Raw genomic sequence first — 70,249 nt, 5'->3', positions numbered from 1 at the left:
TAAAGTTTAACACTGCTATCCAAATCACCTTCCCAATGTTCTCCCTGAACATTGGTCCAGGCACAAAGCCTGGCGGTGCCGCAATCTAGAGCAGCCTTCACGCATGGTATACGCCCTAACTTAGTCATGCTGATATTGTGGAAGATCTGTCCTGAGGTGGAGGCCGATAACAAGAATGGTGTATTAGGAACAGTGCAGAGCATGGGGCGATAAGGGTGGTAGGCGGCCATTCTTGTTTTGCACAGTTCCCTCCTGATGGTGGACGCTCGGGCGAGGGATCAAAGTTTCCAGGAAACCAGCCTGGTTTATATTGACAGACGGAATGGTCGTGGCATTACCTAGACAACAACATAATGATAATGTTTTGAGACTCGCTATTATTGGTAGAGAAACGAGCATTAATCCCAGTTGAAAAACCTAATAGATCTTGATTTTCCCAACCGAACTAATTATTCGGGACTAAAGACCGGGACCTTTAGTCCCAGGTCTGTCACCGAGATTAAAGCCATATCTTTAATCCCGATTGCTAATACTAACAAGAACTAAAAGGTTTTGCGCCAAAAAATATTTTGTATCTCTGTTTGGCTTGTTTCCTGTCAGCATTCGTAGAAGGATCCTGTTGCAAGATCGCCTTCAAGGATGTGGATAAAAGCTAGCTAGCCGCTCAAGTCTCAGGCACATGTCCTAATGGGCTCAACCACGTGACAATTGGCCAATTGGGGAGAGTTGTCGACTGTACGGATAAAACTCACCACTCAAGTCTCAGCTAGGCACATGATCTAACGGGATCAAGTACATGATAATTTGGACAGGTTGCCTGAATCACACGGCGGCCGTATTTTGCACACTTGGCCAGTTGCGTGCAGTATGGTCTCTGTGGCGTTTAATTTGTGTTCTGAATCAAGGACCATGCGATGCAGGTGTGATCACCGTGCTACACCGAATGGAGTGCTTTTAAGCAGGTCTTTGTCCCAAGGACCAAGCTGCAGCTTCCACACATTTCACTATCCTGTAAGGACGAAGCTGGTGGACCATGAACAGGGCTTAAAAAAATGACAACTTGGCATGAGCCATCAACAGGACGAAAAGCCTAGGAGCAGTGCAGGGTTCACGCAACGAATATGACAACGACAACATAGACGGAGGAATTAAAGAAACTTCAACTCAGTGACCGGACAGGGCCTTTTTTTAGTACTAGTACCGCACATTTGACACAAATAATGGTGTGCTCTACGGCCATAGCTCCAAGCTCTCCTTCGAGAGCCATAGGGCATTGGGTTGGCAGAGACAAGAAATGAGATCGATAGTCAGAAACTGAAATCCCTGGAGAGGAGCAATAGGTACGTAAAATTTGATGCATGCATTACTGCAGACAGGGCAATGAGTTATTGTCATTTCTGTAACACCCCGAAATTTTAACTAACCTTAAATAGCAATTAAGTGGCTAAAAATCATTTGATTTAGTGAAAAAAACAAATCCTTCAAATTTTCCGAAAACATGCAAATGTTATACAAGAATATACACCGGTGGAAAAACAAGCTTTAGTCCCACACACAAGTCACACTATTTTTTCACACGAAATATACGCGTGAGCGGTGCGTGAGTTTCGAACCCACAACCTCAATCCTCGCGCGATCCTTCCTTACCATCTCACCTACATGGCACATTTGACTAAGTAAGGGATGCTATCTTTTTGTAATCACCTATAGAGACCCCTTTAGTCCCGGTTTGTAACATCAACCGGGACTAAAGAGGTCTCCACGGACTGTAAAATTTAGACCCAGGACTAAAGCTCTTTAGTCCCAGGTCAAAAAACGACCGAGATTTTTGTTGAGAATGGAAGGTCGTTTCTCTACTAGTGATATATAAGTATTAAATACTAATGACTAGATAATGTACTCTACATTCCCGCACAAAAAGGAAGTGTAACAAGTTGACAACTACTCACCTAAACCTAAACACATCTCAGTTACGGTCTTGCCTGGTTCACTGGTACTCCCTGTGTCATAAATTATAGGTTGTTTTGGTATTTTTAAATTCATATTTTTTCTATATATCTAGGCATAGTGTATATCTATATTACTAGCAACAATTATTAATTTAGAAATGCTAAAACGACCTACAATTTGATATGGAGGGAGTAGTTTGCATCCGAGGAATTGTCGTAGAAGGTGCGGAGCACCTGCTCGGACACTATGCAGTAGCACCGTAGCCAGTAGTGCAGGCCCTTTTACCATGCAACAAATGGGACCTCCACACCAACCTGCATAGCCAGCACAAGATACATTGGATGTTACCAGCAGAAGTTTCCATGCCTCTTGTAACAATAGCTAATCGATGGAATCATTAGGACATGAGCGCCAATTAGCAGTAGAAAACCACCAGTAGGGATGAGGGGAAACAAGAGAACGAAAAGAAAAGGAGCCTGGAGGAAGCCATAAGCTCAAGTACAGTTTTGCCTCATTCACTAGCATACCATTAGTTTGCACCTAGGAGTTGCTCTAGAAGGTGCAGAGCACCTGCTCGGCCACTATGCAGTAGCACTGTAGCAGAAGTACGAGCCCTTTTGACAGGCAGCCAATAGGATCTCCACACCAACCTGCAGCACAAGATACATTTATATGTTACCCAGAGAAATTTCCATGCCTCTCACAACCAATAGCTAATCGACATTTGGAACCAGGACAGGAGAGAGCCAATTAGCAGTAGACAACCACACGGAGAGAGGAGGGGAAAGAAGAGAACAAAAAGAAGAGGAGCCACCATGGCCGATCGAGACAGGGCACAAGGGGAGAGGTAGATTGAATAGGGGTCAGTAGGCCCAACCTTTTGGTGTTCACGCTCGAAAACAAGATGGCAAAAATTGATGACGGTGTTAGGCTGCACAGAAACTTGATTAGACACTAAAATTAATCGGATTTAAACACTTGAACATATGTATGTAATAAAGTTATCCCGTCACCTATAAGGTACCTGATTATTGGCCAACCACAGTATTGCACAAATATTACACACGTCACAATATGGAGTTCTGAATTGTAATTTAATTGTGCAAACTATATATGTTAATTTATAGAATATCGGAGCAAGAGGAAAATCATTCCAGAGATGAACTATTTTATGGGAACTCAAGGCAAGTCATGTAGATAATAATTTATCTAAAGTAAATCTAATGAGATGATGGTTTCGGATGGATAACGGTGGATGGATCATAGTTGAACATGGTGTATAAGGAGGTCTCATGGAATGCGACAATGAACTTGGATGGGACGGGCTCTCTCTGCATAAGGCTATAAACCTAAGGACTAAACTCCTCTCACTCATCTTGCGTGTTGATCATTGGCTCACCCATCAAGTTGTTATATACTCCCTATGGGTAGTGTAACGACCGACCCCAAATCTCGTGAGTTAATCTTAATCTGAGTCCCTAATCCCCTGTCTCAGCTTTCCCGAGTTGAGTGCTCACTCTCAGTTCTGGTCCCGACCCTAAGATCCGGCCCCTCTCCGTTGGTCCCTAGTCCCGACCGCGCCGACCCCAACTCACCCGCCGGATCTTCTAAGTCTTCCCACAACACCTCCTTTCAATCTGAGCAGTGGACCAACCGAGACTGACCAGTGGACCCGCAATCTTTTTCCCAGATCTCCTGGTGCAGACGCACTCGAGTGGCATGCTCGCTTCAGCGCTTTTCCGCCGCGTGGCTCAATTCCTCTGACACCCGCCGCTCCGCCCCGTCGCCGGCCGCGACCAGATGGATTCCCGCGCCCCCTTCCCCAATCGCAGCGGAAGCTCCTCTGATACCCTTTCTGCAGCGTCTCGCAGCTCGCGCCCATCATCACCTCGCCGAATCCCCGGCTGCAAGGCCCGATGTCTCCCGGTTTTTCCGTCGCCCCTTCACAGTCGCGCCGCCCAGGTCCGCGCTACGCGATGATTCCTTCTGCCAACCCCAACCCCGGCCATGACAGCTCCTTTCCTGCCTTGCCAGATCTGCGCCCCGACAGAGTGTTGCTTCGCGCTCGCTCGCGCAGCAGCAGCCCGCCTGACCTCTCACCTGAGCAACCTCGCTTCTAGCGCCATTCCCTCTGTCACATCCATCATATCCGCCGAACGACGACGCCCGCCTCCGCCAAATCTCAACCACCGGCAAGTCCGCGCCTGCGCCGCCCTGTCTCCAGTGCCCAATAGCTGAAGGCATCATCCCCGAAGTCTTGCTCCACCGCCCTCGCCGCTCAATCACCGCCGTGGCAGCACACTCCATCGCTTCTTCCCGGTCTTCGTGCCGCTCCAACCCTCTCTCTTCCGCGCAGCTATAAAGGGAACGCCAAAGTCCCACCGGAGTCCCCTTCGCCATCGCTGCACTACCGCCGTTCCTCTGCTTCGTGCTCAAAGCACTACCGCCTAAGTCCCTGTGGAACTCTCCTCTCCGCTCCCCGGCCGCCCTTCCCAATCCACCCAACCGCTTGCTCCTCCGCGCTGTGCTAAAGCTTGCTTGTTGTCCACAAGAAGCACCGCCGCCGCCGGAGCACCGCCGGACGTCGCCCCCTCCCAAGTCTTAGTGCTTCAGTCCTTCCGCTCAAGTCTGCTCCTTCCCGACCCCAAACTTCACCTGTGAGCCGAAGGTAAGCTGCCGACCCTTTGTCCGTCCCATTCGACCCCTTCTGTTCGTCCGACCCTTTTTCCGCCTCGTCCGACCCCTTCTGTTCGTCCGACCCTTTGTCCATCTCATCCGACCCCTTCTGTCCGCCCGACCCTTTTTCCGTCTCACCTGACCCTGTCTGTTTCGCCGACCCTTTCTCCGCCTCGCCCGAGGGCTCGGCTGTATCTTTTTCCTTGAACCGAGGGTATATGTGTAAAACTCGGGGACTTCTCTATGTTAAGTCTGAGGACCCCTAGCACAGCTATTCCTCTAGTCTAAGGGTCAGATCATAAGTTTCTTCCCATCCGATCCTTTTACCTTGCTCTCCACCAACTCAAGTACACTTCCCCCACTTTTCTGTAGCCTTGCTACAAAGTCTTTGGGCTAAAACTTGCAAGTGTTGCTGTTGAAATAACCGTCTAAGCGCTAACTCCTGCATTTGCATTTCGTGTAGAGTTGCATCTCGCTGACGGCATCTACGAGCTGTACCGGCGCTAGAAGACGAAGTTGTAGCAGAGCTCCCACTTCTAGAAGCCGAAGCCGCCCCAGCCGAGGACCCTTTCCCTTCCTCCTTGTTTGAAGGCAAGCCCCGGAGCATGAACCTAGTTTTTCCCAAACTTGCGCATGCCTTCTTATCTTGTTTGTGCATTTACGTATAGGAGTTGTTTGGAACCGTAGATTGCATGACTTAGATCCCCTGTTTTAAACACTAGTCTGTTGGGTCCGAGTAGTTGCTATGCTTGATTAAGAAGTGGTAAAAGTCGAGTGATTTCCTGTCACTCGCGAGTTATAGGAGTTGGTTGTTCTCTTCTGTTACAACTATAAGGACGATGGACGGGGCAAGGTTCTGGTTAACTTTTGGTGGTCGGCTGATCGCCCCATCTGTCTATGGAACTTGTTAAGGCCCGACAGTGGTGGTGTTCGTGATCAAGTGTTTGAAAGTACTAACCTCATACTTATTATGGGATGAGGAAGCCTAGTACCGGATTGAACCTAGACGTGAGCGGTCGCCCCATTGTCCTTGGAACGGAGTTTCCCCTGCGGCCGCACGTGGTGGCAAGTGTGGTCACAGAACGGCAGAGGCCGGGTCTGTGGAACATTGCACCAAAGGAAATGGGCCCGACACAGGTTAGGGGATTGATGGGGAAGGCCAACACAGGAAGCGACCCTCGTGGTGTGCGGATGTCGTGAGGTTAGGTTCACCATGCATGGTTAAAGAACTCGAATCGATTCGTCTACCTCTCACAGTTTGAGACTCCTCTCACAGTTTGAGACTGCTTGATCGCTATGCTACCCTGAGTAATAATGGAATCTGATGATAACTTGGTCTTGATGATGTTATATACCCTCTGTTTGGTTCTATGTTTGCTTAGAGTAAGTTGCTAACCTAGACCGGATAATGAACTTAGAATCTGAGCTAAAACTTTGAAATAAGGATCTACATAGTGCTTTTGGCAAACAAACCCCTCAGCCAAAGAGCCTTGCATGTCTAGAAGGGGTGGAGTAGCTTCCTCCTGTCGGTTAAGTCTTGTTGAGCTTAGTAGCTCAGCCTTGTTGTGGCTCTTCTTTTTCAGGTGAAGTTGCTGCTCCCGAGCCTTCTTCTGTTGGCACTTGGCCGCCCCAACTCCCTCCGGGTTGGATGGTTGAGTGGGATCCCTCCTCGGACGGCGAGGAGAGGGATCACTGACGTCCTGGCTGGCCTCACCAGGGATGTCCGACCCCGACGAAGTAGCTTCCGCTTGTTGTTTTACCTTCTGTTGTTTTCTTGGCACCTTATAAAACTTTGTTTTCGTTTTGTTGATGAACTAAATGGCCAAATCTGTTTAACTCAGTGGACTTGTTGTATTCTCTGGAACCGCTCACCTTCGTGTGAGTTTGCTAACTCGGTCCTATTCTAGTGGTTAAATCGAATGAGATCCGACGGCACTTCGTGTTAACTTGGCTAAGGCATGGGTGTCGCGTGTTAGGCGACTTAACCATGTTTAATCAAGCTAATCCGAAGTGGATCCGCCACAGCTGGTACCAGAGAGAATTGGGTCATGCCTATTCATGTCCGATTAAGTGCACCCAGGTGCATATATCAGCGCACCTGGTTAAGATGTGGATGTATAATATACGTAAATGGAGAAATCTCGTTATTTTCACCATGACTTGCATCTCGGAAATACGATGGCACATTGGTCGAGGTAACCATCATGGAATAGAGGCTATGGGAGCCTAAGGGTGAATAGTAGGTTTATAATACTTTTTCTGTAAAATATGCGAAGTTTGATAAATGATCTATACTTGAATGTCGAGATGATCGATGATTAAATTTGCATTTCATTCCATTTATTATGCGCTTGCTGAGTACCTTGTAATAACCATTTCTATATATTAACCCTCCCCTTCAAAAAAAAGAAGACAACAGGCCACAGTCTTATGTGCAAGACAACCACTAGCTATGTGACCTAATAATTTTGTTACTTTATTTCTCTTAGATAATTTTAGTTGGCTCTTTTATGATGAAAAGTAATAAATAAATTAAAGGCCTAACTATTGTTTTGCTGCATCACTCTAATTTGGGTCATTATTTGGGAAAGTGTTGCTTTGTCCGTTAATTATCCTTAAATTGGCATTTTTACCTAGGTAATGAAAATACGGGTGTTACAATTTCCAACAAATCTGACGGTACAATGGACATCTGCAGCATTGTGACGCAGCAGGTAAATATCCTAGCAACCCTCATCTTTGGTGTATAGCAAGAAAATTCGTGAGGGCTGCAAAACCCGGGGACTGTTTCCCGTTATGACGTCGCATATCCTATCTGTGTTGGTCCATGCCCTTTCCATTTGGCCATTCTACAACGGCCAACTACTGATCAGGACTTGTACATACAGCGATTTATTTCTTTGGTCCCCTGCGCACAAAAACTGGACAATGAGGCCATATAATAGTCCAATCCAGGGTGCTTTCAGATATGCTCGTGATACCAAACCTTTCTGGTTGCCTGTATCACACGGCAGCAGCATTTGTATGCATGTGTGTTCAGGCCCCAGTGTTTACTCAACGCACTTGCTCTTAATGCTGCACTGACGATGGAAGTGTCATAACAGTACCTCCATTTCGAAGGAGACAATTTTGAGGCAACGACGACGTTCTCCTAAACTACTGCACACCTAGCGTGGGTAGTGTATATATGCCACTCAAGGTCTAGATCGAGCTGCATTGTAAAAAGCTACGCACATTTAAATAGTGCAAAACAATGGTTTTCCATTATCTTTTTCCAAATTCTTTGTTTTCCTATAAACCTTTGTCCTCCATTACTAAATATATGAGGTACATGACAAGATAATTAGTTCAAACTAATTATATAAGTGTTAAATATTTAAGAACCGTGGTAGTATGTTGTTGTTTCAGGTGGACTTATTTTCTTGTTTTTTGCTCCTGGTGATCACTAATAATACAATGAAATTTAAAGATTTTTCATAAAATGGAGCAAGGGTTTGGTTGCACGATCAGTAATGATAACTATGAGGTCTGCAGCAACTTATTTTAACGGTACATTTGGTGAAATTTATGTAACATGTTGAACTAATTTCAGTGATCTGGAAAAATTTATTCAATACTCTCCGCAGACCAAAATTTATGTACATTTGTGTTTGTCATAGGTCAAACGTATAAAGTTTGACCATGAATAGATAAAAATCCAAAAAGATTTGCACAACACAATGATGATGGTACTTGATTCATCATGAAAACTAATTGCATATATATCTTTTCATATTTGAAATAACATATTCACACGGCCATGAAAACTTCTTACTTTTGTGATCGGAGGGGGTGGGTTGGATAATGTTCCCTTGTACTTACTTGTGAAGTGAAAAACACTAATAAAAATATTTAATTGGTCGAATAAATTTCAAATATATATAACCACAGTTCGTGTACATGTTTGATTACAGGCACCAAGAATTACAGTGGAAAGCTCCTCCTCTGACAATTATAGTTAAATAAGTTCCAAATGTTGTCGGAAAAAATCCAAATGAATTTCAAGGATGCTAATAAAAAATTCATGTAACTGGTCACGAGCAAATGGTACCATAATTTCTGATGCCTCCAAGCATACGAAAAAGAGAGCCAACGATCGAGACCTGTATCCATTCGCACAACGGATACGCAGAATCATCCAACCTATGGTGCTTTCTCTTCCTTATACAGGTTGCCTTGCATCACACGGCAACACCATTTCGGGCATTATGCCTGATATGGAATGGTTGACAATTTATATTTTTCGTGGCGTCTGTCTCTGTGTGTCCTACTCCTACCTCATAACCATCCAAAAAGCTCAACGATTGGTGCTGCAGCGAGCGCGTGTAAAACAATCTTGCGGGCCTGCCGTGGACTGTGCCTGTGCCACTCGAGCGGCACAAGTGGACTGCGGACAGCAGTGAGCTCTTGCATCTCACGAGGGTAGTCATGTGGTTCCAGGTTTTCTGCTGTGTTTGGAACTAACTGATGAATGCCTGCAAGTTTTCCCCATTCTATGATATCCTCTGAAAGTTAAGTTATTCCTGTTTGTGGGAACCACTAATTTTATTTTATGAACTAATTTTTTCCACCAACAATGGTTTAATTTTTATCCAAAAGTGGGAAATGTGTGGCAGCGCGAATGGTTAATTGTAGCAACCAATACGGTATGGAGCAAATGTTTCAACAGTACTTTGTTAGACGTCAACTCAGTCTCTAGGAAGTGCTGGTATAGGCTAGGTAGGTGTTTAATTTATTCCTGTGTTCGTAGCGATGAGTGTGCTTGTGTATATGTAAGTGTCCGAGAATTTAGAACAAATTAGATGTAAATCTAAGGTTTATTTTAGGAGAGATTTACAATAATACCGCCACATCAGTGCCACTTTCCATTTATACCACTTGTTGACAAGGTAATGACAAGCGGGGTCTAATCATGTGTGTCATTGAAACAAGCCCAAGGTGCATATGAAAAGTGGTATGTATGAAAAAGATTAAAATTATCTTTAATGATGGTAATGTGAGTAATTTAGATACAGATTTAGGGTGCTATCTATTAGGTTGTTGTTTTATAATGGCAGATCTGGATAATTCACACAAAAAAATAGATCTAATGCTTATAATTTCAATGACAGTTAGAGACACCGAATTGGTATCCAAATATCTCGCAAGGGTTATCCTGCAATTAGCACTAATGATAAACTAATATGCCGTTGTTTTTTGTACTGCTCAGAATGTCCAACAGCCTAGTGCAAGAGAAGGTGCGTGTTTGTCACAGCTTTCTCGCGGGGACGCGCACCCTGCATTCGTGGGCACGCCTTTCTTCACTGGGCGCACCGCCGTGCACGGCCACGCCCCCGCCGCCGGAGGTCCCAGGCTAGATGCCCTCCTTCCTCTGCGATGCTTTGCCCCGGCATCCCCTGTGGCCCGTTGTCCTGATCTTCGCCAGAGCCGCCTGCCCGAAGCTAGGTCCCCTCCGAGCTCTTGGGCGTTAGGCTCGGACCGCTCGACCATGGCGCCGCCGCTCTCTGCGAGCTCCCAGGCGTTCCAAGGCGGAGGAGTTCGAGGTCCTGCGAACCTTCGTCGCGTCCCAACGCGAACCCTGCTCCTCCCTCTGTTCTTCCCCATGTGCGCTGTCTGCGGCAATGCCGGCAAGGCCCTGAATCCCAGCGTGCCACTGGCCATGGCTGCCCAAGGGGACGCCGCCGGCCACACTCAGCACCAGCAAATGCCCCGCAGTCTCAATTTCTAAACAATGAGGATTCAATGCCAGGATGGATCAGCTATTGCTTGTCTGCACTTTGTACTTGCGGTCCCAAAATTGGGCAAACTCACAATCTAATTCAGGGAGGTGGCGAGCGGGGAAGGATGGGATGAGGAGCTAGCAGTGTGCGCCAGGGATGGGAGCTCGGGGCGGCGCGACGACTCAGGGAGCAGGCACGACACGGGAGGGGACGAGAGGAGAGAGAGTGAAGGAAGATAGAAATTAAGGGGTTTCTTGCATGTTTTCGCCAACACACCGCCACGGTGGCACGACATGTCAGCGTTGGAAGCTCGCGTGGCATGTTTGGACTCAGGATGACCCTTTTTATAGTTTGGGGTCCCAAAAATGCAATTTAGAAGTTTAAGGATATAATTGACAATTTGACACAGGCAAGACAAGTTTGGGGACTTGTGATTTTACTCTTAATTAAACTTACTAAACTGATCTTTTTTCCACAGCATATTTATTCTTCATATCCTAGCCGTCTTGAATGTGAACCGATTCAGATAGTAATTAAACATAGGTTGTAAATTTAGATCAATTAGGGTATGAGTTTCAACCGTTCTGATGTGTTCGAAAGCGTGTTCTCTATCTTCTTGGAAGGTGCGCAGTCTGAATTGGATGAGGAAGTTGAAGCACTCCTCTTCCGGTCCAAGTTGAAAATGGATTACAATAGCAGACTGCAAGTATAAAACAGTGTAAGAACTAGAAACTCAAATTGAGCAATAAACTTAGCTCATCCTGTCTTTCATCTTCAGAGATCAAACTAAGATTATTCTGAGCACATTGAATTTTTAATTGTAAGAGCGTTCACTTCAACCAAGCAAACATTGCTTACAAAACTTTAAGGCATCGCATAGAAGGATAGTAAGCAGGACATATTAGAGAAAAGATTAGACCATTGCCAAGACAGTAATATGCTAGGGTCACTGCCGTCCCTTTCAGAGGAAACTCAACTAGGGCGAGGGATCGAGCCCTTTTATAGAACTACAAAGCATCTCACAGGCGGACAGTAAGCAGGACACACTATAGAAAATATTAGACCATAGCCAAGACAGTAATATGCTGGAAACCCATTCTTCGACAATTACTCCAATCACAAGTCTACTCCTTTTTACTTGATAAGCCAGGAGTGAACATATTCTTAAGATCTTGATAAACTAAGAGTTTGAGAAGCCATGCCTCATAACAGTAAACTGATCACTAAGCAAGATAAGGACATGTTACATATAAGATTTTGAGGCCAGTCCCCTCCCATTTGCTACATATAAGTTACACTATGACCAACACAGGAAACGTTAACATAGCATGCATTCAATTTGTGCAAGTTTATTGGCAGTTCAAATCAAACCTCACCAAACCAATCTGCAGCCACCTGCTGTTGCATCCAGACATCCTTAAACTGAAACCTCGGTAATAAAAAACATTAAATTAGCAGAAAAGGAGAAAATAAAACAAACATTTCAAAATTGCAAGAAGTCCTGCCATATATTCACTGTCGAAACAAAGTTTGAGATCTGTGGTCTTAAATAGCCGATCTTTGAAGCAGACAAGAGCTTCAAGCAATCTTAAATGGTCTCCAAGAATCCTTCCGCCACAACTGAAGGTGGATTCAGATGATACAGTTTATAGTTGACAGTACATCATACTTTCCAGATTTATTCTTCAACAAAGCTAAAACATCAAAACCTTCTATATCAGACTCCAACATCAGTTGATTCATCCTCTCCTGCAGATTAATGTGACAGCGCAAAATGCAAATGGCATCCACAATCGGCGCCATTTCAATTTTCAGAGCAACCCAGCACATAAAAAGACCAAGAACCGCACAGACTTTCCCCTACCATCGACCGTCACACTTCGAGTACTCTGCACTCTACAGACACTGAGACACGAATCAATGCCATTCGACAAATTCAGCAAAAATTCAGAGAAACCTTTAGCTGATACCTCCAAAAATCTAACAAATCAAGCACGCCCGCCAGTTAGCAGTTCTTGTCAGGCATGGCGAGCTTGCACCTGACCTTTTGGAATACGACGGCCGGCGTCCCTGGCGGCGCGAGCTGAAGCTTGAGAGAACCAAGCTGATTTGGAAGGGGAGGAGATCAAGAACCAAGAAGGGTGTGAGATCGATCGGGAGGCCAGGCCATGAGGTCCGGGAAGGTGGTGCTGCAGCGGATCGAGAGGGCGACGCCGAGGTCGTGCTCGTCCTCTTCTCCCATGCCGGCCGCCGGAGAAGGGAAGCAAGAGAGGGCGACGCTTACCAGTGAGAAGGTGGCGGAGAGGGTCGCCGTCGGGGCTGTGCCGTGCCGCCACGCCGTCACCTCGCACTGCCACGCTGCAACCTCATGTCGCCACCTCATCGCCGCGTGCGCCGCCAGCTCCTCGCCTCGCGCCTCGCCTCGCATCCTCCGTCGCCAGGCACACATCCGGAGGGGAGGATACGGAGCTTCAAACAGGACCGTGGAGGGTGGGGAAAACCAAGCTGGGTCTGTTTCCATTCCGTGCCAGGCATAACCGACCAGTGATTCCGATGCAGGCCTGGCTTCGAAATGGGCCGCTCCAATCCACCTCGAATTGGTCTTGGAACAAGACATTGTGAGGAAATCGAACGAGGCCTAAAGGCCTCAAGGTGACGCACTGCTTCCGCTAAGGCAAGACACATCCAGTTGCAGTACGCGGTCCACAAGTGGGCATGACATCACGAGCAAGGCCGTAGTCAATGCCCTATCATCCGGTTGGCCCAAGTAAGCATCCACTACTGAAAACGAGATATCAATCTTCCATAAGGCCCCGTTTGGATCATTGGAATTGAATTCCATCCTAATAATTATAATTTAGACACAAATTAATTAAACTAATATAATTGTATGTGGAATATAGTTGTATATTATAGTTGGTGATATGGGAGAGATACTTGTATGCTGCACTTCTACTATAGAGAAGCGAGTCTAAGAGCGTGCTATAAGAATTGAATTCCATCTAATAACCATAATCTATAGAATCAATTTCCATCTCCCACCCCATGAATTTAAGATAGGCTTATATCTAAACTTTGGAAAGTTGTGGAATGCCACATTCCAACATAAATTAGCCTACTCCATTAAATAGATTCCAATTCCTTGGACCCAAACGGGGCCTAAGATTTTTTAGAATGAAGTGCCGGGCATAGTTCCTGACCTTTTTAACCTCGGTTGTTAACACGTACTAATATATACCTTTCGTGGTACTAATGCTTCTCATTGCTTTAGTTCCAATTTGTGTTACAAATCAGGACTAATAGTAACCTTAGTCCTGGTTGGTGTTACGACTTGGGATTAAAAGGTCCCTCAGGGGTGACTTCAAAAGATAAGATCCCCTACTCAATTAAATGTGCTATAATGTGCTATGTAGGTGAGATGGTATGTAAGCTACGCGCCATGCAAGAGGTCGCGGGTTCGAATCTCACGCATCGCGCCCGTGCATATCTCGTGTATCTTGTGACTTGTGAATTCCCCAGGATTTAGTCCTGATTGGTACTAAGGCTTCATTTGAATGTAGATATCGAAGGGCTTAGCATTGAATTGAGTTCAATACCAAATCGGAGTAGTATTGGAAATGTGTTACAAACAAAGGGATTGTTGGATGTGAATGACTTTGCTAGATGGAATTCAACTAGGTGGAAATTACTAATTTGTGTTTGGATGTGCATACCGCCCAATTTGGATTTAACCCATCTTCTTCTCCACCTCTCCACCACTACTCCGTGCACAAGAGTGTCCCTGGGACCGAGCAGAGGGATGGATGGCCGGACCGAACATCAGAGGGAGCAGCACCAAAGGGTGCCTGACTCGTGGGTGGAACAGAGCGGCGCCGGACTTGGGGGTAGAGGGAGCGGCGTGCTGGCACCTGGCTCGGTGGTGGAGGCGTGACTCCCGACTTTGTGGCGGAGGGGTGGCTTCCGACACAGCAACGGAGGGGCACCGCAACAGAAGGATGCAGGGGCGGTGCTGTGGAGGAGGCCGGTGATGGAGGGACCCATCGCCGCTGCCGGATTGAGAGAGGGGCGGGAGGAGGGCCAGAGCGTGAAGGGAACGAGAGAGAGAGACGAGGATGCAAGAGAGGCGACTGGGGATTGCCAATGAATACCTAGAAGGAACGGTCGGAATTATGTAAGCGGGTGCAGTAGTAGCTACAATACCCCTTGGTATTGGACTGTATTCCAATGCCAATTCCTAGACCCATCCAAATAGATGCATTGGAGGCTCCCAATACCAATTCTGAATTCCAGTTGTTGATACAAGTTTTTGGTCAGAGTCAACAACCGTGGATAAGGTTCTAATAGCCGATAGATGAGAGAGAAAGGGGCTTGCTGATAGCGCCATGTTGACCAAGACCGGCCGCGTTGACTAGGACTCCAAAAGCTGATGGAAGACCAGACGAGCCTAGTCCTAAACGAAATCGACTCCACCAAATAAGGAAAAGCATGGAGATGTATCTAGGGTAGTTTTAATTAGTTGTAATAGTTCATGTCGCAATCGACTAGGACTTTAGCTTCCTCTAGGGTATAAAAATAAACTCGTGAGCCTTGTAACAAAAATCAACAATCAATCAAAGACAACCTTTTAGCACCCTACCGCTAAAACCTTAGGAGTAGGAGTAGAGTAGTTTCAACGAGTTCCTTCCACTGGTAGAAAACTCACCTTCAGTCCCAGTTGGCAGGGAGCAAATCTCCCAAAAATCCATCCGGGATAAACCAATTGAGATAAAGGGGGGGATCTTTTGTCCCGAGTCACTCAACCAGGACTAAAGACCCCCTTTTATGCTGGTTGGTATTACCAACCGGGATAAAAAGGGTCGCCACGCCAGGCGCTGCAAAAAAAAAAAGAAATCCCGGGGTATCCCCCCACACGCGCACGTCGTAAGTCACAAGTCACGCGATTTTTCACACGAAATAAGCATGTGCGCGGTACATGGGATTCGAACCCATGACCTCCAGCCTCACGCGTAGCTTCCTTGCCATCCCATCTACACAACACATCTGACTATATAGGGGATGCAATCCTTTTGTATTAACTCGTGCGGGATCCTTTTATCCCGGTTGGAAACACCAACTGGGATTAAAGATCCTATTTTATCCCGGTTGGTATTACAAACCGGGATAAAAGAGTTCGAGGGATTTAGTCCTCTTTTAGCCACCCCATGGGGATCCTTTTATCCCGATTTGAAATACTAACCGGGATAAAGGATCCCTTTTATTCTGGTTGGTATTATAAACTGGGATAAAAGGCCCTCGCCCGTTTTATTCTGGTTGGTAACACCAACTGCCTTTTATCCCGGTTGGTGTTTCAAACCAGGATAAAAGGCCTCTCAGGGTCTTTTTTTTCCACTAGCCTTTGCAACCGGGATAAAAGGTCCCGGTTGGTGAGCTCCCTGCCAATGACCGAGCTTTAGTCCCGGTTGGTGAACCTTTTGTCCCGAGCCAATTTTAAATCGGGACAAAAGGGGGCGCATGGAAGGTGAGTTCTCTACTAGTGTTCCTATGCGTACGGCTGCATTGGCTTTGATCTTTGCGAGCTTGTAAGTATGATCACCCGGTCATTGCGACCTCTATCATGACTTTCTAAGTTAAGTCTTATATTCTGATATTGTTGCATGGCTAGTTATCGAGTTATCTTAGGTTGCAAGCCAACGTCCCTAGGCACCGATCGATACATTGTTTTGCCTTCGATAGTGCTCAAGTTATTAAGTTTGCTTCGATCCATCTAGGCGTCATTTCTAAGCGCTCACAGTTATCGAGACATCTTAAGTTGCGAGTCAACGTCCCTAGGCTCCGGCCGATACGTTGCTTGTGCCCGACGGTTTCTCGCAGTTATCAAATGTTTTAGATCTGGTTAGGCTATCCTTATTGGCTCCCTTACCCTGTTTAAGCGTTCACAATTATCGGATCCCATCGGCTGGCTAGATCCTGCATACGTCGCTCGCTTTGCTAATGCTAGATCCAATAGATCTTTACCCTTGCCCCTCACACCGCTAGCCGTCAGGCCCCTGACGTCAGCGTGCTACTGCTGAGAGCCAATGCTTCGGTCGGGTCTTATCCATATCTCGCGGGAGTGCGATGACGTCATCGAGCCGATAGGGGCGTGTGTGAGGCCCTGCTGCCGCGAAATCATTTGATTAAGATGAACGGGTTGAAGTTGGTTCCCTCTCACCGTGTTGCCTTGTCTAAGTTCAATACACAATCATTACATCAACCAAGCTTTGTTACCATAGTCAGCTTGTAATCGACAGGCAGGAGGCCTTTGGTGCTTGTGCCCTTGTATTTTTTGTTGGTAGGTCGAGGTTAATGCCCTCTCATTCGTGTTACCTTGTCTAAGTTCAATACACTTATCAAGATATTAATTGAGGTCTTTTCAATGTATGTAGCTTATGTACAGTCGCCATCGGCTGGTCCTTGTTGCTACGTTCTAATGTTTTAGGTTGGTAGGTTGATGCTGGTGCCCTCTCATTCGTGTTACCTTGTCTAACTTCAATACACTTATCAAGATATTTGATAGATCCATCAGCCCATCTGATTAGCGTGTGGTTAACGAGTATACCCCCTTTATGTCTGTTGTGCTTTAGTGCTTTATCTTAGCCCATCCGCTGACATAGCCGATGGCATATGCCATTTAATGCTTTCTTTATTTACATCGCATGATTTACATTGCTTTTATCTCTCTATCACGATGTTTATTCCAAGAACCAATTAGTTTGAAAAGCTTTGTAGCTGATCATCTGAGGAATTTAATGTTTATATTGTCAATTTTCAGGTCAAATTGACTGGCATGCCTTGCACCACTCGTGAACCGATTTGGAGCCTGCACTGGAGTTAAGTAGATCTCGGAGGTCCTCCATGTTGTTCAACGTAGAATCCTGAGGTTCAGATTTTGCATCAACATGCTCCTGGCACGCTTGGTGGGACAAACAATCAACACGTCATTAGTGCTCGTCATTCCCTTGACTTTGATCAAATGGCCAGCAAAACTGCTGACGGGCAGCAAGGTGATCCTAAAGTTGCTCCCATGGCATTTACCCAGCAACTGAGGTCACCTTGGATCATCTGGATGAGTTGCAAAGAAAAGAAGTTGAAGATGCTAGGGATAGATACTTAGCAGCATGTTTGCAAACATTCAGCTTAAACCGTAACAAGGCTCATAGGAAGCAACCTCTACTAGTGCCAATGCCGCCACCCATGGATGGATTTCGCTGCCTTCTCCGCACTCACAGCATGGCAATGCACAAGGAACTAAAGATTGGGCTGCAAAGATTGTTGATGTCATGAGGAACCAGTTTGGTTTGAAGCCCAAAGAGCAATCCTATACATACCAGACACCATATCCTTCCTGGTTTGATCAAGTGGCAATGCCACATCGATACCATGTTCCTGATTTCGCCAAATTCTCTGGTGAAGATAATATGTCTACAAGGGAGCATGTGAGCTGATTCCTGGTCCAATGTGGAGAAGCAGCTGGTATGGACCCGCTGAAAGTGCGGATGTTTCCGTTTTCATTGACAGGGCCTGCCTTTACATAGTTTTCAAAATTGGCACCCAACTCCATCAGCAATTGGGAAGATTTGGAAATATTATTCCATAGGCATTATTATATAGAAACCTAGAAGATGAAGTTGATGGATCTGATGACAATGAAGCAAAGGAACGGGGAAATAGTGGCCGCTTTGTCCAAAGGTTTCGAGACATGCGCAATAGGTGCTACAACATATACCTAACTGATGGACAACTGGTTGAATTGGCTTACTTAGGACTACCAGATTCCACTAAAGAAAAGTTCGTCCCTAAAGATTTTGAAAGCTTAACACATCTAGTGCATAAAGTGTTGGTTCATGAGATCCGATTCTAGAGCAATCGCAGGGGCAAATATGGGGTCTCTCACTTCAACACCTATGATTCATCTGATGAATACTCTGATGCAGACAGAGAGATTGGTGTAGCAGAGTGGGTTAGAAGTAAGAAATCAGTCTCATGTCCATGGATTAAAACCAATACAAAGATGTACAACTTTGATATCGCTAAAGCCGATAAGATCTTTGACCTGCTGTTACAGGAAGGTCAAATCAAGTTGCCTCCAGGCTACAAGATCTCGTCGGCTGAAGAGCTCAAGAAGAGGAAGTATTGCAAGTTTCACAATTCCATTACGCATCACACTAATGATTGCAAGACTTTTCGTCAACAGATTCAGATGGCTATAGAACAGGGCATGGTTAAAGTTGAAGACAATAAGAAGCCGATGAAGGTTGATAAGCATCCATTCCCAATGGTTAACATGGTGGAGCTTGCACCGATTGATAAGAAAGGTGAATCAAGACTCCGGTCAATCTTGCTCACATCAAAAATGGCAAAGGAATCTGGTGCAGTGGATCCACGTGTACAAGTATCGGCTGAGGAGTTTGAGAAGAAAGTAAGCTAGGTCGATGAAGTTGACGAAGCTGAAACCAGTCGATCTGCTAGGAAACCTAAGGTGACCTCCAAGATGCTGATCAACAAGTACTAGTGCAGACGTAATGTTGAAGAAGCTAGGATAGATGATGATCAGAGCAGATTTGAATCATACTAGAATTGTCCTTTCTTCCAATATTACTGGAATTAGAAGCTAAGGTTACCATTAGTCGTTAACTGCCCTAGTGCAGCTCGCAATATCAGGAGTATTGGGATTCTAGGAGGCAATGCCGATCGGTGTATGAGAGATTGGAGTATCAGACACCTATACACCATCGTGCAGCTGAAGGATCTGATGAAGTAAAGGAGGTACAATCTATGCATGATAGGCTGAGCTACCCTGCAAGGTGCAGATCTGTTGTTATTGATGAATCACAGGGAGCACCCAATGAATATCAAGAGAAGCTAACTCCTGGAGAATGGTGCTGTCCAAAAGGCTTGACCAAGACTCAAAGAAGGAGGGTTCAACACTTGCGCTACAAGGAACAACACTAGGAGTGGCAAGCTGTCACATCTGGTTTAAAAACCAAACCAAGTGCTACATATATGTATGTCAGGATCTAGTTTCAGACATATAGTGATATTATAAGTGAATAATAGCAATAGGGTTCAACGCCTGCGCTACAAGGAACAGTACCAGGAGTGGCGCGCTGTCACACACGATTTAAAAACAAAACCAAGTGCTACATATATGTATGCCATGATCTAGTTTCATACATATAGTGACATTATAAGTGAATAACAGCAATAGTATTAAAAAAGAAATAAAGAGAGACTATCAGAGATATACGCTTAATCCTGAAAAGGAGGCTCCAAACTTCACAGGCAATCAACTGGGGGTTGCGTACGCCTAGAACTCAGCACCATCTTCAACAAACTTGATAGCAACTTCTTCTTCTGAGCAACATTGGTTACAACAAGTGAGGAGAATATATGAATGATAGGCTTAAACAAGGAAAGGCTGACTAGTTGACTGCATTAAGCACTTTTAGTTGGTCAAATTTTATTAGCACCTGATTACTAAGGTATAAGTATATACCAACCCACAATTAAGCATAGACATAAAGATACGCCATAAGCATATGGCAAAAGCATAACCATAAACCATGATTTAAGTCCATCTTCAAGTTCAATTATCATGTCAGGGTCCAGGCCGCTCTTGACCGTGAACACGGCTGATATATCTGTTTTACAATCTGTAGAGATTGTACACATTCACCACAAGTCATGTAAAAGTTCAAAAGAACTTTAAACCCAACCATGTTGTGCTGATCATGAACTCATCACACTACCGAGGTGTGACTGCATAGGGACGCTACGAGGTCTTTACAAAGATTCCCTAGTAAGTGGTAACCTGCTAAGGTTTCGGTGTCTGGCGTGCATAAACCTCCTAATGGGTATAGTGTCTTAGCAAAGCCCCACTTCCCAAGATGACCGAGCTATACAACGACTTAGTCCCCCCTCTTGCCCATTCTGTAAGATTACTTCAAACTAGAGTCTCTAATTAATTAGCTAAGATCAGAGTCCATCAGTTCTTGTGGTTGCACTGTTTTCCTAGGTGGTCGATTAATGTTCCAATTAAGCATGGTGATCTTGTTATGATTAATGAAAGGTATAGCGTAAATAAAACAAGTTTAATCATCATTGGTTCATTAACACCACTATAACCCAAGTATAGCAGCTAAGTATAGCTACCCAACAGAATGATAAACCCAGGTTGACCAGGATTGATCATAAAAACTAGGCAAACCTTAATAGGACCCATCAATATTAAATGCAAAGCAATGCAAAAGTGATTAAATATAGTTATTGGGACAAAAGCACAAGGATACACTTGCCTTCTTTAAGTAATGTTGCTGCTCACAATGTCTTTAACTTCATGCTCTTCAAAGCTCTTTGACAACGTACATTCTACTCGCATCAATTATCCAAGACAAACATCCAGAGCATGCACACACAAGCAAACAAATAAATTAAATTAAAAACAGTACACCAATCATCATAAATAGTATTGAAAAGCAGTACAAAACTAATCTACACGTTAAGACAAATGCGTGAGCGAAAGAATCACTCAAAACGGAGTTAAAACGCGAAAGATATAGCTTAAACAAGATTTAGGGACTTGCTGGCGAGGTTTAGAAAGGCATAACTACGAGAAACCGAGGGCATGAACCTAATTTTGTTTGTAAACTTGTGCTTTAGTGCTTTATCTTAGCCCGTCGGCTTAAATAGCCGATGGCATATGCCATTTAATGCTTTCTTTATTTACACCGCACGATTTACATTGATTTATCTTTTTGTCGCGGTGTTTATTCCAAGAATGTCTACCCATGAGTTCGAAAGGCTTTGCAGCCGATCAGCTTACCTTGTCAATTTTCAGGTCAAATTGGCTGGCACGCCTTGCACCACTCGCAAGTCGATTTGGAGCCTGCACTGGAGTTAAGCAGATCTCCTAGGTCCTTCGTGTTGTTCAATGCAGAAGCTCGAGACTCAGATTTTATGTCAACACCAGTCTTCAATATCTACATCCAAATAGGACCTAAAGGATGTCTTTAGTCTCAGGTGAGGTACCCAGGACTAAAGGCCGGGACTTTTAGTTTCGGATCCGATAACTGAGATTAAACGGAGGTTTGGATCCGGGACCAATGAAGGTATTTATATTTGTTCCCACCAAATTAAAAGTGTGGGAGGAGAACTAGATCCTGGTATTTTTGACACAGTCCAATCCAACATGCTTGGCCCCTGCCCGCGGCACTTATAGGGTTGGGCTTGAACAGAGGAACGTATGCTCCAAAATTTTTGTCTTGCATAAATAATTGGTTTTATTTGATTCTTATAGAAAAGAACATGAAGTCCGTGGCTGACGGGCTTGGTCCTTCCTGCACAATTTTTAGGGCGGGATTGAACAGAGACGAACATAAGCTTAAAACAAATGTCAAACGAGCACCTATATTTTTTATTTATTTTTGACTAAAATAGAACGTAAAGCCCAAACCTGGCCTGGACCACTTGTAGGACCGGGCATGGACAAAGAAACACATTCGCGTAAGCGGACGAGGAATGCGCGGACGGCATAGGACACGGGTACACTGGCCGCTATAGATTTTTCACGGTAAAAAAAGTAGTGGGAAAGATCAGTCATTTTCTAGTTATGGTAAACGATTTGTACTTAGGACCGGATGGACAAATAAATTTCTGCAAAAAAGGATAAAGTGCTAGCCGCTTTGTCCGGTTGCTTTTGCTCCTTTCCACGTTTCTGACAAAAGCAGTCCCAGGCTACCACAAGCCCGCAACGGCTCCTAGCTTTATAATGATAACCATGCTCGCTCCTCCGTTATATTGATTGATCCACCGACTGACGTGTAGACAATTACGCTGCGAGCAGTGGCTTTCATAATTGATCAGCACAGCGCATCGTCCTGTCTCTTCCTTTCCAGAACAGAGAATTATATACGCACCCACGCCCTTCACCATTAGAGCCAAACAGTCAAGCCGCCGGCCCCACGGGCCGACGAGGCCAATGTCCTCGCTGTCCACGATGCTGATATGATCCGGGCTGAATGCTCCGATGTCTTTTTTCCTCCAAAAGATTCGTTTTCCACTGCTCCTCTGTTTCTACGTCCTTTCCGTTCGCCATAGTGCAATCCACCAAGACATGGAGCAAGCTGCGGTCATCCAGTGTCCTGGCTGTGGCAGAGCATGGAGCTCGCAACAGCGGCTCTGGGCAGCCTCCTCCGCAAGAGCGATGAGTGCAAGCTGCAGAAGGGGTTGAGGAGGGACTAAGGGTTGTTACAAGCCGAGATGGAGAGCAGAGCATGCATCCTGTGTTAGTTTGAGGGGTAGGGGTAGCACTCCAGGTCGTCCGTTCCAACCGTGATTAGGCATTGAAAGCAAGGTTTTAAATACTATAGTCCGCTATAGCTATTCGAAGGCAAGGCACAGCCTGCTATAGCCTGCGTAATCTCATTTAGCTCACTATTAGCTGTATTAGAAACCAATCGTTTAACCCTCTTAGCCCGCTATTTAGAACTACAATGTAAATTAGTATTATTTCTACCATGATTAGATTTGGGACCCGTCGGCGCCTTAACAGACTCTGCCTTGTCAAAACTAACTGGGAATACATACAATTCGTTTTCTCATTATCTGTTGAGATTCTTCCATGAGTGTTTCAGCATCATGTCTCCTAAGCATCCATTACCTTCCCGTGCCATTAGACAACTTACCATATTTTCTTATTGTAAAATGAAAGAAGCAGTACGATCTGGAATTTGCATTCTGATGTAGCACCAAATATTTTTCTCAAATGAGGAATAATGCATGCATCCTGAGTTAGTAGAGGAAGATTAAAAGTAGGAACAAGTCGTTGGCTTCAGCGACAGTATTAGCAACGGTAGACAAATGAGCCACCTGTTTCTCCCAAGCAAGCCCGGAGAAGTCTCTACTTTGCAATATCTTTTTATTAGAAACTAAGTCTTGTGAGCTCTGAGAGGCCCAGCTGGATGAAGTGAACAATTTTTGCTTTGCACCTCACCGGACAGCAACGATAATGGAGTAAAGCAAGATGCGCCGTGCCCGTCTCCAGAAGAGGCTGGGACCCCAGCGGCCAGAGTGTCTAGCGGCCAACATCACCCTACGACCGAGCCATCTCCTCTCCATGGATTCCGTAAGATTTGTTTATCCGCTGCTACTCTGTTTCTGCACCCTTCCAGGTTTTCAAAAGAACATGTAAATGTCATGAAATTTCAGGAAAGAGGAAGGAATGCAAGTCAAGTCAAGTGTTTAGGTCCTTTTCATCCTGCTTCGCTGCATAGGTCCTTTTCATCCTCCAGGGGGTGTCAAACATGCCGACTGATCAGATTCTTGGTCATCACAAGATTTGGGCAAGGGACTTGAAGGAGCTAGTCTATGATATTGAAAACAGTGTCGATGCTTTCATGGTGCGTGTCGATGCTTCTGTGCGCGCCAAGCCACATAGCTTCAGAAGGTTTTTTTGACAAGACCATCAGCCTGTTGACAAAGGTCAAAAATCGCCATCGTATCGCGGATGACATTCAAGACATCAAGAGCCGCATTAAAGAGGTTACTAGTAGGCGAGAAAGATTTAAGTTTGAAGATGCTGCAGTGCAAACTGAGAATACAGCAATGGACCTTCGGTTGCCAGCTCTCTATGAAGATGTAAAGAATCTCGTTGGCGTCGATGGCCCTGCAGAGAAGCTCGCTGCTTTGTTAATCTTGGAAGGATGTGGAAAAACAACAGCTAATGGTTGTCTCTATTGTTGGCATCGGAGGACTCGGAAAAACAACTCTTGCCAACTCAGTGTACCAGAGACTCAAAGGAGGATTTCAGTGTCATGCTTTCGTTTCGGTCTCGCTTAAGCCAGACATAAAGAAGATATTTAGTAGCATTCTACGGCAGGTTAGCAACAAGGAGTACCAAAATGCCGAGGCATGGAATCATACTGAACTTATAGATGAAATCAGAAGTATCCTGGAAAGAAAGAGGTACGTACTGTACATATACATGGTAATTTTGTACAATCAAAACAGAGTAGTTTTTCCAAAAACTATGTAGTGGTTCTTCTAAAAAGTTTTTCTAAAAAAAATATCAACCCATAGCATATCACTAATAACTAACCCCAATATTTTAAAACAGGCCACATCCTCATAATTGAGCCCAGCCCAGCCTAGTGCCTTCTGCTCTCTCTCCCCGTCTCATTCTTTCTTCTTCTTCCCCGTCTCATTGTCTCTTTCTTCGAACCCCGAGCCAAGCTCGAGCACGTTATTGGGCCACATCACCTGTTTTTTCCCACCACCGGGCGAGTCAAAGATGGCCCCGCGTGCTACCGGCCATGGCCGCACCGCCGCCCCTCTGGCTGGCCGCTTGCCGTGTGGAGCCTTCGCGCTGCCCTGGCCACCTACGCCTTGCCCCGACCACCGCCAGGCTCGTCCGCTTGCGCCGCCCGGTCAGTCGCCTGCGCGCGCCACCCAGCCGCTGCCCACATGTCGGCCACCCGCTTGTCCCAGACATGCCACCTCCTCACCGACGAGCCCCGCCCTGGCCGCCGCCGCGCGTCGCATGCTTCCCCTCCCTAGCCTGTGCCGCTTCTAAACGTGCACACGTCCAGGCCTACGGTCGAGCCTCCACCGTGTCGCTCTCCCGCCTCCACTCACTACACCGCACGTGGGAACGGATAGCACATGGGAAGGAGTTCGGGACGATTGGGGAAGGACCGGTCTCCCGCATATATGCAGGGCGACGGAGGTATTTTTAGCATCCGCACATTTTACGCGAAGCATGGGGAGCTGTTGAAGGTAAGGTTTTTTTCCCTAAATAAGATTTTGGGACAATTTTAAAGGAGCTTTTGGAGTTGCTCTAATGAAAACTATCCCTAAAAATTGGTAATGAAACATAGTTAATTAACTAAGCACGGATCTGCTCTTCTTCGAAATGGAAAAAGGGAAAACAGAGGTAGGACAAAGCAGAAATTACAAGGTTCAACTCCAGGACTAGTTTACCTCCCGGATTTCACATCAGTGACAGCGATGCTAATTTGTATGTCGTACTCTTTTAGTGTTACGAGGATGTTATCATTCGTAGTAACATTTGTATTGTAGCTCTGTTGTAATTGTAAGCTTTTTTACCTTTTACTAAACAGGCCTCTGATGCTCTTTCAAAAACACAGGTACTTCATTGTAATTGATGATTTATGGGAAGAAAATGCATGGAAAAACATCAAATGTGCTCTGGTTGACAATAATTTTGGTAGTAGAATTATTGTGACAACACGTAATATTAATGTGGCTAATTTCACTTCTAAGGATGAAGTGTATGAACTAGATACTCTCTCTGAAGAGGACTCCGGAAGACTACTATGTAAAAGGGTGTTTAACGAAGAAGATGGAATTTATTCTGAACTAGAAGAGGTAACAAAGAAAATTTTGAAGAAGTGTGGTGGAATACCATTAGCTATCATTACTATAGCCAGCATGTTGGCTAGTATACCTAACACAACAAAGTATGAATGGTATCGTGTGTGCAATTCTATGGGTTCAGGATTTGAAAAATACAAGACTTTGGATAACATGAGAAATATATTGCATCTAAGTTATAGTGATCTGCCTTCATATCTAAAGCCATGTTTATTGTATGTAAGCATGTTTCCAGAGGATTATGAGATTCCAAGAAGGCACCTGGTACGGCTTTGGGTAGCAGAGGGTTTTGTTGCTGAAAATCAGGGGAGCAATTCCTATGATATTGGAGAGAGCTATTTTAATGAGCTTGTCAACAGAAGCATGATTATGCCGGTAGACATGGATGAATATGGTGTTGCAAGAGCTTGTCGAGTACACGATATGATACTTGATCTTATCATTTCCCTTTTAGCACAAGAAAATTTTTGCAACATACTCGACGGTCTTCACCTCAAATCTACATTGTGCAAGATTCGACGAATATCTCTGCAAAGTGAACAAATGATACTGCCAAAAAAGATAATATGTCTCGTGTCAGTCACTGATAGTCTCTTTTTATTTCTTTTCATGATCATGTTGTTATTATTCATTTATGATGTCACTTGATTGTAGCACTTGATTTTGTTTTTAAAATCGAGTGTGACAAGCAGGCTAGGACAGCTGGAGTGGGGAGCTGCACCTTTGTGGGGAGCACATGTGGCGAGCCGCACCTTTGTACCTCACGGACCCGGCCTTGCTAGGTTAACAGCACGGCCTCTTCTCCAAATTAAAGGTTGCTAGTTGCACTTGTTGAATCCGCGGTTTCTGATCAAAGGAGGTGGACACTTTATCATACTTAACCTTGGGCCTTGTTTACTTCCCAAGTTGGGAGTTGCAAAATTGGCATTTTGCCATAAATGCGACACTGTAAGGTTTCGTTTGTATTTGTGAATTATTGTCCAAATATTGACTAATTAGGCTCAAAAGATTCGTCTCGCAAAGTACAACAAAACTGTGCAATTAGTTTTTGATTTCGTCTACATTTAGTACTCCATGCATGTACCGCAAGTTTGATGTGATGGAGAATCTTCTTTTTGCATAGTGTCAAAGTTGGAAGTTTGGAGGGAAGTAAACAAGGGCTTGGTAGGTGTTTAGTTGGTACTAACCTTAAGATAGATTTTTTTTTTTGAAATCCACGTATCATAAAGTCAAAAAGTAAAGGGGGCGCTTATCCCAACAGCCAGGCCGGCAGCTCCATGAACTTGGACGTTTGGTCGTCTTGATGCATTTGAGCATCTACACAAAGCAGCAACGGTAAACACTGCCCTAACTCTGACGGGTCGACGCAGGGACATTATTTCCACTACAATAGCTCTGTCCTAGTCACTGCAGTAGCTCTCACTAGTGCTTGAACAAGGTAACGTGTTCTTCCAAAGCAAGGATTGTTCAAAGCACAGTATAATTAATCCAAAGACGACTATGGGAATAAAGGTACAGTATTTAGGAGCTCTTTTACGGTGTATTATACTACTACTTAGTGATATATAGTATAAAGAGATATAACCGTTCATTATTATGTGTAATTTAGTAATTACTACACTGTAAAAAGTGAGATTCCATATATTGTAGACTTTACGCTAGTGTAAAAAAACTATGCATTTATGTTCTTTTACCATGGTACCTTTACACTACCGATACTACTCATATATACTACCTATACCACATGTGAAGTGTTCAGTAATATACAATTAATCTTGACTATCGGATCTTTTTATACCAGTCCTTCTCGAACACTAAATTTCTTTCCCATGATGTTGAAATGGGAAAATTAACTTCATTCAAAAATCAAGGAAGTGTTAGATTTGCTTCAATCACTGCTGGGGAATCGACATTTAATACCGGTCAGTAATCCCCCTTTAGGAGCGGGCTCCAGACCGACAGCTTTGCACCCAAAAAATAAAGAAAAAAATTGACGAGGAAGGCCCCTACACACGCGCACAGTATACAATTAATCTTGACTATCGGATCTTTTTATATTAGTCCTTTTCGAACACTAGATTTCTGTCCCATGATGTTGAAATGTGAAAATTAACTTCATTAAGTAATCAAGAAAGTGTTAGATTTGCTTCAATTACTACTGGAGAATCGACCATTAGTACCGGTCAATAACCCCCTTTAGTAGAAGGCTCCAGACCGACGGTTTTGCACCCAAAAACAAAGAAAAAAAATTGATAAGGGAGGTCCCTGCACACGTGCATAGTCACAAATCACGCGAATTTCACACGAAATATGCGCGTGTGCGGTACGTGGGATTCAAAACCACGACCTCCAGCCTCGCGCGAACCTTTCTTACCATCTCACCTACCCAACAGATTTGATAAAGTTAGATATGCTTTTCCTTTGGAAGTAACCTGTGGAGAGGTTAATATCAGCCAATAACACCGCTCGGTACTAAATGTTGGGTAGGTACTGGTGTTGTTGCCTACTAAATGGTCCAGGCCTCCGAGGATCAAAAATTTCTACTCGGTACTGTACAAGGACGAATGCTTATATTAAACATTAGGTGCTGCTGGCTTATTACAACGGAATACCAACATGCCAAGCAATCACCATTCTTTTTTTAGTAAATCAATCACCTTTCTGGGGTCCACGAAATTAACTGCTGGCATGAATGGTGGGGCACACGCGCATGCCGGACATAAGCTTTAGGGGTCTCCAACTCTCCATGGGCAACAGCACCAGCTTCCACTCCATGCACCAGATCCATTCTTGTCTCCGTTAGGTTACCAAGGAGAGCAAAGCATCCGTGGAGCTCGTAACGGCGGCTCTGGGCAGCCTTCTCCCCAAGCCGGGCACCCTCCACGCTGTTGGCCTGCTGATGGGTTGAAATTGACTCATTCACCCACCCATAAAACCTATTTCAACCCGCCTTATAAAAGTCATTTCAAACCGTCCCATTAGCAGGCCTACCTCGCTGACGAGTACAAGCTGCAGAAGGGGTTGAGGGGGGAAGATCAGGTTCCGGCAAGCAGAGATGGAGAGCATGCAGGCTGCCCTCAACAAGGTGTCAAATCTCCCAGCTGATCGGATAGATGGTGTTCACAAGATCTGGGCGAGGGACTTGAAGGAGCTTGTCTATGATATTCAGGACAGCATCGATGTTTTCATGGTGCGTGTCGATTCTCCTGTTCACACCAAGCCGCATAGCTTCAGAAGATTTTTTGACAGGACCATCGGCTTCTTGACAAAAGCCAAGAATCGGCATCATATCGCCGATGACATTCAAGACATCAAGAGACGCATCCATGAGGTTTCTAATAGGCGAGAAAGGTTCAAGTTTGAAGCCACAGCAGCGGTCTGATAGGAACCAAATCGACCCTCGCGTGCTTGCTTGCTTTGAAGATGCAGCGAATCTTGTTGGGACTGATGGCCCTGCAGCGAAGATCTGCAACTGCAACTTGCTGATTAAAGGCAAGGGTGGTGCGCCAAACAATAAGCTAATGGTTGCCTCAGTCGTTGGAGTTGGAGGACTGGGCAAAACAACGATTGCTAATTACAATAAGCGCCGCCTAGGGAACTCACCGCGCGCCGCTCTCGGAGCTCCGGCCTCTTTCCACGTCGCTAGAGGACCCTACCCCCGTCGACCTCGGGTCCCGGCCGGCGCTCTAGGGACTTTCGAGGGATCCATAGGGCACGCACCCGAATTTTTTTATCACCATGAAAAGATGAGAGTCTGCAACAAAGTACGGAAAAAAACCGATGGAATTGGTGCCCATTTGAATGAATCGAATATAAATTTTCCTATCCGGAGATGAAGCTTCATGGATAACTGAATGTCTGATAAGATGTTTTTTATACAAGTATAAACGGACCATGAGTCCATGACTGCATGAGCCTTTTTGCTGGGAGATTAGAGGGGATTAAATCACCTTGATTCTAATTACAGGCTCAGCTCAAAGTTCGTAGGAACAACATGATGTGGCCGACCTATTGTAGCTTACTAATGAAATTAAAATGCAAAAATGTCACTACAAAACAGCTACGAAATAGAATATACGAAATTAGTGACAGGCGCACATGGCAGACAACTGGCAACTGTGTGATTAATAAAAGAGCTCTGTATTTTCCCTATTGTTTTTAGAGACCAACGAGACCTTGACCTCTGCGATATGGTTCTAGTCTTCACAACCTTTCAGGGAACTCTTGCTCCCATCTCCTCCCTACAGCTGACAGAACTTCCGCTCCCAATCGCCATATCAAAACTTCAATAGCTAGGTAGCCACCAAAGAGAGCAAGGCATGCATGGAGCTCGCAACGGCAGCTCTGGGCAGCCTTCTCCCCAAGCTTGCCACCCTTCTCAGCGATGAATACAAGTTGCAGAAGAGGGTGAGGGGGGAGATCAGGTTCCTGCAAGCTGAAATGGAGAGCATGCAGGCTGCCCTCAAAAGGGTGTCCAGCCTGCCTGCTCATCAGATCGATGATCTTAACAAGATCTGGGTGAGGGACTTGAAGGAGCTGGTGTATGATATTGAGGACAGTGTCGATGCTTTCAAGGTGAGTGTCGATGGTCCTGTTCCTGTCCACGCGCATAGCTTCAGAAAGTTTTTCGATAGGACCATGGGATTGTTGACAAAGGTCAAAAATCGCCATCATATTGGCAATGACATTCAAGAGATCAAGAGACGCATCAAGGAGGTTACCGATAGGCGAGAAAGGTACAAATTTGAAGCTAATGCAGCGCAACCTGACACGAACCTCATTGACTCTCGCGTCCTGGCAAGCTTTGAGCGTGCAGCGAAGCTAGTTGGCACTGATGGCCCTACAGAGAAGATCTCCAACTTGCTAACACAAGGGAAAGCTCCGCAAAAACAGAAGCTAATGGTTGTCTCAATCGTTGGAGTTGGAGGCCTGGGCAAAACGACAATTGCCAGTATGGTGTACGAAAGGCTTGGGGGCCAATTTGACTGTAAAGCTTTTGTTTCGGTGTCACTCAAGCCGAACGTGAAGCAGATTTTCAGCAGCATACTACGGCAAATTAGTGAAGATAGATGCACCAATATTGGAGAAAAGGATCCTGAAGAACTTATAAGGAGTATCAGGCAATTCCTCATGGACAAGAAGTATGTGCTATATACCTAGTACCCCTTCATTCTGTTCAGTTTCTCTTCTATTTTTTCCATTTAGAATCGTGCTGTCAAACTTTTAAATGTTTTGCTGTTAATACATTTACAACTGGGAAGATTTGGCAGAAAAAAATAGATTACTAGATTTTTCTCCATAAATGTTTTTAAGACAAGCACAATTTTATTAGTATACATGAACATACTGTTGCAAAATGTCAATAAGGACAAAAGAAATAGAACCTAGGGAGTATGACTTAGTTGTGCAGCCTATTATGAAGAACCAAATGCAGTGTTAAATGATAGTGGCTACCTACCATCACCAATCAAATATAGGAACCATTTATTACTGGGCATCTATCAGATGCCCAGCAACCGAATTTTCCTTTGTAACAGTGACCTTGCTATAGTTGTTCCTCTTATTATGACCTCGCTTGTGGACTCCTTGCTGGCATACTCTTTGTGAACAACTTAAGGGTCTTCGCTCGCTCTTGGGCATCTCATGACCCTGCTCGCTCCAAGAGTGCCTTCCCCAAAAACCCATGCCCCCCCCCCCACCCAACACCCCCTTCTGCTCTTAGGGTGCCACAGTCCCTACATGCTTGGGTCCTATATTTTTATAGGGTGGGAGAAATTGTCCGGTTACGAGTCAAAACTCTTACAAATTTCTTGTTAGAATACAACTCTTAACTCGAAATACGCAGGCAAAAACAATCTTGCCAGTTTTGCAACTCAGTCTGACCTGCTTCCTCTAGTTTAGCTCTTTCTAAAGCCTAAACTCCCTCATCAAAACTCAACATTGGACTTTCTATATATTCATTTTGATTGTCGCAACGAGACCTATACAATTGAGAAGTTTAATTTGCATTGTGACAAACTCTCCTAATCCAGTTTTGAAACCCGATCAAGCTAAATTTTCTATTTGTGTCAAATTTTATCGCCAATAATCGATTTCTATTTTGTACTGTAGCTCTATTATAACTATGCACTTGTATTAACTAACTTCTAAAAATCATGCATCTGAACCATTGCAAAACCACAGGTATCTAATTGTAATTGATGATGTATGGGAGGAAGAAGCGTGGAAAAACATCATGTCTGCTCTTATTGACAAGAATCATGGTAGCAGAGTTATTGTGACAACTCGCAATGTTGACGTGGCTAATTTGACTTCTGTTGACGGCGCTCTGTATGAACTAGATCCACTCTCTGATGAGGATTCCAAAAGGCTTCTTTGTACAAGGATCTTTAATGAAGAACAGGTAATTCATTCTGACCTTGAGGAGGTCACAACAAAAATTTTGAGGAAGTGTGGTGGGGTACCATTAGCTATCATCACTGTATCAAGTATGTTGGCTTGTATACAAAATAAAACAAAGTTAGAATGGTATGGTGTGTACAATTCCATGGGTTCAGGACTTGAAAAGGACAAGAGTCTTGAGAACATGCGAAAGATATTATATCTTAGTTACGGTGATCTTCCATCCTATCTGAAGCCTTGTTTATTATATCTAAGCATGTTTCCAGAGGATTCTTTGATTCAAAGAAATGACTTGATACGGCTTTGGGTAGCAGAAGGTTTTGTTGATGAAAAAAAGGGCAGCAACTCATATGATCTAGGAGGAATATATTTCAGTGAGCTTATTAATAGAAGCATGATTATGCCGGTAGGCATGGATGAATTTGGTAGTGTAAGTGGATGTCGAGTGCACGATATGGTACTTGATCTTATCATTTACCTTGCAGCTCAAGAAAATTTTGCTATGCTATCAGAAGGCCCGGACCTCAAAACATCAGCATGTAAGATTCGACGATTATCGCTTCAAGGTAGCGAGTTAGATACTGATAAAGAAGATAGAAAGGAAGGGCAAACAGCAATGCCAACAACGGTGGACATGTCACATGTGAGGTCACTCATTGCACTAGGTGATGCCTTTCAATGGATGCAACCTCTTTCAAGGTTTTCTGTCCTACGTGTTTTGGTTTTGGAACTTTCTCCAAGCAAGAACAATGATCCTAAGGATATTTTCCGTTTGCATCATCTGAGATATCTGGAACTACGAGGGGAGCTTGCAACTGAGCTTCTAGAACATATTGGAAACCTACAGAGTCTACGGACATTGGATTTGTGGGGCACGTCCCTAAAAGAACTGCCACCTAGTATTGTTCAGCTAAAACAGCTTGAACGTCTGATTACTGATGAAGAGGTGAAATTTCCAGATGGGATTGGGAACCTAGTGTCCCTGCAACAGCTGGAAGTGCTCGATGTGAAAAAGTCACCAAACACCCTGGCAGAGCTAGTTAAGCTTACTGAACTACGGGCGCTGACTATAACCGGATTTCATGAAAATGAAGGTCTCATTAAGACATTTCTCCAGACCCTCATTAATCTAAACAATATTGTCACTCTAAGTTTTCTTGGCGGTGGGTCATGTTCCCTAGATTGTATGCCGGAGCGGTGGAGAGGCCCTGCTCACCTACAAAGCTTTAATGGGGGCGACGTAACCTTCTCTGAGTTGCCACGTTGGTTTTCATCCCTCTGTGAGCTCTCCTGCTTGTCCATCAGGGTCCGTGTGCTAAGGCAGGTTGATATCCAACTGCTTGGAGCTTTGCCCACACTACGTTTCCTTAAGCTACAAACTACGTTGCCCACTGAAGAACGGCTGGTCATTGGCAGTGATCAGCCCTTCCGCTCTCTAGCAGAGTTTAGGTTTAAGCACTATTCAAGATGCTGGCTGGTGTTTGGACAAGGAGTGATGCCAAGGCTTCAAAGGCTTAAGTTATACTTTGAAGCACGGAAGAGAGTGGGCGGCGGTTTTGATCTTGGCACGGAGAACCTCACTTCCCTTAAACATGTCACCGTCGAAGTTGACTGTGTTCGTGCCAGGAAGAGGGAGGTGGAGGATGCAGAGACCAAAATCAGGGATGCAGTTGACGGCCACCCGAATCATCCAACTCTTGTGCTGTCAAGAAGTTACGAATCGTATATGAGCGAGGATGAGAACGAAGACGTACGTAAGGGTCCGGAGCAGCAAAGGTACTTTTGCTTGCTTACATATACCCAGCATTGAGTTGCCACATATACTTGATCGTTCCTTTCGTTTGCTGACGTATATCCTCTGTTTCCCTGTTGGTGTTTCGACGATCGGTAATCAGTTCGGACTTGCTCACTGCCAACGATGAAAGGGAAGGTAAGAAATTCGTTTCCCATAAAATTTGCTCACTTGTCTCTTTATTTTTCTGCATATTAACTTACGTATCCTTACTTTTCCTGTGGCAGACTTGCAAAGTTAAGCGTGGTGTCCGATTTGGGACTGGGCAGGCATCCAAATGTGATTCTTAATTAGCCATTTAGCCCTACATAATCTAATCCTATCTTCTGAAACTAAAGCATCAGCTAATCAAAATACTTCTTTGGATGATTTGTCCAGTTCACCACTGCTTCTATTTCTCTTGCTCCTCTGTTTCTATTATTGCTCCTCTGTTTCAACTTGCAGCAGATGCATTACGGTTCATTGCTGGATACCACCAGCTCCATGTCATCGTGGTGGTCCCATTCTGTTGGACCACACACATTTCACTCCTATCTTGTTTTCTACGCACTCTATTTCTCGCTCCCACATACTTCTTCTCAGGATACTTTATTGTGCTTGAAAATTGACCCCACCCCTCCCGACCCCACCCCTCCCACAAGCCTCACGCTGGCTGTCCATAAAAAATAAACAAAAAAATGGCTTTGTCATGCTTGAAATTTCTGTTCATCTTTGCTGTCCTTTAAATCTATAATGAAAAAAAAAACATTTTGTCATCCTGCTCCAGCCAGCTGCGCATTCTGATCCAGGCTTCATGTTGGATGCATTTCACCACTGATTTGACAATTATGGTAAGTTCCTCCCACATTCTATCCCATTTGTTGCTCCACGTCAGCATATCCTTTTTGTGTGTTCCCATCAGTTACTCCAATTCTGTCCGACTTCACACATGTCACTTCTCCTATTTGATTTTCACTGTACTCCTTTTCTAGTTCTTATATAGTTCTTACCTCCCACAAAATTCCTCCTCTATCATGCAAGAAAAATAATTCATCCTTTGTTGTTCTTGTTAATTAATTCCCCTCGTTATCTAAATCAAAAAACAATTCCATCTTTATTATGCTTCAGGACTGAATCTGTCCTTGCTATTCTCCATCCTTAATCAAATAAAAAACCATCCTGACCCCAACCATAAAAATAAACAAAAATAATATTTGTCATGCTGCTCCAACATATTCATCCAATTGTTCATTCTGAACCGCGCTTCCTGTTGGATGCACATTATATTCTACCCAGTGGGCAATTCTTGGTAAGTTCCCCTCACATTCGTCCTATCCCATTTTTTTTGTCAATAACTATTTAATCACTTTTCCTTCGTTATATTATGTGTACAAAACTGAAATGTTTGATAGAGTAGGCATAAATTACTAGTAATATATGGATTTATCGTGCTCAGGTTTCAAGTTCGGTACCTATGACTTTGACTTCTCATTTATGGCAATCAGGTGTTTATTTGTGTTATAAATTACTTTAGGCTTGAGTTGAACAATTATATCACCTGAGTTCAGTACTGTTTAACATTTTTTAGCTCAAGAAAACTGGATTAACCAGCTCCTCGAGAAGTTAAATTGAACAAATTTTTGACAAAATGTGTATCAATACAGTGCCTACCTTGCTTCGGTAAAAAGACTATGTTTAAAGAGCTTAATTTCATAACTATACTCACATTCCCATCTATAAATATATTTATATGCTCTTATTCATGTAGATGTGTTGCGTTGTTAATATGTCTCTTTGTGACAAGAATGAGATATTATTTGAAATTTCAAAGCTCGATTATTTATATTCATTGCATAGAACATGAAAAATTTATAACTGCTGGGTTACTGTAACAAGCCATCACATAGCCATCACATGCATATTTTGTTGTTGTAACTCAGTGGTTTTACTTCCATGTTTTATCGTTTTACATGACTACAGATGCATTTGTTTTGAAGCTTATTCTCATAACTTTTTTATTTTGCAGGAATGAAAACAACCATCCTGCAGAATTTGCAACATTTGTAGCAGCTTTCATGAATTTGTTCCTTTGTTTGAATCATGGAGTGCTCATTATGCTGTGACTTTGTCGCTTAAATAAATATCGACATGAACTTGTTTGACTCTTGGATTGCTCATTATGGATTTCTGTAATGAAACATATGTTGTTGATCAACTTTTCTCAACTTTGAATTATTTATGTGCATGAGAAGACATTTAGCATAATTTAAATATGGTTTTTCTGTTGTTGACAAAACATATTGTTGTTTAATTTTTGGCTAGCGAATTGTTGTGGCCATGCAATCAGTTCATGATCTACCTCTTTGAAGTCGAATATTTGCTGATATGAATTTCTTCAATTTGTTATTCAAATACCACAGTTGTGCATAACACCCCATGATCTGCATCTCATCACTAGGCATTTTCAGAATCATTCGAGTCACACATCAATGTTTTTTTCTTTCTATAAGCATTTTATTTTCTTCTCGTCATATTGCTCTTGTTATTGTGTTTATATTTTATTATACAAACAATAATATGTTAAAATCAAGTAAACAATCCATATTGACCAACATAAGTGCATATGCTTGGGTTGACTTGCAGTTTTAGAGGGAAAGAAATGCCATATGGATTGCCATTTAAACAGCTTAAGTGCGCTCGCAACACTTTGATTTGCTCGGACAGTCTGAAATCACCCGATTAAAAAACCAAAGCTAACCCCGTCAGTTCATCATTAAGACATCCTTTCTTTCCAACTTTATACCGTGACAAATTGTGGCCTTGCACTTAGTAAGATCCTTATCACTGGCTAAGGTGGCTCGAACCATGGCCTTCTTCCTCTCCTAGCTGCATCCACAATTCCCCGTCCATCTGCAATTGGCATTTGGCAAGCAGGACTTCTCTTTGCAAAAAGATTGGGAGTTCCCCTCTTGCAGTCTTCTTGCAATTTCCTGTAGCAATTCTTCCTCATTTTCCTTTGCATCTTTGGCCGCAGATATTGGTTTGCGTTGTTTGAAGCACTTCTAGGTGCCCTTCAGAGTTTTGAGGGGTTCAGGAATAGTCTATATTCAAGTTCAGAACAGCTGCAATAAGTTCAGCAACGTTTGGCTACTGAATTTGCTATTTTGAATTTTTGATGATGGAAGGCTAAAACTTGTTGCAGCTTCGATGATTTCTTGTTATAATTTCAGGCTAAATACGTAGTAATGCCAATTTATTTTGCGTCTATCCAATCTATTTAGGAAAATTGAGGTACACCAGTTGCCAGGACTAAACTTGCCGTGTCTATTTTGAAGAGCCTTTTTCCTTGATCCATATGAAATTGCAAACTCTCACAATGTCATGTCTAATACGTGTACATATATTTGGTAGCTACAAAACATCTTGCCACAGTTTGCGCAGCTTCATACAGCAATGTCCATGTGGCACTCGAGAAACACGAGAATATTGGCTAATCAAGTGACCACTTCGATCGGTACAAAATAAGGATGATCTATAAACAACACATAGGATTCAAAATGGACAAATAAAGTCACTTTACATCATCAAATACAGGTTGCACTGGTTAAAGTTGCTACCAACAAATGAGTGTTCAACTGCAGCTTCAAAGGCCACTATGCTAATGGGAAACTTCTCAGTACAGAATGGGATCCGGTCACCATGCTATTGTACGAGCTGTCTCCTGTTCATTCTCCATTGATCTGGAAGGCGCAAGGCACTGCTTAGAGCATCTCCAACAGATTAAGAAAGGGGATTGAGAAAACAACATTGCAACTTAAAGGGGATTGTCTGCTCTAGCAGATTGAGAAAAGATACATCCCCTACACTGAGAAACACACATCTAGCTACAACCACAAAAAATCCATCCCTTGCCACACCGGATCCAACCAATAGCAGACCACCACATGACCTCGGAGCTGGTCACACCCATCGCAGCCTATTCTTCAAATGAGCAGCAAGCGTGGAATCGCCGTCGTCATCGCCGGGGCAGGAACGACACGTCAACACCGGCAGTGACTTGCCCCAGCGGCGATCAACCCGCTTCCCCAGCCAATTGGCGTAGACGCTGCCCCAACGACCTTCGTTTTTGAGCCTGGCTTCTTCCTCGACGGATTGGACAGCCTGGATGGGCGTCAGGGAGGCACCATTCGGGGACACGCTGGCCCCAGCCACAAAGACAGGTCGCCGGGCTGATTCCGGCCGTCAAGCGCCCACCCGCTAGTTCCCGTCGAGGGCCTTGGCGATGGATGTGCTCGGCGGCGGTGGCCTGGAGCGAGAGAAAGAACGGAGCACCTCGCGACGTATAGCACGGGAGGGAAGAAAGAGAGAAGGGAGAGGACGTGCCAGGTCAGCAAACAGTCGCGCGCAGGGCGCCGGGCCGATTCCAGCCGGCAGCTGTCCTCCTGCTAGTTCCCGGTGAGGGGCCCTGGCGACGGATGTCCTCAACGGCGGCGACGCGGAGCAAACAGTCGAGGGAAAGAAAAGAACGGTTGGGAGGAACGGGGAGAAAGGGGAGAGGCTGTTGAGTCCCCTTTCTGAAGGGGATTGGGAGATAGTTTTCCTCAATTGAGAAAAATTATAGGGAAAGGGGATTGTTTTCTCAATCTGTTGGAGAGGGTTTTTTGACCTCAATCCCCTTTATGGCTGTTTATAGGGAAAGGGGATTCATTTTCTCAATCTATTGGAGTTACTCTTAGAAGCTAGAAACAAGTTCATAATTTCAAACATAATAATTTATTGCCACAAAAACAAAAAAAAAATAGTAGCTTAAAATGTGGAATGGAAGCATAAAATTATCAGCGGATAAATATGATAAATTATTCCGTATTCAAATAAAATGCTAGTATGGACTGTGGAGAGCAGGCTCTAAGGCTCAGTATATGATCTCCAGTGGCAAACTACAAATGGTTGCTCAATTGTGTTAAGATCTACATCAATTCCTCTTGGAAATGGATTTAAAAATGTTTCATCGCACAGGCAAAAGACATCATCATGCAGTAGCTGTACCAAAGACCAGGCTGTCATGCTAGTATTCACACAATACCAAAAATCCAGAAAATTGTATGAAGATAGCTGAAAAAATGACAATACCTGACACCGAAAACACATAGAAACAACAATCATCTTCTCCTTGCAGCAGCAGCGGATGCTCGTTGTGCTCCAGGTTGGCCCTGGCCTGCAGCTTGCTCCTCTGGTATGTTTGCTGCTGCCGTAACAGCATTCATGACAATGAGACCAAGAGGAATAATGTACATCCACTGCAAAACAAGTCAGATTCAAGGGGGGAACACGTTAGAAACATAAGTATGCATACATAGAAGGAAAAGTTGAACGCAGTGACAACATATTTAAAGCAGTAACTCACATATTTAGCCCAGAATGATTTCTCAGGTGGTTTCATCACTTCACCAAGTCCATTGTCAGCTTCTAACATCTGGTCCACAAATGATGGGGTTCTGCAAGCACAAATTTTATAAAAGAATTTGAAACCAGCTGCCATTTAAGCTATAAATGCTTTGATATTGTTCCAGTAGGAACAGATCTCTTAGGTCATGTACAACACAGGGACGTGGCAGACACGTCTCCTTTTTGCCACTGTGGAAGTCAGTGCAAGGGTTGGAAGTTATTGCAACCATGATTAGCAGTAGCTATGGGCACTAAAACAGTAATATTAAACTAACGAAGCATCCATAAGATAGTTTTCCCATTGGATGTCAAGATTCTTGTAACATGCCCTCGAAGAGATTCCCGCAGTTGCTTATCGCAATTATATTTGAACATAATGCAAACTGCCAACTTTGTGACTCTCTTTATTTAGTATCATCATAATCTAAATAAAGTAGTAATTTACCTTGGTGCCTGTTCAGCAGTCTTCAAAATAGTATAAGAGCTGAATGTCCATTTTGATGGCTGAAACAAAATTAAAGCATCCCAATAAGTCACACAAACATTAAAACTGTTACTCACCAATGAAACGGCATACAAGATGAGAAAAGGTGCTTGAGGGGACCCCACTCACATGTTGTTTGTAATTTAGTATAATTTAGTGAAAGTTTGAGCAACACATCTCTCAACAGTTCAATTTGAGAATTTTGTAAACTTTCTAATACAGTTAAACATCGAGCAAGTATTTTTAATGCGCTTCAGTAAAAACTAACTGATTTTAATTAAATGTCAACTTGTATTTAACCAATTATGTTAACAAGCCATTTCAGAGCCAAACCAAATCTTAGTTGACATTCATTCGGAATTGACTTATTGAAGTCTTATCAAAGCAATTCTGAAACAATCTTTTTTACTAGCGCTACTCATTAACAAAGCGGATGCCTCTATTTAAAATATGTGATTGGTGCAGATAACAAGTATAAAAAAATAAAAAATACACAACATAACTTGTTTGCTTGCGATGAGGAAACAAGAATTAGATTGTAAGGCCAGTCTATAATGTGAACTTACGTAACCACTTTTTTTATGGAATTTTTTGCATATCAGAAAGTTACAAGTTATCAGACTCCTACTATCTATCATTAATTATAATGAATGCTTATAAATATAAGTACTTAAAGGTAACTTACAAATTTCATTTGTCGTGGGTATTGGCATCCACCAACAGAACCATAATTAACTGCCAAAATATTTACACCATCCTGCAAATAAGGCAACATAGTAGTATAATGTGAGTCACAAAACCAAGGGAACTTCTACCAGTAATTAATTTCTACAAAGTTAGTGGATGGCCATCTAAGAAATGGCTGCATTACGAAAAAATAAAAATTCTTTCTGTACCAACTTGCAGATGATACGATACCATTACATAGCAGTTTTTTTTACAAAGATTAAAAAAAAGTTTAGAAACTTCAAATAACAAACATGCTATATAATAACGACATGTACAGGTTTTACGGAAAAATGAGAGTGGACAGTGCATCTTTTGTTCTCTACTATCAATATCAGATATTTGGATGAAGAATTCAGAATTCACATGACGAATATAAGTAAATATAAAAAATTAGTTCAATGCATCAATTTATGTTATTCGACAAATATATATAGTTTTGGGGCTGTTCCAAATCTTCCCGTCATAAATAATTTTACTCCATATGTATGAATATAAAAAGAAATGAAGTGAGAAATTACCATGTGGATAACAACGTGTTCATCCAAACTGTCACGTGGAATGCATCTCTAAGAAACATAAGAGAAAGGCAAGACAGTTACGGAACTGAAACAAAATTCTAGAATCACAAAATAACTCGCTGGATTTTGCTTATAGTAATTTTAATATTTTTAATTTATTGACTCTGTTCTGAAAAAATGTGCATGCTATCTAGGCTAGTTGGGTGCCTTTTAGAATAGATCATATTTACAGGCTTTAGTTGGTAAGCAGTGATTTGAATAACTCAAAATTGGATTTATCATCATCATATGAAGGAGAAACACTCTGAGGAGCTATTTAGTCAACTTACAGCTTTGATTGAGGAAACAACATTGTCTTTTCTTGTAGGGTCCAACACATTAGATGGCAGCCTGATTGTATAAAAGCCATCTTCCTGAAGCAATTTCTTCATTGACAAACAAATGCAGAAGCACCAAATTAGTAGACAAAATCATAAGTTAAGTAAAACAAGGGAAAAAGAATGGTGGACAAGAAGTTACTTTGAATGCATCTTTATCATCCTCAGTTAACTCATTCCTCATGAAGCGAAGCTTTGTGAGAGTCTGATCCATATGAAAAGTCAAGTTAGGAAAATAGCTTTCCTCACCCACATTCAGCATTAATAGTTGAAGAGAGACACTAGAAATCTAACAGATTATAATTATAAAACTAAGTCAATTAAGATATTTTAGCTCTACACACTTATATTTACAATAGAAAGTTACACTGACATTGTCGATTCGTCATCAACAAAATTAATCAAATTAGAATACAAGCGTAACCAAAAGTAACTACAAATCAAATGTTCCTTTATTTCAATTGAAGATCAAAGATGGATTATGTTTGTATCAACCATTACTATGTGAAAGTAATTATTAATCAGAAGCACATAATTCTCAGTAAATAATACCGTGCCTGGTGAATAATTACAATGGTTGTAAAGGCGTTAAGGCAACGCGTGGCGACCCCCCCCCCCCCCCCCCGGGTATCGCGTAGGCCCATAACTACGACATTCAGTGTGAGCCCACCAGCCTTCCTAGGCCCAATTAAGCCAACAGCCCATAAAAAATCTTGTAAAATGATGTACTCCAAAAACAATCAACAGTAAAATGATGTACAGAATATAGCATCACCAGCCCTGATAAATGTCTTTCGCAAAAGTGAGGTAAGAAATAACCTCCAACACCAATCATCATCCAGAGCTAGCTCAAAATTTGCACCAAATCACACAAGCAGACATAGGTGACATCATATTTGGCTAGAAAACCAACTACTTCAGCTTGGTCTCTGATCATTGTCGCATCATATTGTAAACTCCCACTTAGGGAACATATCAGGAGCCATTCTGTTTTACCTTTTGACTTTTGCACAATACAGTTCAATTGAATAAACTATAGCTCAAAAGATTGTAGATAAGCTTCTACAGTCCAGGCCATTTGGAAATTGGTGTATAGACACGACACTCCAATGTAATGAAACATGAAGTTATAATATTAAGCCCTGTACATAGATGAGCTAAAAAGAGGTGGAACTATTCACTGAAGATTTTAGAGAAATCAGATTCAGATTGCAATCACATGAACTATCCCACTCTAAAGTACCTACTACAAACGCACAAAAGAATGCATTGTTGCAATGTAATGACTAATGACAATAAAATAAAAGATAATAACATTAGATATCAATGCTTCGTAGGAACAGACATGGAGAGCTAATGCATAGCATATAAGATATTTTCATAAATGCAAAATGTTGTGATGTGCTAGTAACATGGTGAATACAAGCAAGGTATCATCAAGCTAATTCTCTTCTTCTGAAATAATTTCTGACATACAAAACTAATTATCTACATAGCATGAGCTTCTGTTGTATTTAATAATTGTTGCTACCTGTAAGTAAGGAACCATAGGTCAAGTTGGCATTCATCTGCTATTGATATCTGTTCTTCTGAAATCATTCATGACATATAAAACTAATTATCTATGTAGCATGAGCTTTTGTTGTATTTAATAATTGTTGCTACCTGTATGTAAGGAACCATAGGTCAAGTTGGCATTGATGTGCCATTGATATCAGGATTGGGGAAAGATCCAGTCGTGCCATGATGAGTTACAGGATAAAATGCAGACTTCATTTCTTTCTCAATTTTAGCACCCAAAAAATCAGTAAGGTAAACAAGGATATTGAAAAGAATCGCACTCTGCATCATCATTTGTCAAAGGTAACATTGAAAACCAAGTCAGATGATAGCTTTTCATGCCATTTATCCTTTATTTACAGGTTCATTTACTGTCTTTAATGTGAAATACTTCCTAACATTAAGATATTCTCCTTACAACTACCAATTATATTATCCCATCTTCTCAGATAATGTAGTTTCCCAGCGGTAAGGAAATGTCATTTGTCTAAATGAGACAATAGTCAGTAACTTCCAAGCTAACAACCTCAGCCCCAGGCCAAAGCAGATTTTTTGCATGTCATGCTTGAGACTGAACTTAACAGACTCCAATTGTGATTTCTCAATTCGAAGATAGAAGGAATATGATGTTAGTGCTGTTTAATTTTCATCTTCTTCCCATCATCTAATTTAGACTAATATAAACTGATCTTGGTTGTTTTTTAACAATAATTGATCCATTGTTTGATCTGCAGACAATGGGTATGTTTGATATTTGTAAATATTAGACCAAGCAGCCTGAATGGCCACATTAGCATCATGCTACCATTCAAATACATAACAATAGGAGAATACTCACTGCTTGCAGAACCAAATTCATAATTTGAGCCCATGACCATGAGTAAACAAAGAAGTATGAAACAAATAGCACACTAGCACGTTAGCGCTAAATAACTGATCTTATGGTACCCATACGGGATAGGTCTAACTAAACCAAGACTAGTGCTAGGACGTAACGTCCAGTCATAATTTAGTAGGAAACATCCACTATCATCAGATCCAATCCCCAAATCACACCTCCCATACAAATTCGAAGGATACGATTCGCCATCTCTCCTGAATAAACAACTACAAAGCTAACTGGAGTACGACATCTACAGATTCAATGCTGACCGCCCAAATCACGATCCATAACAAGATAAGAACTAGTCATCCACTGATTACAGATCAGAGAGTAGGCAGGCCATGCAGATCAGCGAAACAAACAAAGCAAAGCCAAGCCTTACCTGCGTGCCATGGGCGGAGGTCTTGAGCCGAGCGGAGAAGGTTCCGGCGGGGGTGAACCCCTTGCCAACGCCGAGGTCGTGCTCAAGCGTGAACTGCAGGGCGTTGGACTCGCCGACCGCTGCCGACGCCGCGTCCGCGGATCGGCGGCGGGAGGAGGGGACCGCCGGGGCCGCCGGCTGGGAGGGGGAGGACGGGCGGGCGCCGACGCCCTCGAACTCCTCGTCGTCGTTGAGGACGAGCTCGTCGGACTGGAAGGCGGCGGCTGTGAGGTAGAGGGAGAAGAGGAGGAGGGCCGCGAGGGCGAGGAGAGCGCGGCGCGGCGGCGCCATGGCGAGGAGAGGGAGAGGGCGGCGGAGGACGGCGAGGCTTGGAGTGGACTTGCGAGAGATCAGACAGATCGGTGAGATTTTCATGGACGCATGGGCATCGGTGGTATAGGGCCGGGAAGGGCTAGCTGGCGGCTGGATACTGGGTTGGGCTGAACGGGCTAATTCGCTGGGCCTTGTTCCAATGGCCCGATCAAATGTTTGACAATTTTATCAAAATGAAAATCCCCCACCCTTTTGCCCGTGAAGTTTAAACTTTCAACAAATTCAACTAGCATTCCAGATATTAAAATTTTGGAGTTCTCAATGTTCTTGAGTAAAATGCTCGCTTTGCCCTATATCTAGATACATGTATAGATAATTATTTATTTTTCAAAATTGTAATTATTTATTTTTCAAAATTGTTCTCAGGTATGGATCGTCGTGGATAGATATACATCATATACACATTTGAGTTTTCTATTCAAATCCGGATACATGTCAGATATTGGACGGGTGTGCATGGGCATAAACCAAACATACCATAAGTTCCCTACCTAAAAATAAATTGAGTATAATTTCACAATAAACATGTTTCAAAAAATGGAAATTGAAAATTGGGAGAATTATAAAAACTTGGTCATGTGAAATTTTGACCAACAAATAGCAAGATTTGGAAGGAAAAACAAAGAAAAGAAACAAGGAAATTACAAGGACACGAATCCGCCCGAAAGCAAATTAGAAACCTGTCCTGAATCTTGCCCACAAAGGGGCCCAATCAACCACACAAACGAAAAAACAAGCAGCATTCGGCCTAAGAGTGCTGATTTTGAAAGAAAACAAGACAAATAAAGCACACAAGCACGTCGCAGTGGCAAACCAAAATTTAGCCGTTTAATGTTCCAAGAAACATTTCTTTGTGCTAATCCGACTCTAGTTGCGACACCCAATTTTCCATGTCTCGCATTAACGAGGAGCTGTAGCGAGTAGCAAGCTGGGCTTTAGAGTTTAGAAATATTGTTAAGAGTCTTGGTTTACTGGCTTACTGCAGCCTGACGGGTTTGAAGGGATGGCCCCGGGCCCCGGGGTGTGTGTCGACTGTTGAGTGGAGGAACGTGTCGGAGCACCACGCAAAACCTTCATCATCCAATTGATCCTTTGTTGCTCATGTGGAGAACAAATTGCACTGGCTATTCTTCAATGCTTTTGCAGATCGATGTTCATGTACAGAATCAAATCAATTTCTCCTATGCCACCAACGCAACAATGGCTGGATTCTCCAGACCATCCCACAGAACGGAAACCCAAACATCTTCGCAGCAATGGCGCGCCGGCGGTGGACGATCTCTCCTGGATCAGTCTCGACCACCGGCAGCAGTATACATCCTCAACTCTTCCCTCCTCTGCAAATGACAAATATTAAAGAACACAGCAAAAATGAATTCCAGCCATGTCAGCTTTTCGCGCGGCTCACGGCCCGACCCTGATCCGCACTTTCTTGGCGTGCATCTCGGCGAACTCCGCCTCCGAGATCTCCGAGTTGGTCGCGGACGTGAGGTGCCGCACCGAGAGCCGGTCGTCGCCGGGGTGGCGCCGCGCCGCGGTGAGCACGAGCAGGAGGAGCAGCAGCAGCAGCGCCATGGCCGCCGACAGCGCGGCGAGCGCCCCCCACGCCGCGCGCGCGCCGCGCCGCAGCGGGGCGCACTGGCCGCCGACGATGTCCGCGAACCCGGCCTTCACGAGCTCGCAGCTCACCAGCCGCTCCGTGCCCGGGAAGATGTCCAGCACGTTCTGGATCGAGCTCGTGTACGACTGCACCTTGTCGTAATCGATCGCCGACGAGAGGTCCGCCGGCCGGCAGCTGGCGCCGCCGCCAAAGTCCGAGCACGTCAGCCTCTTCAGGATCTTTAGTTGGACAAAACGAAACAAACGCCATGTCAAGATTACCGTCCAAATTGTTCTGAAATTTGAACTGTGGAAGAACTTCGTGTTCGTACCTGAGGGATGTCGCCGATGGTGGCGGCGCCGGAGGGGCAGTTCTGGGGGCGGTACCGGTACTCCGGCGGCCCGGTGAAGGGGTTGCAGATGTAGTCCAACCGCTTCACCGGGTACTCCGATTTGATGGTGTAGATGTTTGAGTTCACCTGATCTATGATGTCATGGATCCCTGCACCGACATCGTGCAGAATTATGCTACCGGAGAACTTCTCGCTGCAGGGGATGATGGTGCCCAGCGTGCTGTTCTGAGGGTTCAGCTGGTACTCGTCCAGAGCGGCACACGTGTCGCCGGCGAACTTATCGAAGAAGTAGTACAGGCCGAAGTACATCCAGAAGAGGGCTGTCAGTATCCAGCACAAGGCCAGGCACCTGTTGCAGATAGTTTCTTGAGTCAGAATGACATAAAGGCTGAAAGGTCACATGATTCAGGTTTGTGAAGCTTGAAGGTACGATACTTACAAGTAGCACAGTTTTTGCAGTCTTAGGGGGCTTCCTACTGCAATATTCAGAGAAGCAACTTGTTAGGCTCAGCAATAAGCAAATAACTAGTAATGCTTCACAGATTCATCTTCCAGATTCTGAATAACTACATCATATTCACTTACCCAACAACACTAGAACTGCAACAAGGTTCAGCGAAACGGTTAAAATGGTTACAAGTTCCCTGAAATTCATCAAATATCTCAGTTCCAATTATGACCAAGAGATTATAGCGAAAGTAGTAATCTGTGGATGTTTCTTTCCCATGCTGTGAAAAGTTCTTACAGTGTGTTGATTCCTCTGCTGACCAGGCGCATATTCTTCTCTGCCTTTGCCTGAATCTCCATTGCTTCAGAGTTGAGAGCCTCTACTGTGGAGTTGAGATGATCCCACGCTTGGCTGGTATAGTTGTATAGCTTCGATGTGTTTTGCATCATCTCAATGGCTCCTGTTATGTTGTAAATGGTTGCTGTCGCCTGGAGTGCAGTCGTCCCAATGATCTCTTTCACAGATTCTGCTCTTGAGTGGAATTGTACTGTGCCACGAAGAGCGACTGCTGATGCAACTCTGCAAATAAAATACTAGAGTAATTACTAAATGCAGTGCTGCATATTTTTGCAGATTCACAACAGTTCCTGTTGAAGGTTAGTTTATTCTTGATGTGAGCAACTTACATGACAAAAACTGCAAGGATGATGCACAGTATCACAGTCAAAATTTCGTATCTCTCTAGGAAAAAGTCGAACTCAGTGTATCTTTCTTTCCTTTTTGTGCATAAAATCTTGGAGACTAATATAGTTCCCAGAAAAATGATACCACCAATTACCCACAGTGCTGCAATCACGTATCCAGATCTACCTGTAAATATGGTCGACTGAAAAAAGTAAAAAACAATGGCAATCAGTTTTAATCCTCATATCGATACCTATCAAAACCTATATCATTCTGCACATTTAGCACGATTGAATGCTAAGAACAAAAATTTTATGTACACGGTAGTGCCTTGTTCATCTGCCAGAAAACCCATCCTGATATATGATTTATTCTCTAAAAGCATTTATTTGTTGCCTCGACATCATTTTTTAGCTAAAGGAAAAGGCAGTTACCACCTAAAACTCTGGGGAGTATATTCAGAGAAGCAGAGAGCTTACACTCCAATAATGCTTGTCAGTGATATTGTACCCTCCCTCATACTTCCTCAGTCCATCAAGAGGATCAATTCTCCTTGTTCTCATCGACAGAGCGCTCTCCGATGTATTCCCCGCATCCGACAAAATTCTACCCACTGATCAGCACAAGCAACAGAGATCAGGTACCATTCACAACGAACAATATACTGCAGACAAGAACATTGTCAAGCAGAACAGTACAAAACATGCTAAATGAACAATGCACTAGAGACAGGAATAATGTCAACTAGAACAGTTAATCAGGATAACTTTGCTGTCCTGGCGTGCTACTTTAGCTCTACTACACAGATATCTATTGTAAGTAAACCTGATTTGCATGTTACCAGAAAGGCGATACAATTTGCAAGGTTTATCTATGACACACATCAGGGATTACTCACCTGCTCCAATGTGAGGCGAGCTGTTGAGGTGTTCCAAAGTGGTTTGGGCCTGAGCCTGTGCGTGTAACCTGCATGTGATTGCCGCAAAGCAGCAGAGCAGGAATACTAACTGCTCCAACCTCCTCGGTTCCATGTTAGCAAGCTGCCATGAGAAAAGCTCCAAGAATTACATTCCGATCGTGATTTAGACATATAAAGACTGCGAGAAAAAAAAACCAAAAGACGTAGATCTGCAAGGAAGTAACTTTTTCCGCATGTGCAAAGACGTAAACTGTATTCCAGATACTGACATACTGATACATAAGGGTGCGTAGATCAACCAGGGCATCTAAAATTTGCACTGTCATCTATCTGTTCTAGTGTAAAACGTATGTAATTTTTCCTGGCAGTTTCTGCAGCCTAACTTGTCTGGAATTCTAATGTGCCGTCTGTCTATTCAGTGTTCAGACTGACTTCTTGGAAGATGACTTGATTTCCTGATCCCATTTTGGACTAGTACGATGCTCCCGTACCTAACTTAACAGGTGTTAGTCAGCCAACAGAGTCATGGCGGAACGTAGCTCCGTTGAACACGGTGAGATGGGCACTACAGGAGTTTGATACCAAGAGGACTACAGGAGTTTCTCGATAACGCTGAGCTTCAGAGATACGACTACTACTGACATGTGAATACTGTAAATTCAGAAATGACAGCATACATGTTTAGATATCAGTGAACTGTTAATGTCTACCTGTTATCTGAAAACTAGAGAAACTGGGAACAAAGTGCAGCGTGAACAATCAACGTGCACTGAATTCATCGAATTTCTTGTCTCAGTCTATGGTGCAATCCTTCTTCAGAGAAGCAAGAAGCCATGAAAACAGAGCTAGAGAGAAGATGCACGACCCCAACATGATCACACGCGACTCAGTTCTTATCATCACTTCAGAAACTTATACAACATAAACGAGATCATCCAAACTAAATTTCTAGCGGGAAAGATGATGGGCAAGGAAAAGGATTCTCCAAATTCGAGCTTCAAACATAGGCATAAATCTCACGCGCTAGGACAACTCGAGAGCAGGGCGCCATGAATTCCGAATGCAAAGTCTGAAAGATAGCACGTATAAAAAATAAACTGCAGAAGCGCAATCTCTGAAAACTCACCTGGTTTGAGCTCCTCCCCTGCTCCCACCATGCAAGCAGAAGCAGAGCTCCTCCGATCCACCTCCTACCGCCGTTCTTGTAGCCACAAAGGAGCCCAGCAAAGATGAGGCTGCCGCGCGTGCGCCGTCTCCGAACTACCACCTTCTTCCTCCCGGAGTCCCTCTCACCATTTACTCCAAACTCCCAGACGTGGCCATCCTTTCCCAGTCATTCATCATACAATTCAGCCACCTCTCTTCTCTCTCTCCCTCTCTAGAAGTCCAACCAGGCCACCTCTTCCTCTCCCTTTCTCTCTCTAAGACCACCACCGTGTCAAACGAGGCGACCCGCGATGGCTTCCCTTTCCAAGGCCGCCGTGCGCGCTTATATATACTCGATGATCAAAGGAGGCGATCGTCGACAGGGGATGACATGGACATGGACGGGAGCAAGCAAGGGGGCCCTAAAGCGCCATGCTTTCCTTGGCCATGGAGGAACTGGTAGGATGCGATGCCACCACGGGACGATGGGGCCCTGGGGCTCCTCCTGCCGGCATGCACGCACCAAATCCCACAGGCCAAGGAACGAATGTTAAAGGCGAGAGAGGAGGGGGGAGTAGAAAAGTGTTTGAATCGGAATGGAGTCGTCCGCGTAACAACTTTGGCTCGGGATCCCATCCAATGGGTTTGTTTTGGGTTTTCCGTTTCCTTTTGGATTTTCAGTTGCCACCTTTTTTCTCTCCTTCCTTTCTGCAGCAGCTTCCTTCGAAGCCGTGTGTTGTGTGGGGAAGTCGGCAGGAGCCGGGGGCAGCGGAGAAGGGACAGAGTTGTAAGCCGGGGCAGTTTTGCGGGATAGACCTCGTGATCATTGGTATTTCCCATGTGACATGAACCATTAGGATCCGGTGATTTTTATTGGAAAAACAGAGGATCCAGTTATTTAACATGTACGATTTTAAGAGTGAATTTTAGAATATGCAACGGAGAAAGTGCGTGCATTTATGATCATAGGTAAAATTGTATAAGTGCCCTAGAGTAGAATGCAAAACTGAAATCGAATACATGAAAAAGGGTCTAATGGTGAACCAATAAAAATGGTACTACCTCTGTATCAAAATATTTGTCGTTATTGACTTTTGATCACGACGTTTGACCATTCGTCTTATTCAAAAAATTATGTAACTATCATTTATTTTGTTTGTGGCTTAATTTACTATTATAGGTATTGTAAGCGTGGCTTATCTTTTCATACAATTACAATAAATTTTCGAATAAGTCGGATGGTAAAAGTCAACAGCGACAAATATTTTGCTACTGTGTGGTTTTGCAGCTACCTTTTCTCAAATCCACCATTGCTTTTCACCTATCAAATCCAGAAGACCTTCGATCCAACAATTGATGATAATAATGTACGCGCGGGCCACAAGCTAGTGCAAGACTAGCCATGTTCAAATGAGAAGATGGGCAGAATAAGTTTGAGTGCTCTCATATAGAGGGGCCGAGCACGGTATCAAAGATGGAAGCAGCTGGAACCATTCATATGCACATTCAATAGCATCAATATGGAAAATTAAATATTCACACCTTGTTCAATATTGCCAAAATCTCATAGGCAAAACTTATAAATGTTGACAAAGATACAATTTCAGCACCGTCCAATATGAATATCCTCCATGCATTTGCACTACTCCAGCACGTGAAAATTCTCATACATTTCGTCTAACACGTGGAGCAGGCAATTTCATAGAGGTTGCTTACCCATCCATGCAATTTTTAAGATCTCGGAGGGGTTTCCCATCAAAGAGAGCCGCAGGCATAAAGGGAAGCAAAAACGATTCTGCCGTGTTTCTTTCGGCTTCACCTTTTGCACCTTTCCTCCATGCGTTCACAGTGGCGTAGGAAGCTGAAAAATCTTTGACCTGAAAATGTGGCGTCTTGGATGGGTGTTTAGATCCTTAAGCTAAAATTGAGTCCTTGTCATATCGAATCTCCGGATGGTAATTAGGAGGACTAAATATGAGCTAATTATAAACTAATTACATAGATGGAAGTTAATTCGCGAGATGAATCTATTAAGCCTAATTAATTCGTGATTAACACATATTTACTATAGCATCACATTGTCAAATCATGGAATAATTAGGTTTAATAGATTCGTCTCGCGAATTAGCCTCCATCTGTACAATTGATTTTGTAATTAGTCTATATTTAATACTCCTAATTAGTATGCAAGAACTTTAGTCCGTGGAACGCCAAACCGAATATAAATGTATACTGCAACCTGTGCTAGTCTGGGTGTTAGTGGGAATGCTGATTAGGTTAACTGGACAGCAGAGGTCAAAAGGCTCCTATCTGGAGAAGAGCTGAATAGGATGACCAAAGAAAGTACCTCCCTGGGGCCCACACAGGAGGTCAGTTGGATTTCTATGCGGATCAGGCACAACTGCACCAACTATATTTTTTGTGTTTAGGTGTATTTAGCTTGACCGAACAAGATGTTTTAGTAGCATTTGATGATATCCCAATATGGACCTAGCTCAAATAAGTAGCCGACTTTTTTATATAACCAATTGCATAGCGTCTAGATGTGTAAAAGTTTTTTTACATATTAAAGAGCTTGCTTAGGATGCATGCTTGGGAAGAGCTTGCTTGGACCATCCTACTTCCTCATGGTACAAGAATGTAAAATAATTGATACTAGCCACTAATAAGCACCAGGAAGGAAAAGAACTCTATCATAAATATGTATCATTTGTAGCCTGAAATATAAGTACACATACCAAAAAATTTTAGGGCCTGTTTGTTTTATTGGAATCTGCTGGAATTGGAATTAATTTCTAAAGTCACCCTCTTTGGCTGCCCCCGGAATTGGAAAGAGGGATTCCTGATGATTCCACCTTTCCTTCCCCACATTCCGAGCAAAAAATTAAGAAAGGGATTCCACCGACGCCTCCCCCAACTGCCTCCCCCCGACGCCTCCCGACTCCTCGCCCCTGCGCCGCCACCCCCGACTTCGCGCTGCCGCCTCCTCCGACGCCCCCCTCTTCCTCCGCTGCCGCCGCCTCCTCCGGCACCCCCTCTTCCTCCGCTGCCGCCCCCCTCCTCCGCCACCTCCTCCACCACGAAGAAGGCAACGTCGAGGATCTCTAGGGCCGCCGAAGGAGCGCGGCGGCGAGGGTGTCGAGGGCGAGGTCGACGGCGGCGGCGCATTGGGTGTGCCAGCATCCCTTGGTGGCGCCGGGGGAGTCGAGTGCCGCCACCGGCGGCAGTGGCGGCTGGTGGTTGGGGTCGAGACCACAAAAGAGCTTGCTGTAGAAGAGACTGCGGGCGGCGAGGACGCAGCAGTGGGCGTAGACGAGGCAACCCTCGATGCTGAAGGCGACGTCGCTGAAGGTGTGCCTATTGATGAGCAGCGGATTTTGGAGAGATTTGTTGGGAGGGAAAGCAAGCATTTCCTCCTGCTTGCTGAGGAACCACATGATGCCTTCATTCGGGTATGTCGCCCCTCTAGCCTTGCTTGCAGTAATTTTGCCTTCAGGGTGTTCTCCATCACACCTATTGGCTGTTCAGGTGAGCATTCCACTATACTGGTTGTTCTTCGATGACCCATTGTAAGATCCTCGATTAATTTGGGTGCTTGTGGTTCCATTCTGCTTTTCTGTGGGAGTAATCCTGGCATTACTTTGTGAGTTGATTTTTGGTATTTTACCGGCATGTTGCAGTTTGCTGCTACTGGACCTCGTGTTATCTTTCTATGAATAAACTGGCATACTGAACATGTGTGAACCTTCAGCAGCCATACCATGAGGATGCTCTGATCTTCTATTTGTTCATACCATAAAAAATTCCATATTTAGTTATCCAAACAGAATGTGAAATTTGATTCATGGAGAAGAATTCCATCAACACCCAAACAAAAAAATTGAATTGAATCAAATTCTGAGTAATTCATTTCCGGTGGAATCCAATGTCTAGAATGTATTTCTTGGAATGGGTTTCAATTCCTGCGAAACAAACGGGCCCTTAGTGATTTCACACGGAATATCATACTCCCTCCATTCCAAATTGATAAATTTTACTATGCACTGCACCTAGATATATGCTATGTCTAGATACATTATAAAAACTATGTATCTAGAAATGCTAAAACGACCAACAATTTAAAACGGGAGGAGTAGATCCTAAGGATTGTAGCCACTACAGTTGTTTTCATTGATTGTAACAAAAGATAAAGAATATATATATTCAATGATTTTTGGCCCGTTATAGTGTTCATTTTGTCTTATGTTGTATTTAAATTGTTGGCATGTGCTTTCTAAAGTGATTTTAATGGTATATCTTCAAATAAAACAACATTTCTAATGGTATATCTTCAAATCGCGACATTTGTAATGGCATATATCCCATTAACCTTAAATAAAACAACAAAGGAGAGACCGATCGTGCTGAATATAGGTTCCATGCTTAACCAGCTAAGTGTTCCGTCTCCTCGCGGTGAAGAATACTCGAAAGAACTTGGTAAAGCTGAGACTGAAAAGGGCGTGTTTTTCTGCTTCTGCATACCCCACTACACAAAGACGCTTGCCACACAAAATCCCCGACAGTTCCGATCCGATCGATCGAAGTCCCTCGACGACGGCTCTTTTTGTCCCGGAGGTGACGGCGTACGGCTCTACTCGTTAGACGGAGTTGGACCGGTGCAGCTTTACCTGCGGTCGACCGGCCGGTAGTGGCGTCCGTCGCCGTCGCCGCCGCATCGGCCCGTCGTCCCCTTTCCGACTTATCGTTAGATTTTGCCGGTCAGCTCACCGTCACCATGAATTTCCACGAAAGCGACGCCGGCAAAGACGACGTCGCCGGCTTCAGCTTTTGGAAGATGGAACGAAGCGAGCAAGTCGAGCTAGCTGTTGATGCTCGGACACGTCAGAGACTTGCCGACTAGACCGTTCCTGCTGATGTGTTGTCCGTCGCGGCCGGCGCGCGAAACCGCCGTCTCCGGCACTGTGAGTAGCCGCGTGGTTGAGACTGTCCAGGAGTGGAGAGCACGCAGTTGAACAGCTGTTCTTATGGACTGCGATTTGTGTCGGGGAAGAATTCTATGGCACTCAAACATTGTGGAAGTCAACGTGGAAATATATGGACCGCGGCAACCAAGTCGGCGTCAGGCCGTGGCGCAGCCTCATCGGAGCTCTCGGCGCGGCCATATTCTACCGCATCCGCATCTGCCTCGACGGGTGCCAAGGCACGCCTGGACATCATCGAGCGGCTAGTCGGTCGAACATGTGCCCTCATGTGCCCTCCAGTGCATCGACACCAACCTCTTGCACCCGGCGGACACGTGCAGTATCGAACTGTGGGCGTGGACAGCCGACCCGAGCAAGATTGCCAAGGTGATGTGGCTCGTCTTCACCACCCGCTCCATGGACGGCCAGGGCCAGCCCTGTAGTGGTGTCAACCGAGGTGGTCGCCCAAGGCCCCAAGTGCAAAGGGTTCGATCCTTGGACAAAAATCTCGGAATGTATCGGATTCGGGACTAAAGAAGGATTAGTCCCGAGTCTAAATTTCGTAGTCCCTCAGAGCCCTTTTAATCCCGGTTGGTGGTTCCAACTAAGATAAAAGTGGAACTTTTAATCCCGGTTGGAGCCACCAACCGGAACTAAATGAATTAGTCCGGTTGGTGGCTCCAACCGAGACAAAAAGGACTAGTTTTAGTAGCCACCAACCGGGACTAAATCCACCGGCAGCCTTTAATTCTCTCCAACTCTATGCCTCTCCCTTATCCTTATCTGGATCTACTCGTCTCCCTCCTCCTCCCTCTGCTCCCTTCCTTCCTCCCCGCCGTGGCCCAGCGAGGCGTGGTGGCCCCGCACAACGCGGGCGGCTGGTGAGCGCGGCAGTCGGTGCGGCACAGGCAGCCCGGCGAGGCCGCTACTTTGGTGCGGCGCGGGCGGCCCTGTGCAGCATGAAGCAGGCGAGCCACGGGCGGGTAAGATTGGCGAGCGGTGAATGATTCATTTGTGATTTTTGCTGGTGAGTCCACTGCGTGTTGTGAATCAAATCGAACTTATGTGTTGTGAATAAGATCTTGTGCGAATTGATTGGTTGTGTGTTCTTACTTATGTGATGGTCATTGTGAGATGAGCATCTTTGTTGCTTTTGATTTTGTCGTCTTTGTGATGGAGTTGGAGCTCAAGGAGGTGGTACGGTGGTCGAGGCGGAGCTGCAGGGGCGGCGGGGCGAGCAGGCAGGACGGAGGGCAACCTATTTTTTTTAACCTTTTTAGTCCCGTTGGTAATACGAACCGGGACTAAAGGAAATCTTTATTCCCAGGTGAATGACCGGGACTAGGGGCTTTAGTCTCGAAAGATTAGTCCCGGTTAAATTTTCGAGATATATGAGCCTATCCAACTGGTACTAATGCCCGTTTTTCCACCGGTACCCGATGGCTACGCATCAAGTATGTGCTAGTAATCAGTTCTTCTACATATCAAGTTCAAGCACTTATAAAGTGCTAACATAAAATAAAAACTTCAGCCCGACGTTAACCAATCAGACACCCCTAGCGCAAGATTGGTGGCTTCCAAGCGTATGCATCGATCACTTTAATTTCAGGTCCAAAATCCCTTTGAAACTATTCTTAGCTGTAACAATTTTTTACAATAAACTAAAATTATCTTTGCAACTGCTATATAATAGTTTGCTGTTAGTGTTCAGAGGGCCCTCCGATTTCTGTTTTGTCTCGGCCCCCTCGAAACTCAGGACTGGCCCTGTGGACGGCTCCTCCTCCTCTATGTAGATCAACGACATTCCACCCGAGCGTTGGCAATGCGGAATCAAACATCACGTCCTCATCCACATGTGGGAAATCACAACTACTCCTCGGTCACTTTGGACCCACACAACCCGGATGTGTCGGTCGATGAACCGGAGAAGCGGTGGCTTCCCTGGTACTGGGGCGTCAGGGACGGCGACCTTGTACCAAAGCCCACCTTCCCACCGTTCGAGCACTCGCCTCTGACCCGTCGTCCACAACATTCAGGGGTGGAGAGAGGATGACGACGGCGGCGGCGGCAATGATGGTTGGCCGTGCGACATGCGTGGCCACAACGACATCAGGCGCTCCAGTGGGTCCAGGAAAGACCCGTAGTGGCAGGACCGCTCCCACTCGCCGCGACGTCACGACGTGAGCACTGGCTCCCATGGGGGAAGGTGCAGGAACACGGACGGTGAGGCCCAGCCATCCCTCAAGCTTCACAAGGCGGAGGACTTCTAGCTGCCGTTCGACCTTCAGGTCAACTCCATGGCGGAGCTGCACAGAAGATGTTCAACCTGCAGGGAGCGCGCTCGGCGGCAACGGAGCCGCGCCCGGTGCTGGACCTTCTTGGGAAGGCATCACACGTCGTCGACATGTTCGGGGATGAAGCCTGGTTCAACGACAACAACAATGGCAGCCTAGAGGTACCAACAGGAAGAGCTCATCCAAATGTGCCTCTGCATTGTGTCTTCTCCGTAATCACCTCTGCCATGCCTCCTCTCAACTCTCCAACCATCCAGGAAGTGGACGAGGCGCTTTTCAAGCTCTTGGTGCAGCTGGAGTCCATCGAGCACACCTAGCAAGAGGGCCTGGCGGAGGCCCGGTGGCGAGTGACTTCCTCTCGCACAAGCCCCCGACGCTCGTGCACGACGCGCACCAAGCCGACGCTGGCGACTCTGCATCACTAAAATCAGGGGCACAGGAGAATGGGGACTGCCAGCCCCTGTCCCCAACACTCGTGCACGACGCGCACTAGGCGACTGGTGGTGACTCTGCATCACCAAAGTCCCCAGTTCGCCCAGCAGGCACACCATCGACTAACGGGGTGGCCGACCTCTTCTCTATTCCTCCACAGCTGGTGCTACAGTCACTGGAAGAACCCATAGTCCCAACTCCAACTCTGAAACCGGCCCCTGCCAGCGTTGTGTTTTCGACATGACTTTGGTACGTCGTAGTTTCCAGCTTTCTACGACTCGCCCTATGACGGCAATGCAGCGGGCGCAGTGCAATTTGTGTTGTAAGCTTGGGCTTCTAGGTGATGAGCTTGATTGATATGCACCCGTTGGGGTTGAATCCCGATCTTTCAATGAGATAAGGTGGATAACTCGATTTGGGGATGGAGATGACGGTCCGACTACAACTATCCAAGGATGCTGCACCTTAGCAACCGATATACCACCTTCAATGGTCGCCGCGATCTTGTGGAGCACGATCAACCAAACCACTAGGGTAATTCCTGCAAGCAATCGAGGAACAAGTAAGAGCAAGTAGAACAAGTAACTCAATTGCAAATATAGAGATAAAAACCAATCTGAACTCACAAACTTGGGGTTCTAAATCGAGTAGAACGGATGGTCTAGTCAACACACGCGTCTACAAGGAAGTAGCAATGGCTAAACTTTCAACAAAATAAAATCCAATCTGTTTGTGGTGGCTCTAATCCTTATTAATACCTAGGAGGATGACCAGGGGGGTCCTGGTGTTGTGCTCCAACCCTAGGACACGTCCTTATTGGATCCGACTTGATACAAGGCCTATCGGGCCATAATAAGGCAATGTTGCACCATGGACATAAAACCTCTTGGTAATAATTTGATCATTGTGACCGCTTAAGGAAAGATATTAACATGAGTACAGATCCATATGAAAATAGACTTCATAAGGATTCCAAGAAGTACTTGAACACTCAAAACAGAGTCCGGATGAGGTCGTGGCGGCCGTCGCAAGTTGGTATAGTGTTGTAGTCCGATTCCAGCCCCAAAACGTGTTGGATTTGATCTCTTTCTTTCCTTAGGCCAAAAGTGACGTGGTGGCCTGGTGAAGGACGTTGGGAATACTTAGAATTGGCCCACAATCAACTTCTTTGGTCCTCCATGCCTTCCATATGTGTTTAATACTCTTTTTGATCCACGTACGTATTTCTAAAAATTACAATGAACACAAATTATGGTGCAACATCAATTCATCAAATATATCAAATACAATCTTGATAAAGAATTATTTCACCTTTGAATTAAAATTTATTATTGTGGTTGTATCCGAGCAGGTGATGTTCTCATCATTGACCCTGTGTTGGCTGCTCTGCAGGAGTTCCTTGCCATGCTCATAGGACCACTACCAGCAAACATCATCGCCACGTTGACTGAGATTTTCAACATCAACAATGACAAAGCCGACGAGCTGGATGATGCAATGCTCGCCATGGTGGGTGAGGGGATCAACAATCTTCCATGGGAGGTGGCCGCTGTGCAAGTCGCAGCATGATCCATCGCTATTTTCAGTCAAGCGTCACCTTTAGTTCCCAATGCATTGCAAATTTCAATTCCTTACCAGTACCTCAGAGGCTGCGGCTGTTGCGGTCTCATTTATCTTAGATCAACTTTGGATTGGGTTGTAACCCCTAACGCAGCTCACTACTAGAACCCCTCCTTAGCTACGCTATAGTAGTAATGCATGCTAAAAGCGTCTCTACATTAGCATGTAAAGATGCTTTTTGACACAATTTCAAAAATGTGTCAGATTGTTACGATATTAGACACGCTTATAGTGTTATTAGTCATATAAAGATATTTTTAACACGCTATTGAAGTCGTCTCAAAATGACACAGAGTTAGACACGCTTTAAAGCGTCATTATTCCCTAGACATGTTGTAAAGCGTATCAAACAATTGTCTATAGCCAGGTAAAGATGCTTTCTGACTCGATTAGAAAATCATATCGAATTGATACAAAGGTTGACATGCTTTCAATCGTGAATAGCATGTAGACAAGTCATAAAGTGTATCAAATAACTTTAATAAGAACGTAAAGATGAATTTTGATGCAAAACGAAAATGACACACTTATTCAAAATAAGAGATCTAATATTTGCAATCATTGAAGGATGAAAAAACAATATATTTGAATTGGTAAAAAAAATACAACTACCATATAACCTAATATTTATAGCGTTGGCAAGATATTAGAGACCTGCATGCTAAAAACCATATTAAAATTAGTTGTGTACAACAGAATTAAAAAAAGGAAAAAATAGGTGCCTCCAAGGAATCAATCCGCTCCTGGCAATTTTAGAGACTTGCAGCCATACCATTGAGTTAGCAAAGTAAGCACGTCAAGTCTCTAAATAAAATTATTGTTGGCTGTACATAACCCACCCAGTACATCCGGCCAGGCACCCACGGGCCAAATCGGCACTCCTCCCCCAACTCGACAAAATGCTGCGCCAGGTGCCAGCGTGCCGCACTCGAAATCCTCGTTCCCTGGGCATGCTGGAGCGTAGCAACACGGCAGCTACATTGAGGTCCTGGTTCGCCCTCCTACATCCCTCTCCCTTTGTCTGGTTCAACTCCATTGTAGCGCATGGCCGGTAAATCTTGAATCCAGTGGCAGAACCGGGGGGAAGGGGGGCGCAGCAGGGGCCATGGCCTCCCTAATACGGTGACAGGGTGACAGGATTTAAAGACCTCCTATGTATTGCATAGTCTAAAAGCCTAGAGTAGTCATCAGTCATCACTCATCACCACTTTAGTTCCTCTGATCTGAAGCACATGGCCTAAGTGTCAGCTCAGGTTTATGATGCATATTTTAGGATTTTTTGTTCACTAATATGGGCTGGTGAAGCATGACCATGAATTTCATATTAGTGCAGTTCTATTATTTCTAATTTGCGGTCTACTGTTTGAGCTGGTTAGGTGGAAGCCTCTTAAAAAGGAGAGGGAAAGACTTCCTAGAACTAAAGTAGAGTTTCATATTTCTAGTTGAGCTGACGGGATTAGACTATCTTCTATTATATTGTTGCTAACACTAGCCTATTTGGGCTACTTAAACCTGTCAGCCAAAAGTTCCATGAGCAAGTTGTCTCTCTTTGTATTCTTCATAACTTAAGCATCTCCCTCAAGGGCATACAGTGTAACTATTTGAGAAGCATGCCATATTTAAAGCATTATGCAGGCTTAACACTACTCGGTCAGATTCACTCAGAGTTTGCTAAGTTTTATCAGTAAATTGTTTTGCATATTGCTTTGGAATAAATAATATTGGAATTTTCTAAGTTTTATCAGTAAATTGAGTTTATCCAGTAGATTAAATTTGTGTTTGGTAGTAATTCACAATTCTATAATGATTAAGGATTGTGTTTACATTTTATTTTAGAAATTAACCATCACCTAATATTCATCTCTATCACAACTATGTACTGCAGATTAAACTAGCTAATTTGTTTTATTTGAATTTTATAGCTCCTTACATAGGGTGATGGATCGAAGTTGGATGAAAAAAGTTAGATGGGAGACGGCATATGAAGATGGTGTTGAGGAATTTTTAGCTCTTGCTTACCGGGACCTTCCACAAGATAGCGAGATACTTTGTCCGCGTAAAAAAAATGCACGAATAGAATAAACCAGAGTCATGATGAAGTTAGGACACATCTGCGGTGTGACGGTATTCTGCAAGGTTATACTACTTGGGTTCATCATGGTGAGAATTATGACAGACCATCAATTGCATTTGTTGATGTGCTAAATATCACAACATTGCCTGCTTTGGGTATAGTACAAGATTGCCGGGATGGAGAATCGGATAGCATGCAAGAACCGCTGCATGCTACATTTGGTAGGGCTGCAGGCATGCCTCAAGGCGAAGCAAATGATTTTCAGTCAGGATTTGCAGATATGGAACATAATGCCCCAGAGGATATTGTGAATTTAGCTCAAGGTGATGATTCGGGGAGGGATCAGAATATATATGCAAGGTTCTTGAAGGATGCACATATAAGGTTATACCTTGGTTGTAAATACTCAAGGTTGTCATTTTTGGTCCACTTGTATCACTTGAAGTGCTTAAATGGTTGGTCACAAGAATTGTTTGCAGCACTACCGGGTCTACTATCTGCTGCGCTACCTCTGTAGTAAATCTACCTAAGACATATTATGAAGTGAAGAAAATCATCCATGGATTAGGTCTTGATTATTTGAAAATCCATGCTTGCCCCAAAGATTGCATGCTATTTCGAGGTGAACATGCCAAAATGGATGTTTGCCATGTGTGCAAGAGATCTCGTTGAAAGTTGTTAAGGAGAATGCCTCATCAGCTAAACCTAAGGGGAAAAGGAAACCAACAAAAGTGTTGAGGTATTTTCCATTGATACCTAGGATCCAAAGGTTATTTTCAACTACCAAAACTTCAAATGATATGCGATGGCATGAGGAGGCCCATACGAAAGAAGGAAAACTACAACATCCAGCAGATGGTGAAGCTTAGAAAGACTTTAATGATAGGCATCATGAATTTGCAGAAGATGCTCGTAATGTATGCCTTGGTCTTGCAAGTGATGGATTTAACCCCTTTGGGATTAGAATTTAAAGCACAATACATGGCCAGTAATGCCTTACATATTAAACTAGAACATAGTATTGTATTTCTAATCAAATAAGATGTGAAGATAAACATCTGTTCTTTTTCAGAATGGCAACTAGATCTTTTTTTCTCATTGATAACAATTATTAGATATGCTATTATGCTCTAAACATCAGAATGGTTCAATCTATTATTTTTACATATATGTGTCCTTTCATATTACAATGAACTGTATATATGCCTACCACTTGGAAGTAAGCCCTCCGAATTGTTTATTTTTTCAAGGATGGACTTATAGAACTAGAAAGTCATACTGATCACAGCCCTGCACACTCAATTAGTAATGTGCACTCTCCCACAAATGAAGTGCAGGTAATAGAGTAGATACTTTATTTCTAATGTACATAGCTACAACAGTAATATTAAAGTTTTTGCTAATGTATTATGTAATATCGCTGATGATACTTTACAGCAGGAGATATCCACCCAAGATCGTAAGTCTTTACTTAGTGAGCAAACAGTTGCCAAGGTATGCTTGTATTGTCAGAGCATACTAGTTGAGTATGGCATAATCAAGTAGACATAACCTCACTACTAGGAGGAAAAAAGATCATGGAAGAAAGCTTTAAACAATAATAAATGGGTTCATGATATAAACCTGCGTCAGCCAGACTTTTTGGTTTAGCACTTCATCGAATTCGTCCAACTATGGAGGGCGGTCAGACCAGAGACGCTGGCCTAAGGGAAAACGTGCAGGATGCCATCACTTGAAAATTCTCAAACAATCGAGAATACACAACAGCTTCAGCGCACCGCGTGCAATTCATCGTAGCTGTGAAGACAAATCTGAAAACGTTGATTTGGAAAACTTGGGCACCACCAAAATGCAAGTTCTTCGTGTGGCTGGCCATCCAAAACTGTGTGTGGACATCGGATAGGCTGCAAGTGCGAGAGTGGGCAAATTTAGGGAACTGCCTCTCTTCCGGCAGGACCAGGAGTCGGGCTGCCATCTTTTTGCAAAGTGCCGCTTCAATAGGCAAATCTGGAAACTGGCCGCCGCAGGTTTCTGTCCATCATTGGTGGACAAACCTAATCGCCTCCGCGAGTGTTGACCAAAGCAGTCTGAAATCCCTTATCATTCTCATCTACTGGGTTATTTGGAAGGAGCGCAACGCAAGAATTTTCGATCACCGAGAATCTACAACTCAGCAAGTCACACAATCCATAAAGAACAAAGCCTCAATGTGGATCGCGGCAGGAGCAAAGCACCTTGCGGTTCTCGTGCGGTGTCTTTAGGACAACTGCCCACCCCTTTTTGTCACTTCTAGGAGTTCATTCTTAAGCATGAGTGTTTCTCCTCCCCTCTGTGTGGCGATGTAAATGTGACTTTTTGTATATGCTCATCTGGACTTTCCTCTTTTTAATATAGCAGTAGCTCTCCTGCCGGTTCGTTTAAAAAAAAACAACATGGAAATATTTCTCTACGCCCCTTCTGGAATATAAAAAAGTGCCAGTGGAAAATATAAAAGAACGCTTCTATCGTGAGGACAATCTGATGTGGCGAAGTTTCCAGATCAGACAGCAGTAAAACTGTAAAAGCGGGGAAAAGAAATAACATTTGGCGACTTGTTAGGCTTACCAATAACGTCCTCTTCCGTGATATCCATATTGTGCTTTCTTGCAGCCTCTCAAAAAGCAAAAAACGAAAAAAAAAAGGGTCGTAGCGTCAACTTGCAAACAATTTCGTAGGACTGAAACCACACATGTTTCTCATGCCCTAAAGAGCTAACAGAAGGACAAAAATACAGTTATTGTATGATAATTAATATTGGGAAAATGGACATGAAGGCTTTGTCGCCCAGACATAAATTTGTGGAACGGAAATGAAGAGCCCGATGTATTCGCGGATAGAAATTAAAGAACTTTACTTGGACATCACCTGCACCCAACGTGAAATGTTTCTCACAGACGTCTTCTTCTAAAGATATATGTTGCCTGTGGCTTTTTCCTGAAGCCTTTGTATCCTCCATATATAGTCCATAGGAAGGAGATAAAAAGGTACCTAAGGTGGACGCTGAAAATTGTAAAAAAGGGCATTCAAGATATTATCTCTGAAACATGTAAAGTTCACCAACGTTCGTCGTCGTTTCTTGCGACCTCTCGATCGAAAAGCTGATGGCGTTATCCCTGTTGGCAGAAATGAAAGGTGTTGGCATATAGTAGCGCCAACTTGCAATACGCACACCAGCTCGGAAGAGCTGGACGCTGGAAATACGCAAGCAAGAACAGTGCTCCCTCTTGTTCTTTTGTGCTCCCTCCTGTTCTTTTTGAATATGAAACACGGATTATTATTAGTCTTAACTAAGAAGGCTTATAATCTTTATACTGTACTCAATCTATTCTGAAATATATATAAGGGATCCTGAGTTTGTTTTAAGTCAAACTATTTTGAGTAAGTGTATCGAAAAGAATAATAATATTCGCAACATCAAATGAACACAATTAGATCTACTATGAAATATACATTCATAATTTACTTCTTTGATGTGCTAATGGTAATACTCTTCTTTATAAACTTCATCAAATATAGAATAGTTTGACTTAGGACAATCTTTGGATCTCTCAAAGTGTAGTCTTAGCACGTACCATACCATACATTTTGAAAAGGAGTTGTTCAAGATCCTAAGAACAAAGTTACATACAAAAATTGTCTTGTAATCCTCTTCTAGGTTCACTTCCTGGCGGTCTTTTATTGTTTTTTAGGAAATGGCTTTTAGTGGTTAATTTAGGTGTAAAATTATATTCTACTTTAATGAATAACAGAGCTTCTAGCGTTTAAAAAACTACAAATTACAAAGTAAATTGTTAACTTACTAAATTGCAAATTCTTCATATGGTTGGTTGCTCATAACAGATGTTGGATGGCTGATCGCTTGCTAAGAGAAATCTGCCCCATCCGGAGCGCTGTCCATTATATGATCAAAATGAGGAAACAATTGATCAGTTGCTAGCATCTTGCATCTTCACCCGACAGGTCTGGTTCAACTTACTGCAGAAAGTTGGGTTGCAAGCCCTAACCCCACAAGTGGAAGATGTGTCTTTTTATGACTGGTGGGAGACAACAAGAAAGAGAGTAGAAGGTCAAGAAAAAAGGGCTTGAACTCCATCATCATTCTGGGTGCTTGGTCAATTTGGAAACATCGAAAGAGATGTGTTTTTGACGGGGTTTGTCCAAACCTAAATGAAGTTTTGTCAATTGTGAAAGAGGAAATGTAGCTGTGGAGTTTTGCTGGAGCTAGAGGAGTTTCTCATCTCCTTGCTCAGGGGCCTTTGACAGCTTAGCTTAATGCTTGTTAGGGTCTGGTCCTTTCCCCTTAGTAACAGGTGATTAGTCCTATGTATGTAAGTTGATGGTTTTTTCTGCTCAAGTTTTTTCCTTAAAAAACCTGGCTGTATGTACTTCTCAAACCTCTATTCTTCTTAATATATTGATATGCAACTCTCCTACGTGTTTGAGAAAAAAATGACGTAACTTACCACTAGCATGAGGGGCAAAGGGGGTATTCGCCTACGCAACCCAACTAATTGAAAAACATTGATCTAAATAAACACGCTTTGCTCAATATATATATCGTATCATGCATATACATCTTATTCCACGATCGAGGTTCACATTTGATAAACATATTCCGAGGTTGTATTTTCATCTGACAAAATCAACAACAGAATATGTTGGCATGGACCTGACAAATATCACCTTCGAGCATCATCCCTAAAAGATCGTGATTTGGATTTAGGACCATACTCGTCCAATTTGCTCGGTCGCCACCACGAATATATGTTTTTATATACAAGGCAGTGCATAAATGTCCTAGCAGACACAAAATTTGCAAAATGTGATTTAGTTTGCAACACACTATGCAATATGTACTGAAGAAAAAAAATGTATTCGCTCCATCCACAAAGGTAAAATCTACGGATTCATTTTCGCAAGGGCCAAAGTACGGCCTTCTAGTGTCCGTCCTCTACAGAAATCGACCTTCTGATAAGGAAAGATAGGCAAAGACCTCAACAATTCATGGTCACTCTGCTCAAGCATCCCAATAAACCTGGTTTGAGTTATACTCGCTCCCTAATACTCCCTCCGATTAATTAAAAAGCATGTTGTTTCAGGATTTTTGTTCGCCAAAGTTTTCTAACATTGATCATCGATATATAAAAGATCTACATCAATTATCAATATAAGATATACATTACGAAATTATTTTTAAAATATTTTCTTATCTTTTTTTCGACATGTTATGTCTTTTAATAAAAATGCTGGTCAAAGTTGTACTTTAATTTCATATGGATAGTTTAAGTTCAGTGTGTGCATTTAGATGGAACCGACGGTTTATTGTCTGAGCAGCCTACACATACACATTGGTTTACCCTTTTTTGGTAGTTCAACATGGAGTTGTAGTTGGAGCCATAGCAGCAGAAAAAATAGCCAACACGCAGGGAAGAGACCCATGACGCTTGGACTCTCCATGTACAGTTTTTACAAAAATTTTCCAAACAAGTTTGTGTGCTTTTGTAACAATCATTTGTATTCAAAAGATTTATTTTCCACTGCACTGCAGCCCCGTTGAGTGGGGAAAACCAGAGATGGTAATGGGTGCTCGAAACCCGAAACCCGATGGGTTTTTTTCTCCATTAGGTACGCGTGTGGGTTAATTTTTCTACCCGTGGGTCTATTAATGGACAAAAAGTGAGACTCATCAGGTTCGTGGGCATGGGTTTGAAAACATAAACTCCGAACCTATGAACCCATGGGCTTTTTTTACCTAGCCATATACCACCAAATAACGCTATGTTCTTAGCGCACACCTCAATTTTGATGGTCAAAGCCCAACTCATATATGTATGTGCTACTTCTTATCGTATGTTAAATTATTAAACACTGAATTTTGGTAGTTTAAGATCTATACTATGCATTTATGTCACTGATATGAAGTACTTTGACATGTGACGTTATAATTTGATAACTCTTATATCTTGTCTTACTTTATTGGTTTACCTCAATATTGCATGCATATATATTAAATTGGTATATGACAAATTTTTTTGCTTGCTTTGTTACCCACGGGCGACCCATGAGTATCCGTTAACCTGATGGGCATAGGTTTGGGTATAAAATTAAACCTGTGATGGATCATAGGTTTTTTAACAAGCAGGTTTTATATTCACAGGTAGAGTTTGGGATGGCAAAACGCTGTGCCCGTTGCCATCCCTAGGGAACACCTTTTCTATTTTGGTGGTTATGGTCCTTTTGTTCTGCCCCGGCCCAACAACGGCTATTGACCGTGCAAGCAGGCTAGAGTGGCCCACATGTAAGACATCCACAGCTTCTAAATTGGGCCCATTTGGTACGTCCGGCGCTGCGGCTTTTGTCACAACGCACAGGCAGGGCAAGATGTGATGGCCGGCCCAGTAAAGTAGCCCAAGAGTAATCACAACGATGGCATAACTTCTCTGTATTCTCAAGAGGCAAAAATGCACGATCAGCTTTTGCCGACATCTCAAGGAAGCATTGTTAGCTGCCCTGCAAATATGCAATAATACATAATGCATTTTACAAAAAGATGCACATTTTTTTCTGAACAGTCTCACAAGCGATTGCCCTCTATTCAAACTGCCATGTACATATATATGCCATGTTCGATAAGGCTGGCATGTACTCCTTCGGCGTGGCTATGATTCTCGTGAATTCGAGATTTCTACAACTTTTGCTATTGTTGAGGAATGTTGATGCTAAGCACATGAAAATGGTACCAAACGATTTCTTTTAATAAGGCGTAGTAGGATATGAGAAAGTTTTTCAAAATATACTTTGATGACCATTAGTCTTCCATGTAATGTACTGTCAATTGATATGGAACCGAGTCATATTCAAAGATACTTCGAATGCAAATTCTTTCATATACTCCCTCGGCAGGAACCAATTGTAGAATAAGCATGTGTATACTTTGACTAATTGTTGTTCAAATTCTTTTAACATTTGACTTTTTTGAATTCTAATAGGTCCTATATTTTCAAATGGAGGGAGCATATGGTAATATTTATAACAAAAATATATAAAAAATCTAATTAATGAATTGTATAAACGCGACATCATTTAGATTTTTTAACTTCACTAATGCTCATGATCAATTGGCTCGATCGGTACGGGCATTTAAACTTTTTTTTTTGATGAGAACTTCATTCAATCAAACTGCAGGATTACAATCTTTGGCTGCTGCTTCCTGAAACCACTGCAAAATTATGGCTAGCCAATTCAGAACAAGGGAGTCATCCGACACCTCCTTCAGACATCTATCTGCTATAGAGTTTGCCTCTCTTCTAACTAAACAAACTTTCAAAGATTTGAACGACAATCAGAGCTCACTAAAATCATGCCATAAACCAGCAATAAGCGACCTATCCATCATTGTGGACATCAGAGCATTCATCAAAATGGAGCTATCTGATTCCAGGACGACCTTTGGAAACCTCAGTTGTGAAGCTAGCACCAATCTATCCCGCGCCGTCACTGCCTCCGCCACTAGAGCTTCTTGCGTTGGGCCAAGCCATCTCGCCTGTGTTGCGATAACATGACCAAGATGGTCCCATAGCACCGCTGCGCCTGCACCCTTCCCCATCTGGCCATCAAAGGATCCATCTAAGTTCACCTTCACCCACCCTTCCTTCGGCAGTTGCCACCTCTCCACCGTCCTCCTTTGCAATGTCTCCTTGCGAAGCCCCAAGCACATCAGCTCCTCCACCATATGCGCAATATGCTTTACTGCCGCCATTGGGTTCCATCTATTCCTGCCATGCATGCGTCCGTTGCGGCTCAACCACAATGACCATCCCCCGCAAACGAACACAGCTGCACCTTCTTTAGAGCACATCGTACCCAACAGCAGGTCCGTCACCCACGTCACTGGATGTAAGTTCGGTAGCTTCCTCCCAGTGAGTTCCTTCACCGCCTCCCAGAATCGCCTCGCCCATGGGCATTCCACTATCACAAGGTATAAGCTCTCAGACTAGTTCCGCGAGCATGACAATGGCTCTCTTCCTGTATATGACACCTTTTCAGTTGGATGGAACAAAGCCAAGAATCACTCGCCACCAGAAAATTCACACTTTTGGCAGGACCTTCAACTTCTGAGAACTTTCCACCAACTACTACCCTCCGACATCGCACCACCTCCTTCTTTCTCCCGAGTGCATCTTGCTTGCTCCTCTTTCAGCAGCCTGTACGCTGAATGCACAGACTACATACCTCCCTTCTCATGCGCCTATGCCACCACATCTTCATTCATAGTGCGGCTTGGTTGAATTTTCAGGATTTCATCGACCTCAATCCCAATGAAAACCTAGCAGATGAGCTCCACATTCCATCTCCGATCGTCCCCATCAAATAACTCATCCACGGACTCGAGGTTTAAAAGATTATATCCCAGGAATCTAGTTATCTTCCCAAATGTTCACCGATGATCCTCGGCCAATGCGGTATATCAACCCTTTCTTCAGCACATCTTGATCCTCAGCCAAGTTTAGCTTTTGCTACTTGCTTGTAAGCGCCTGTGCTGGATTAGCCACCCATCTTCTTGTCTTCGGAACCCCACCATAATTGAGATTGAGTTTGAAACCTTCATCTACATCTAGTAATTCAGTACTTGTTATACTTGTTCTTGCTAGTTCTTCGATTGCTTGCAGGACGAGTGCCCTAGTGGCCGGGTGATGCGCTCCACAAGATCACTGCAACCATTTGGAGGTGGTGTATCGGTTGCTAAGGCGTAGCATCCTTGGAAGGCTGTAGTCGGGCCGTGAATGTCGTCTCCATCCACCAATCGAATTATCTCATGCCCTCTCATCAAAAGATCGGGAATCAACCCTAGCGGGTTCCAAAAACGTGTTGGATTTGATCTCTTTCTTTCCTTGAGCCAAAAGTGACATGGTGGCCTGGTGGAGGATGTTGGGAATACTTGGA

The 70,249-nt window shown here is 43.8% G+C and overlaps 5 protein-coding genes and 1 long non-coding RNA gene across 11 annotated transcripts in view; 2 read left to right on the top strand and 4 right to left on the bottom strand.

Moving 5' to 3' along the window:
* LOC111258134 overlaps positions 1-2,706 on the bottom strand; it is a 5,444-nt gene extending 2,738 nt beyond the window's left edge. The window contains exons 1-3 of one of the 2 annotated variants that reach the window (XR_002678702.1): positions 2,478-2,706; positions 2,125-2,264; positions 163-1,655 (exon numbers count right to left, since the gene is read on the bottom strand). This is a non-coding gene — a long non-coding RNA (uncharacterized LOC111258134). Of the gene's footprint in view, positions 1-162; positions 1,656-2,124; positions 2,265-2,477 lie in introns of those variants that run through there. The other variant, XR_002678703.1, reaches the window with a different exon arrangement.
* A 7,102-nt stretch (positions 2,707-9,808) lies between these two features.
* LOC111258165 lies at positions 9,809-12,888 on the bottom strand. 3 transcript variants are annotated; one of them, XM_022828992.1, is made up of 3 exons: positions 12,670-12,888; positions 11,757-11,807; positions 9,809-11,085 (listed from the first exon to the last, which is right to left on the bottom strand). In XM_022828992.1, the coding sequence occupies exons 1-3, from the start codon at positions 12,832-12,834 to the stop codon at positions 10,876-10,878; spliced, it is 426 nt and encodes a 141-aa protein (XP_022684727.1). In that variant the 5' UTR covers positions 12,835-12,888; the 3' UTR covers positions 9,809-10,875. The 3 variants fall into 3 exon arrangements, 2 of the variants coding, with proteins under 2 accessions (XP_022684727.1, XP_022684728.1); XM_022828993.1 differs by having other exon boundaries at positions 11,762-11,807; XR_002678769.1 differs by lacking the exon at positions 9,809-11,085 and having other exon boundaries at positions 11,502-12,489.
* A 10,478-nt stretch (positions 12,889-23,366) lies between these two features.
* Positions 23,367-26,714, top strand: LOC111258197 (disease resistance protein RPM1-like). The gene is made up of 3 exons (XM_022829078.1): positions 23,367-23,547; positions 23,631-24,386; positions 25,568-26,714. Exons 2-3 carry the CDS (start codon positions 24,145-24,147, stop codon positions 26,460-26,462), a joined length of 1,137 nt encoding a protein of 378 aa, XP_022684813.1. The 5' UTR covers positions 23,367-23,547; positions 23,631-24,144; the 3' UTR covers positions 26,463-26,714.
* Positions 26,715-29,988: 3,274 nt separating this feature from the next.
* Positions 29,989-36,252, top strand: LOC101773873 (putative disease resistance RPP13-like protein 3). The gene is made up of 5 exons (XM_004979077.2): positions 29,989-30,955; positions 31,998-33,992; positions 34,112-34,146; positions 34,236-35,296; positions 36,014-36,252. Exons 1-4 carry the CDS (start codon positions 30,138-30,140, stop codon positions 34,247-34,249), a joined length of 2,862 nt encoding a protein of 953 aa, XP_004979134.1. The 5' UTR covers positions 29,989-30,137; the 3' UTR covers positions 34,250-35,296; positions 36,014-36,252.
* Positions 36,253-37,314: 1,062 nt separating this feature from the next.
* Positions 37,315-44,777, bottom strand: LOC101773456 (ER membrane protein complex subunit 10). Of its 3 annotated transcripts, none has more exons than XM_022829288.1 (9): positions 44,366-44,777; positions 41,683-41,745; positions 41,493-41,588; positions 41,164-41,211; positions 40,602-40,673; positions 39,878-39,936; positions 39,392-39,482; positions 39,118-39,284; positions 37,315-37,744 (listed from the first exon to the last, which is right to left on the bottom strand). In XM_022829288.1, the coding sequence occupies exons 1-8, from the start codon at positions 44,693-44,695 to the stop codon at positions 39,147-39,149; spliced, it is 897 nt and encodes a 298-aa protein (XP_022685023.1). In that variant the 5' UTR covers positions 44,696-44,777; the 3' UTR covers positions 37,315-37,744; positions 39,118-39,146. The 3 variants fall into 3 exon arrangements, with proteins under 3 accessions (XP_022685023.1, XP_004979133.1, XP_012703421.1); XM_004979076.3 differs by having other exon boundaries at positions 37,315-37,727; positions 44,366-44,776; XM_012847967.2 differs by lacking the exon at positions 37,315-37,744 and adding an exon at positions 38,787-39,027.
* Positions 44,778-45,281: 504 nt separating this feature from the next.
* Positions 45,282-50,491, bottom strand: LOC101773049. The gene is made up of 9 exons (XM_004979075.3): positions 49,867-50,491; positions 48,720-48,861; positions 48,301-48,434; positions 47,824-48,023; positions 47,435-47,716; positions 47,275-47,333; positions 47,129-47,165; positions 46,669-47,038; positions 45,282-46,576 (listed from the first exon to the last, which is right to left on the bottom strand). Exons 2-9 carry the CDS (start codon positions 48,850-48,852, stop codon positions 46,142-46,144), a joined length of 1,650 nt encoding a protein of 549 aa, XP_004979132.1. The 5' UTR covers positions 48,853-48,861; positions 49,867-50,491; the 3' UTR covers positions 45,282-46,141.
* Positions 50,492-70,249: the final 19,758 nt, after the last annotated feature.

The sequence above is a fragment of the Setaria italica genome, chromosome VIII, assembly GCF_000263155.2.
Source record: "Setaria italica strain Yugu1 chromosome VIII, Setaria_italica_v2.0, whole genome shotgun sequence".
NCBI lineage: Eukaryota > Viridiplantae > Streptophyta > Magnoliopsida > Poales > Poaceae > Setaria > Setaria italica.
This window is presented reverse-complemented; position numbering and strand designations above follow the sequence as displayed.

Excerpts from the sequence above, each read along its gene's own strand:
- LOC101773049 (XM_004979075.3), bottom strand. The coding sequence starts at position 48,852 with ATGGAACCGAGGAGGTTGGAGCAGTTAGTATTCCTGCTCTGCTGCTTT. Across the intron at positions 47,717-47,823 it reads ATCCTTGCAGTTTTTGTCAT|AGTTGCATCAGCAGTCGCTC; the intron begins GTAAGTTGCTCA and ends TTTTATTTGCAG. Across the intron at positions 47,334-47,434 it reads AGCAGAGGAATCAACACACT|GGAACTTGTAACCATTTTAA; the intron begins GTAAGAACTTTT and ends GATGAATTTCAG.
- LOC111258197 (XM_022829078.1), top strand. The coding sequence starts at position 24,145 with ATGGTTGTCTCTATTGTTGGCATCGGAGGACTCGGAAAAACAACTCTT. Across the intron at positions 24,387-25,567 it reads AGTATCCTGGAAAGAAAGAG|GTACTTCATTGTAATTGATG; the intron begins GTACGTACTGTA and ends TCAAAAACACAG.
- LOC101773873 (XM_004979077.2), top strand. The coding sequence starts at position 30,138 with ATGGAGCTCGCAACGGCAGCTCTGGGCAGCCTTCTCCCCAAGCTTGCC. Across the intron at positions 30,956-31,997 it reads CAATTCCTCATGGACAAGAA|GTATCTAATTGTAATTGATG; the intron begins GTATGTGCTATA and ends GCAAAACCACAG. Across the intron at positions 33,993-34,111 it reads AAGGGTCCGGAGCAGCAAAG|TTCGGACTTGCTCACTGCCA; the intron begins GTACTTTTGCTT and ends ATCGGTAATCAG.
- LOC101773456 (XM_022829288.1), bottom strand. The coding sequence starts at position 44,695 with ATGGCGCCGCCGCGCCGCGCTCTCCTCGCCCTCGCGGCCCTCCTCCTC. Across the intron at positions 41,589-41,682 it reads ATGATAAAGATGCATTCAAA|AAATTGCTTCAGGAAGATGG; the intron begins GTAACTTCTTGT and ends TTGTCAATGAAG. Across the intron at positions 40,674-41,163 it reads AACACGTTGTTATCCACATG|GATGGTGTAAATATTTTGGC; the intron begins GTAATTTCTCAC and ends CCTTATTTGCAG.
- LOC111258165 (XM_022828992.1), bottom strand. The coding sequence starts at position 12,834 with ATGTGTGCCTGGCGACGGAGGATGCGAGGCGAGGCGCGAGGCGAGGAG. Across the intron at positions 11,808-12,669 it reads TCTCCGCCACCTTCTCACTG|TTTAAGGATGTCTGGATGCA; the intron begins GTAAGCGTCGCC and ends CCGAGGTTTCAG. Across the intron at positions 11,086-11,756 it reads CTGCAGATTGGTTTGGTGAG|TCTGCTATTGTAATCCATTT; the intron begins GTTTGATTTGAA and ends TTATACTTGCAG.